The following is a 72,089-nucleotide window of genomic DNA, read 5'->3' as shown; positions in this document are numbered from 1 at the left end:
AGGACAGCGCTGACACTGAGAGCATTGTGAGCAGTAAATGTGAGGAGCATTAGTGAGGTCAGGTGCTGATATGGGATGAACTGGATTATTTGTGGTGTACAGATGAAACTAATAACTTACAAAGAACTCCAAGTGGTATATCACCCACTATCACTGCTGAAATACTCCCATATACACATTTTACCATGAGCATTTTAATGTTATTTTTTCAACCCACACCATCAATGTGTCATTAAACTCTGTTTACTAGAAATTGCTTCATGGTATCGATCATATGCATCAGCGTCCCCATCATTTAACCCACACTGCGTTTACATGCTAGTATTGGTGCTGACACTAATATGACATTTACATTATTATTATACATATTCCTTTTTTAGTGTTTAATTTCATTCATACATTTTGTATTAGTGACAGCATTTGCTTTTGCTTACACCTCTCACTATCCAGCTTTAGCATTTTATTTTAGACCACAAGGATTCAAAAAAAGAAGAATAGAAAACAAAAAATATCAGTTCCTACGATGATAAATGCTGGATGTGTTAAGTTCCACTGCAGTTCTACAAATGACTCAGTACTTAAGTGGCTTGTTGAGCTGCTACTTCTGTACTTTTATTCAAGCTGTTTTTTTGAAAGGTCCTACCTTTTTGAGAAGGCAGTCGTTATTGCACTGCAGAAACAATACTTACACTGGAGAATGAGTTTAGCCGACTCTGTATATACATCTGTGACTACAGGCAGCAAACCATTTCTGGCACAGACTCTATTTGATTTGCCAGAGGAAACGAATGGCTTGTATTTGAAACTCCACATTAGGCTTTTTCAGACAGTGAACAATTTGTTACATCACAGTTAAAGGTGTCAAATTAAACTGCTCTGTCCTTTAGGGCCCATATTATAGAAAACCTCACTTTCCTTGCTTAAAAACAGTTTGATGCAGTATGTAAACATCGTTAAGGTTTCAAAACATATTGTTTACTCCACAGTCCATTTATGGAAACTAAACTGCAGTTTTGCCCCACCTATTCACAGTGAAGTTATAAGGTGTATTTCAGTCCAGACTTCTTTTTGAATGACCCACAACACAGAACAGCCAATCAGAACAGAAGTCATTTACATGGATCGGTATGTACATATAACTAACAAAAATGTGCCTTGGATTTAAAGAGTGTGGAAATTATGAGTGACTAAAATATGAGTAATTAAAATCATAGAAAGCAATGACAGAGATTAAATTTTAAAATTGACACACATTTTCAAATGTTTCTGGAAAGTGTACGCTGAGCTTGACTGTCTAATAAAAGGTGAAATACAGCTCAACAGTTTAGAAGCATAATAACTGAAAGAGCCTCTCCACGTTTTCAATATTTTACAGAAGGTATATGCAGAAGGCCACTATCTGCAGATCTAGGATCACGTGTTGGAACATAAACAGACAGACACTCTGTGATGAAAGTGGGTCATTTAGAGCCTTAAAAACAAGTAACAGAATTTTTAAATCTATTTTGAACGATACAGGCAGCCAGTGCAGTTCTTTCAAAACAGGAGTGATGTGATCTCTCTTTTTATGTTTTTGTTAGGATGTGCGCTGCTGCATTTTGTACAAGTTGTTAGGGATATATAGTTTTCTTAGGAAGTGCAGTAAGAAGAGCTTTACAGTGATCAACTCTGCTTCTAACAAATGCATGAACAGGTTTCTCTACATCGCTTTGAGATAGAAAAGGCCGAACTTTAGCGATATTTCTCTAATGATAAAAGCTACTTTAGTGACTGCTTTTACATGTGGGGAAAAAACAGCTCAGAATTTAACATTTCACCCTCCGTTTTGTACTTCAGGTTTGGTATATAAAGCAAAAGAGCCGAGCTTTTCATAAAGCAGCTTTCTCTGAAACTTAGTAACACAAACCAGTATTTCAGTTTTTCATGATTTAGCTGTAGAAACATTTGTTACACCTATGAGAAATTACTGACATACAACTAGTGCGCCTGTCAAAAGAGTCTTAAGTTTGGAATGAAAGGAAGGAAGGAATGGAAACGTATAATTGTGTGTCATCAGCACAGCTATAAAAATTTATATCATGTTTCCTAATGACGTCACTTAGAGGTAACATGTACAAAGAGAAAAGCAAAGGCCCTAAAACGGAACTCCACAAGAAGTATTTATTTATTTAAATTTTTTAATGAATGATCTGCCAGGAATGTATTTTAAAAAATACCAACCACATCTCGGAACTACCATAAAACAGGATCTGCTTCGTCTCACCACTGTTTGTCTGGAACACAATGTTTCACATAAAACCACTCTGATTGACTTTCTTTACATCTTAAAGATTTAATTGCAACATTTTAAATTTAGAAACAAAATTGATGTAATTCTTCTTTAATTGAACTGAAGTATATCAGCACTCAATTCATGTAAATATAGGTCACGGCAGCAGTTTGATAAACATCTGCAATAGTGTCACCTAATGGACATTAGAAGGAATGCAACAAAAAATCTTTATTCTCATTGATTTTCCTAGGTCATCAATTACTTATACCAGATGAGATATACCAGCTAAAGCCTTCATATTTAACAAAGAATGAGATTCTTGCCTTCAGACACACACACCCACACACACACACACACACACACACAACCTGTCTGCACAGCATCAATGCACAAACAGTGCATAAGCAGTGCACGGAAGATACACATACATGTTCTTAGATTCACAACATAATGAGCCTATTCACAGATGTAAATATTTAATTATTTAATGTCTAAACACACTGTAAGCCCTCTCCCAAAAACGCAGTTTTACCATCCTAACCATCAATAATAACACAGATTAAATCAAGCCATCAAAATGAACATGACTGTCTGTAAAAACACAGCAGTCAACATTAAATTATTTAATTCTATATGTATAATATCTGAGATTTAGTAAAGTTTGATGAATTGTTTAATATTATTTATATTTGTTTCACTATTAACATTAAAGTGAAATTGTATAAAAACAGTGAAGACACGCCGTTGCAGCTGAATGCATGTTGGAATGAAAACCTGCAGATGCAGAAGTCCGTTTTTGGAAACCTCCTGAAGCAGCAGACATGTGCCTGTTTCTCTTTATGATGGACGTCCATCGTTTGACTTTTTCGTTTTTTTATTCTTTCGCTCTCCTGCTGACCCCTACCTGACCTCTCCTGTTTATGACCATCAACCCCTTAAGTAGCTTTAGCTGAGAGATCTCTGTGTGATCTCTCGTTTTTCTCTCTTCCTCACTCTCACGCTCCCTCTCTTACTCAGTCTCAGTAATTGACCAGATGGTGGCGCTATAGTTCAGTGCGAGAGCGGGAAATGCGGGGGCCTTTCCGCATCTCTTTCCTCTTCTCTTCTTTCCTCCTTCTCTTCTGCTCTTCACGCAGAAGCTTCTGGAAGGCCTCTGCGGTGTGGAGCACCTGAGAGAGAGAGAGAGAGAGAGAGAGAGAGAGAGAGAGAGAGAGAGAGAGAGAGAGAGAGAGTGTAACCACTATGAATTACTCAGTATCTACTATGAATTATTATCTATTAGTATCTATTATGACTAATTCAGTAACTAATATGAATAATTCAGTATCTACTATAAACTGTTCAGTAACTACTAAAGATTATTCAGTAAATATTATTAATTATTCTGTAAGTACTATTAATTATTAAAGATTTGCTATGAATCTCCAAGACTCACATCATCTCTCTCTGTGCGGTATGGGTTTATAAAGTCAGGAGACTTCTCTGTGATCCCCAACTCCTGAGACATCTGAAACAGAGATAATATGCAATTTAACTTCCGTCATTCAAATTTAACTTATGCACAGAAATTCACAACAGATAGATGAGCTACAGTCAGTTAAGAGAAAATGTAAACTGAAAGTGAAATTTTCAACTTGAATTAACTCTAGTGGAATTGTGAATATATTCAGTTAGGACAATACGAGGCAATATGGCTTTTGTTGTCATTTTAAAAATCCCTCTGTAATGGTTTATAATGTTCATATGATCCACACATTCTAATACATGGTAATAAATGTCTTTGATTGCTCTGCTGCACCATAAACAAAGAAATCGCATGTTGCACGGACAGAACTTTGAATGATGGCAGTGGAAAAATCAGACAAACTAAAAAACACCAGTTCTGGCACAGAATGAAGCTTTTTTTAAACTCTAGCATGTAAACATTAGTTTGCTCCACTGTTTCTCCATATGTGGGAATTTAGCTGAGTTGTGATGGTTCCTATAAGCTATAGCGTAAGCTTCCAACCTCACTGGTTAATGCCAGTGTTTTTAAAAGAAAACACAATGAGAAAATGTCAGAAAGACATCTACGCCTAGCACTGTAAAAGGCAGGACTGTAGTTAATTAGGCAATGCTCCAGTATGCTGTCAGTTGCTGTATTTACAGTTAAATGCTATAGCTAAGCAGCTGATTTATCATGTTGGTGGTGGTTATCTTCACTACAATGATCATTTTCTAATGACTAGTTGGTGCTTGATGTCAACATGTCTCATCATGTCTTACTGCTAGCTGGCTGGCCAGGCTGTAAACCCCCTATAACATGAAATTCTTCTCACCAGTGTGAGGACGTGTTGGTGAGGTCCCTCTGTAAACACTCCGGTTAGGTTACAGAACCTCAGCCCCCAGCGCAGCAGCCCACTCCACTCTGCATTACGGTCATAATAATGATGGACGATCCGCGGGAACCGCAATGCAACGTCACCAAAAAACGCTGTGTTCTCCACCACATGGGAGTATGCTGGAGAGAGGAGAGAAAGGGAGTGGGGGGGGGAGGGGGGGGGGAGTAAGAGTCACAAAGAACATTAAATGATTTTTAATAATGTTTTTGTAATCCATCACAAAGATAACTGTGTATATAATATATAATATTGAAACTAATATGCTAAAAATAAAGAAGTGCGCTAACATCTACTTCTCAAAGAGAACAAAAAAACAAGCTTCTACATGAAGATTATGGAGCCTGTACACAGATCTCAGCCTTTACCAAGAAGTCTTAACTTTTCTTAGCAAACAGATGATTGTTTAATGGTAGATTGAGTATTACACTAAACCCTCTCTCTACCAGTTAAGATGATCTTAACTTAAGATTCGTTTGGGTAACTGGTTCCTGATTAGCTGAAATAGTGAAACACCTAAACATGCAGGGCAGGAATACTCCAGGGGCAGTTCTGGCAACAACTGAACTATCTGACAGTATACTGTCTCTATCAAGTGTTTCAGTTGTTATCTTAATATTTAAACCATTACTAAATGTTAATGTGAGGTTTTGGTTAATTGCTATGTGATGGTTTAATTCTTAGGTCTGTCCTAACAGATTGTTTATGAATGATTTAGTTATTAGGTATTAATTAAGACTTTTTGACATTATCAAAGACTTCAATAAATTGCTCATTAGTGCTTAGTTCTTACTGTCCCAATTGTTGAGTCACATTATACAACAGTTAGTTCTGGTCACGCAAGCTGATTGGTTGAGAAGCGTTCTAACTGTGCTGTTATTTCGCCATAACATCAGATGCCGTTGCTAAGCAACGACTTTGATAGGAGACACTCAAGCCATTTGAATGTTTTTACTTCTTACTTTGTGCACAAACAGAAAATGGATACTTTTAAGATCACATTTGACCGACAGCCGATTTAGTCAGACTCTGAAGATGAGACTACTCTAAATTCCCAAACTGTCATTACCACTGAGCAGCTTTTCAGTCGACAGCTGTGACAGAAAAACAACCTGGAATTAGCCAGAAATGAACCGAATACCATTCGCCAAACGTGTAGTCTCATCTTCAGAGTCTGACCAAATTGGACTGAGCCATAAAACAAAAAAGCTTGCTCAGTGGTGATGACAGTTTCGGAATTTAGTGTAAGGAGCTGGGGAATGAACTACCGGCTGTGCAATGAGTGAGTGGAGCTTGTTACTGTGACGTAGCAACAAGCTGCTTGTTAAGGAACTATAATTTGGCGGAAGGAATTGCTGACATTAAAACATATTAAATGACACGTTCTCAGCCCAGTTTATTAATTTCTTACTTTATTTATTTAACTGTTGTATAAAAGCAATAGAACACTCCAGGTCATGTGTCATTGCGATATAACATCATGGCTGTGATGTTATTTTGCAATAACACACTCCCTCTCGTGTTCTATTCCTTAATTAATTAACACATTAATAAAACACTTAATGAAATCTAAATATGTTAGTTATTATTACTATCATTAGTAAATGATTGAGATTTTACTGAACCATTTAGCATGTTTCCATTTGCATCATTAGTTAATGATTACTTGCGACATTACTTAACCATTTAGCAATGCACTTTGCTCTCTTTCATACCATTAATAGATGTACTCTAACTGTAAATTGTTCCCAAATCTGACTGATTAACTGACACCTATTGAAACATCATAGGTCTGACAAAAACTCACCCTCTTTAATTTTGTCATCTAGTGGGAAAGGATCATCCGGCTGCATGTTAGCAGCTACCAGAACAGCTCTAGAATCCTCCAATACCTGCACACACACAGTTTCATGCTGATGATGCACATTGTTATTGTCCTTAAGAGGACTAAGACAGCGAGTGTTTCTAAAACCAGTCCTCAGAGAGCCCCGGTGAGCCTGTGATTCTCCTGTAATTCAGCTCCTGACACACCTAAACAAGCCATTAAGAAGACTGAACACCTGGTTCAGGTGCACTGGGAGCTGGATTACAGCAAAAACACAGACTGTCTGGGGAACCAGGTTGAGATCCACTGATCTAAGTCATGACACTACACTTAGAAGAGAGAAGGTAAGTAGAAAGGAGAGAAAAAAAAAAAGAAAGAAAATGATTTTTTTACTTTGAAAAGTCCCTTCAGCATGATGTCAATGATCTTGTACTGCTGGTTGACGTCATTAAGCTCCACCAGGTTCTTCAGAGCGTTTAGCTGATCCTTCCTCTTCGTCTCAAACAGACGCTTATCTGATAGACACTCAGGAAGAAGTCAGTGTTACTGAAAATGTTGAGAATGATCCACCACTCACTTAATACCTGCTCAGTGGTGGTCCTGTGATGGTCCCTTTCTACTGATGAACAGGCTGAAATTGGGCAAATTATACAGGGAAACAGAAGGGCTACAATTTGAAATTGTGGGTTATAAAGTGCAGCTTAATACTAAGCGAAACAATTATATGTGCATTTTGTGCATCTAATAATGCATCAATGTGATTTTATAGTGTCGGTGCTACCTGTAAGTAGCCAACTAGACAGATTAACAGTATAGGACAATCATTGCAAACTACACATTTGAAACACAAGTACATGTGAGGATACAGATTTCCAGGTTGGAGTCGTGTCGGTGCCGGTGTGTGTGAGGGTCCGAGTCTGTGGAACACACAGCAGTGATTGCTGCCAGCAGCAGCGCGGTGCACACACTCAGCATGGCCAACAGGGGGAGACACACATACACTCCAACTGCCTGTAACAAACAATCAGAGAGAAAAAGACACTCAGTAATTTATCTAAAGCAGCAAATTTCTAGTGAGGAGAACTACCACTCAGTAATGTATTCCGGGTTTGGTCCTGAGTGAGTCCAAAATTAATGGGTTCCTGTGGAGCTTTTGTGCAAAATCATAAATGCTTTTATATGGAAAATGCAGCAATTTTCTGAACACAGAACATCCTAAAACATTTCAACGCTGCTGTTTTGGGCACTTTTGAACTACAGTTTTAGCACAGTGCCTTGTGTTTGTTCATGACATCAATAAGCACTAACCCCTTCACGCAGCCAATGAGCTGATCAGCTCACCAACCAATCAGCACTCAGTAGCAGTACTGCTGTGTCCTAATGTCCAAAACCTGTTTACTGTAGAAAAAAATGGAAAAATATTGGTAAGCTTTCTTTCATTTTTTTCATAGAATACATAAATGTAAATTCCAAAATTAAAGGAAGTTCTCACAATAATGTGTAGAAAGAGGTTTCATTTCTTGCTTTTAACTTTTTAGCTCCCTTTGCTCCCATTTCCTGAGGACATGCTGGTGGATGTTTTGCAGTCATGTTTTTAGTATAAAGGGTAAAAAAGAAGTGACCAGACAGCCTTTAATCTGGCTCTGGCTAAAACACTAAAAACTCACTTTGTGAACTCACTAAAAACATTCACATTGTCTTATTACACATACTGACTTATTACACACAAACATTTACTAATCATCTGTAATTTTTCTGATCTTTTTGCCTTGATTCAAATTCATGTGTGCGATTGACCCATATCTGTCTAGTGTGCCCTGGAAACACATGTATGAGCATACACAGAGAACCGTGTATGATCATTCTCATTTTGGTTGCCATGGTCACGTACCATATGTATATTATCTAGGGGCACAAGGATCAAATCAAAAAAAAAAAATCATTCATACAGCTAGAAAATAATCACGTCTGTGTCACATTTAATCTGAAAACTGAATTTGAGTTGTAAGCCTTAAGTCTGACCCTCACTATAGAATAATCAGGCAGATTCTGAAGCCAATTTACACGCTCTCATCATGAAAGGTGTCCTGATTTCAAGCAGGTTATAATCAATTATTATCCCAGACTATCCTGTAGTTTAAGTGTGTGTTTAATCTTTACCCCTCGGCTCAACTCACAGTCCAATCAGAGCTGCCCCGATTTACACTTGCAAACTCAGCATCTCATATGAAACACAGCATTCACACCATGCATGAAAAATTGTTAAACAATGAGAGCCAATCTGAATGGAGAGCTGAGCTGAATGCAAGAATAAAAGTGTACAAAAAGAATCAAAATATATTTCCTTTCACTTTTATACTGTCAAATGTACAACACTACCACAGTAATCTGTGTCTTGCTGTCGTCTGCCATGCTTGTTCATGAGAAAAGTTTCTGACCACCAGGTCCTGACCAGTGATAGATGGGCTACAGTGTGTAAGTGTACCTGTATATTAGACACATAATGAAAAGGAGTTATAAGATGAGATAAACTTGAAGAAAGTGATTTTTTGGCCTCTACTCGGAAAATACTGAGAGTGAGAGAGAGGGAGAGAGGGAGAGACACCCTTGCACACTTGCGCTCTATTAAAAGCTACTCGTGCCTGGCAGTGTTGTGTGTTGGACGATGACACTCAACTACCACGTCCACACACTCTACACACACACAATGGGAGAGAGAAAAAGCGAGAGAGAGAAAAGGGAGGAGGGAGAGAGTCTCCCACGTCCCGCTCTGCTACAGAGCCGACCACAAAGCAGCTCAAAACAGCTCAAAAACCCCTCTATCCTGAACCATCAGCCTGTAAAAAGACTTCAAACATGATGGCTATTCTCACTCTCAGTGTTGTGTGCAAAATGTGTAAGGCTATAATCGCCACTGTCACAACAAACCTGCATCACTATAAAGAGCTTCAAAAGGAATTACTATCATCACTGTCACAACAAAATCTCCACAATGGTAACTTTACAGGAGGAAGAAAAATATTTCTTAACTTGTAATGGAAGTTGTATGGATTGATTTTGCTTCCCCAAGCAATTCTGTAGCATTCTTAATGAAATTGTAACACAATATAAAGAGTAACCAAAGTTTTCCTTTATTAGTATTTTATTATTTTTATCTATTTTGCACTTTGCACAATAGTGAATAGTGCTTTTGTAATTTGAGTCCTACTTATTGCACACCCAGTCAAACACACTATTATGAACATAGTTTATGATGCTTGGATAAACTTTTATTGCTTCCCATATCATAACAACATCCAACAACTTTATCAACCACCACATTTTTTGTTTATATCATGCAGCCCTACTTCAAATAGAGACTGATTTTCCCAATCTGCACTCACAAACAGTTTGACAGTATTGAGGATTTATGCTGTGTGTGCAATAATAAACATACAGGTAAACTATTGCCCTCCTCAAGAAATAAGAAGCAACAATAAAACATGAGCTTTCTTCATACATCTTTTATATTGCTTTATCTGATTGTGTTTGAAGACGGGTATAAATCTCAGACTTCTGAATGTTTCAGTCTGATTATGATTCAGTGCATCATGATTTCACACCTTAATAATTTCACTTGATTATATTTGAAGGATTTAGAATTAGTTGAAAAAATGACTGAATTCACAGATGTAACTGGAAAAATATTAGGACAGTAGTGACATCATTGACAGTGACCTTTTTTCCTTTCTTTTGGGGGATGCATGTGATTTTGTTAGTAAATTTTATTTTGGCCAAAAATAAATTGCATAATTCAGGGAAAATATATTCACAGATGTGAATTGATTATTCTAACACTCCAAAATCAATGCAGTTACCATGCCACCATCAGCTTGATGTGTTTTTACACCCCTACAGGACATTGTGAATAATGTCGTCTTTCTCCAGACTCCACCAACAGAGGAGTTTTGATTTTCCAGCTCACATACGCTGACGCTTTACCAGTTTTACACTCATCTGCCAAACATGGTGGCAGTCTCCATGGAAACAATGAATAAACACAGCAGGAGTAATCCAGTGAATAACCAGTTTGGATATCTGATCATTATCTCTCTCTCTCTCTCTCTATCTTTCTCTGTCACTTGAGTCTCGCGCTGTTTCATTTTTTCTAACCTCTTCATCCCTGAGCAGTTTGTTCTCTCTTCTCTCTCCCTCATACACTCTCTCTGTTCTCTCTCTCTCTCTCTCTCTCTCTCTCTCTCTCTCTCTCTCTGTAGTAATGGCTCTAAAAATAAAAGTGTAAAAGTCAATCTGATTAATATTTGATTAGTGTTGATTTTTACAAATCCCAAACAACAACAAAAATACTGAGAGAGACAGATGGAGAGAGAGTGACAGAAAAAGATAGACAGAGAGAGTGAGAGAGAGAGAGAGAAGTAAAGAAAAAGAAAGGGATGTAGAGAGAGATGTTAAAACAACTGTTTCTAAGATGTAAACAGAGAGACAGACAGAGAGAAAGATGTAAAAACAGACAGAGAGAAAGATGTAAAAACAGACAGAGAGAAAGATGCAAGGAGTAAAATAAGAACAGACAGAGACATAGGAAGGGAGGGGGGGGAGAGAGAGAGAGAGAGAGAGAGAGAGAGAGAGAGAGAGAGAGAGAGAAAACAGATTTCTTCCAGCAGGGCTGTGGAGTGAGGCAGGGATGTAGCCTAACTTCCACTCCATACAACATTTACATAAATGATCTGGCAACAGCACTAGAACAGTCAGACACTGCCAGCCTAACTTTACACCACACTGAGATTGAGTGTTTGCTCTATGCTGATGACTTTGTCCTAATGTTCACCACAGAACAAGGCATACAGCAGGGTCTGCTAGTGCTGGAGCAGTACTGCCAGAACTGGGCTTTAACGGTTTACTTGAGCAAAACAAGAGTCCTGATTTTCCAAAATTTCAGATCTCAAGAAGATACCAGTTTACCTATGAAGAACAAACAACACCAGTTTCACTTACCCGAGTACTGAAATCAGCTCAGCGTGGAGTTTTGGCCTGGCTGTGAAATGCGTGAGTGAAAAGGCCAGAAGAGCCAAAGAACCAAATTTGAAAAAAATAAGCATTCCAACCAAAATCTGGATAAAACTCTTGAAGTCAACAATAAAACCTATTCTGCTGTATGGATGTCAATATGGGGACCAAATTTATGTCTGGACTTAAGAAACTGGAATAAAAAATCAACTGAAAAAAAAAATACAATTGGAATTTGCTAAAAACATTCTAATAGTGCACAGAAATGCCTCCAATAATGTCTGCGAAGCGGAACCAGGCCTTTACCCTCTACACATCAATATCCAAAAAGGATCTGTAAAATACTGGCTATCAATCAGTCAGGCTGATCCTAATTCAATAAAACATGAAGGCCTTTTGGTGAATCACCTGTCCTCAGAACCTCACCCACTCTCTGCCTGCTCAGCCAACAGCTCACCAAGCTTCAGCATCTACACTCGTCCTCCTAAACCCTCCACAAACAGCATTCAACTAATTACAAAACCCTTACTCTAAAATATAATGAAATTTGGACAAATTGGTTAAACCAGTGAGTAAAATCAAAATGGCACTGATCCCTAAATCACACTACCATCCTGGCACATTATCTAAACACAAAACAAGTGCAGGAAAGAAAAATCCTAACAAAATAAATGGTGGAGAAAGGACCACAAAACCTGAAGGAAGCCTCGAGAGGAGAGAACCCACAGATACTGCAGGCTAATGCAAACAGAGGACCAAACACATTTTCTCCTTCACTGCCCAGATCAAAAAGAGAAGTATTCTTTCAACAGTTTGAAAAAAATAATTAATGCATTTCCTTATTTAACACACTCTGATAAACTCTATGTTGCGCTTGGAGAAGAAGTTGAGACGACAACACTAGCAGCCAAACACATCTCAGCTTTACAACACTTCAGGAATGATCTTTAGAAATCTCTTAAGAAGCTACACTGATAACATTATCACTATGTCTTCTTAACTATACTACCTTGTTTCATTTCTAATCCCTTATGCCTCAATTCATATCGCCGCTGTCAGAACAAAACCTCATATCTCCAAACTGATAACTTGACAGGATAAGGAAAAAAAAAACTTTACTTTTAATGTAAGTCAGTGGAACCAGACTTTTTTCCAAGTAATTTTGGGTCATTTCTTTTTATCCATTCATCATGAAATTTCAACACAATATAACGGGCAACAGACATTTTCAAATTACGGAAAAACTGGAAAACGACAAAAATGGAGTTGGAAGGTTTTGTTCCCACAACAGTGATCAGTGATATATATATAAATGTCAACTAATATGTAATTTCTATGTACAATGTATCTGTGTGCCAATAAAGCTACTTAAAATTTCAAAAATAGAGAGAGATAGAGAAAAAGAGAGAGAGAGAGATGTAAACAGATATAAGGAGAGAAAAAAAAAGAAGAGACATACAGTGAGATATAAAGAGCGAAAAAGAGAGAGATAGAGAGATGAATTGAAGAGCTGGAGGGAGACAGACTTTCTGCTTAATATTTCATCCCTCTGCTGGCGCGACAGAGGAAGAGATGAGTGAACAGAGTCGGGGGGAGGAGAGGAAAGAGAAGAAGAGAGCTACACATACTCTTTGATGACCTCCACTAGGATTTGGTCAGCTGCGTTCTGATTGGGTATCTGCACTGCTGTGTGTAGGCTCTCCCACGTACCAGTTACAGTCAGTCAGATGGGAAACACTGTTTATCAAACTAAATGCTGGTTAGACACCAGCACAGTTTCCTGCTCTCATCACTGCAACGAATCGCTTTTCAGAGTGAGACACAATCGCTGGATTGAAAAGTTCTGTGTGTTATATTCGAAAGTTTAGTAGCTTACTATATTAGACATTCTTGTGTGATTACCGACAAGTCTACCACCTGGTTTCTCTCAGGTGCGTGTTGTTTTTTGACAATTGCCTGCCCAGATACCCTTGTAGATCGTTCTCCGCCACACCGAATAACAGATCCCACCAGACTCTCTGATGACTTGCAGAAATCTGGCCTGTGTAACTGTGACATAACTGTTACAATGACAGCACATCATCATATTGTCCACCTGAGTCCATTAGCAGGAATCTTCATCATCAATGCTCTTCTAGATCCAGATTTCTGAAGACTCTAGTTACCAACATCTGTTCCAGTTAATCAAAGCCAGTGTTTTTCTATATCACTCAATACTGATATCCTTAGTTCCATGTACAGTTCAGTATAATTCTGATGGATTTGGACAAACAAGTACTTTCAAATGATAATACTTTTACTTCTACTTAAGTGTAATAGTGAGAAATGCATCTACTCTTTTCTTGAGTTTCATTGTCGACATTAATCTTTGTTCCTAATTCCTTTTTGTTGGTTTAATTCTATTCTGTTATGTTGGTTTAGTTCTTGTTTTGCGTTACTGCAGCTCGCACTTTTCTGTAGAATTTTCTTTTAGATTAAAGAAACCCGTAAGAAAAGAACAGATCCTAACAAACTTTGGTTCCCATGCTGATAAATGCTGGCTTTCCTTTAAAGTTCCATTTCAGTTCTATAAGTCACTCAGAATTTGGCACTTAGCAGGTTTTTGATTTGTTACTTTTGTAATCTACTCAAGTTGTTTTTTTGGAATGGTACTTTTACTGCACTGACTATTTCACAGAGGTAGCAATACTTTTACAGGAGGATGAGTTCAGGCTACTCCACACACCTTTGCTTACTTCTGATCTAAAAAAACACAGCAGAGATTCAGGAATGAAAATCAAGTTGAAGCTAACTGAGTCTGAGGCGTAGGCCAGTGCAAACTAAGACATGCAGGTTTTTCTGGTCTAAAATAAGCTCCTGAGTTGACAGCTTCTCTCGAAAGAAAATGTTCTCCAACCAGCTCTTCAGGAACACCTGAAGATCTTTATAACTGCATAACAGATGTGAGAAATGTAACTGTAGGAAAACCTTGGCTGCTCATCCATTCTCAAAAATGATGTATTAATTAACAACACACTTTTTCATTATTACTATTATTATTATTATTATTATCAGTTTCAGAACATATTTTACTTTTACACCATGCTGTGAGCCCCCCTCATGTGCATGTGCATTTCTTGACGAGTTGAAGGATACAGAATCTGACTCTCATTTGCATGCCATCAAATCATGCAGGCATATGGATGCTACAGATTACACTAGCGATTTCTATCGTGAGTGTTATCTGTATCATCCACATGCCTGCATGACATGGGTGCATGTGAAGGGGAGTAACATTCTGCCAGCGAGACAGAATATGGCACAACACCAGCAAAGTACATCAGAAGAAAAGAACCATGACGACTTACAAGGTTGAGTAATATTACAGGATTTTTGTAAAGGAGGATGCAAACATTCAATGTGGCGTGAGATTGACAAAGACTGACCAAACTTTTTGGCATGAGATGAATTTATTTCTTCGCATGCCAGCCTGAAGCGGCACTGAGGTTAGATGACTTTTGACATCCGGAAAAACTACAAAACTCCATGAGACACTGATGACACAGATAAGGTTACAGCCTACGCTGCAGTCATAAGTAACATTGGCAGGGATGAACACTTTGCTGTTGGATTTTCGTTGTGTTTTTACGTTAGCCATGAGACTCTCTTGCATCCTTTTATTTCTTTTAGCTAATGCCAACAAGTAAAAGCCAGTGTGAGATTTTCTGTCTCTTGCTCGGTCACTCTTTTTCTCTTCCTCACTTCCTCCAACAATATCTTCTTCGGTCTCTTTGCAGACTCTGCCATGATGTCCATGCTCAGAATACTGAGCCATCTGCTTATAGCTAGCTGAAGAGCCATAATCGTTGTGTGTGACGTTGTATTGTGAAGCGTTATGCAGTTCTCGCGAGAGGTTCTGAGCCCGCTCCTCCAAAGTTACATAGCGCTGTAGCAGGTGTTCCAGGCCAGAGCAGTGCTGGAGTGGAGTGATTACAGAAATGCTTTGAGCAAGAAGTGGAAATCTCTGCTTTTCCACTCCACTCATGCTCTGGTTTAGAGGACTCTCAGGTGGATTTGATATACTCAAGATCAGAGGCTTTTGCATGAACTTTGGAGCCCAGCTTGAGGGAATGCTATCATTAAAGCAAAAAAAGGAACATACTGAATTAGATGAGAACATTACAAGATAAAATGTTATTTTAAATTAGAAAATAATGCAAAGTAGTAAGCACTAGCAGTTTCACACATTTGGAGCCCATAACACACGATGAATTGTTTTTAAAGGGAAATTCTGGGGATCCAAAACCACAAGTGATTTTAAATGTCTTCCGTGTTTTATATGTAATACAGATAATCATAATTGGCCTCAGTCTTCAAACAGTTGATCATGTGTGCTCCTGCTTTGTTGATATGAAAGGCTGCAGCCCCACCAGCCCTTTACAGATAAGATTAAACATCTATGCTCTAAAAGCTCCCTCACAGAAAGTTATTAAGACAAAATGGTTATATGCTATCTGATGCCTGGGACCTGCTTTTATAATAGCTTTGAGATAAGATGTTGGACTAAAACATATTTTGTAAGATAAATTAAAGGCTGAAAGATACACAGAAGCAGAGAACTAGCCAAAGACACTTTTTTTTAGATTTACCACTATTTTACCTTTACTAACGTTACATATAAGACATCAGTAAAGAAATCTGAGTTAGCACGTTTCAAACCACTCTGAATGATATTGTTTGCATCTCAACGATTGAACTTTGCAGAAACTGCACAAAATCTGTTGTCTTTTACTTTCACAAAGTGTGTTATTTTTAACACATACAAAGGGGTCCATATGTGCGAGACCACTAGTGAAAATGTTTTATTTTTTAACATTTGTCATTACAAATTATACTATCAGCAAACAATCTGACTAAAAAGTAGAATCTTCAAAACATTTACATTCATTTCAGAATTTTTTAGTATTTGATATACTGCATAATCAGTTGTTGAAGACTGAGACCAATTGATTAACTAAGTGGATGTAACCAAGTGTGCGCCAGCTTGTTTTTAATACCCGCAGCCACACAGTTCGGGAGATCAGAGTAGCAGGAGTGGGGCTGTTCTGATCATGAAATATTAATGTGCTAAATGAAAATGTCTTTCAACGTAAGTCATGCAGAGAGAAAGGTGTGAACTCAGAAGTCTGCAGGTTGCTTCACGTGAAATGAGTCTAAAGGTAGAGCTGAAGGTGCTGTTCTCCTTAAGCACTTTAGGATATGTTTCCACTGCACAATCAAAAACAAGAACTCACCCAGACGAGAGCTAGCAGAACGTAGGGTTCTAGTTATAGGTCATATTCCACTTGTTTGGGACACAGATTGTGTGGTCAAAGTAATGACATTAAAAATTACTGCTTTGTAGGCTGGGGCGATATCTATTTTTTCATACCTTGTATGCAGTAAATAACAGTACTTGTGTGTGTAAATAAATAAATAAATAAATAAATAAAACACAACCTGCTGAGCTGCTGGTGATAGAAGCCACTTTTTGCCATCTTATCCAGTGTTATTTAAAAACTGAAAAAAGTAGTTTGCTTTATTGCTTAAACAGTTACCAAATAAGTGAACTCAGTGCACAATTTTCAAGCCATCATTCAATAAATGTAAAGCCATCTACAGAACAAGTGATAAACGTTAAACAGTGCTGCTAGAGATGAGCTATTTAGTGTTGCCTAGGGTATGATAGTCATAATATTTATGGTAGTCATACGGCCCTTAAAGACCCTCTCCAGGAACAGATGAAACACCTAAAAACTCATCTCTGTTCATCAAAATCACATATTTTGAAGTAGTTTCCAAGAAAATGGAATGCCTTAAAAATTGCTTAGATGTAACTCTACACCTTTGCCTTCATTTAGTATGTGCGGAACTATGAACATGCAAATAGAGGTTTGCCTTCAGGGCTTTCTGCCAGAAAGCATCTTTCTCCACATTCCATATGCACTTGAATTAGCTAACCTTATCTTGCTAACGCTATACTAGCAGCTTACGAGGACAAACTTTATCATGACACAATTTCTTTATGAAGAACTCCAAAGTTGTGATTTTTTAACCAGAATTATCATAATAAATGTAGCCAACATTTAATTCAGCAAGCTTAGCTATCTGACAAACTTTCTGAATATAGTTTGCTCTAACTTTCTTTATCAGTGTCCTGTCAGCATTTGACATAAATCATCATATACCTTGTAAGGCTAACAGTGTCTAACATTATCTAGCACACTGCAGATTTGTTACGAGGCTGAAGTCAGCTTCTTATTCGTCAGCTTCTGGTTCGAATTTCCTGTTCCACCTTAAATGGCACAGCAGTTACATTCTGGTGCCTCAGACCTTCCTGTTTGTACTTTTCCCGTAACTGCTGAAATAGGAATCAGGCGAATAAGAAGCTGACCTAGCTTCGTTGATTTGTTGTACACAGTGAATGGATAAAGAAAAATAAACTTCCCAGTTGGCTCGTACTCACTATGTCCCCAGGATAAATGAATGGAACAGCCTCTACTTTCAGTGTAAGTTTAGTTGCAAACCCCATCTGTTTTTGAGTAAAAATTACAAAACCGTCCTCTGGAAAATGGCTACTGCAAAGCCAAGTTTTGTCTGGAGGTTTGGCTGGGACAGTCTGATTTTTCCAAATAAACTGCACCCATTTTCTCAGACTTTCAGGTCCTTTGGTAACATATGAAGGCTCACGTTTCCCCCTTACCTTTGTATCTGAAAACAGAACACATCTCTGACATTGTTTTGAAAAGAATGCAAAACTTAGCTTAGCTTATAACACGTAGCTAACTACACCCGACTCTGATACACCTTGTTCCACCTCATTGTTATGCTAATGATATAGACAACCTTCACTTGTGATGCGCATTTTAGCCCACACTTTTATTCACAGTGACTTACAAAACATGTTAACAGTGGAAGCCAAAGCAATACAAAGTATGTGGAGATGCTACAAAATTTTTTACCTAATAGAAAAGACCTGTACCATAGCTTGATCTTGTTAGTGCAGATAAGTGTTAACAAGGGTTGGCAATAAGGAAAAAAAAAAATCACATTACTCAGAGGCCTTGTTCAGACAGGAAGCTCAAATCCAATTTTCCAGCATATCTGATTTGCAAAGGACAGATTTCATGCAGTCTTAAAGGCAAAAAGCCATATGAATCTCACTGCTTCCGCTCAGATTTAAGCCACATTTATAGTCGGTTTCGGATTTCTGGATACATGAGAGGTCAGATTGTAGTTTATGAAGTTTTTCCATCATTCAGCGTGCAGCAGGTCATGATGTCAGAATGCATGATAAAGTCTGCAGTGGATGTTCACATATAACAGCTTAAGCATGGAGTGTAGGAATAGATATTTAGGTAAGATTTTTTTTACAATATATGTTGCTGTTTACAGTGACTTCAAGGTCAGTGAAGCAATCACTTTTAATACAGTGACTGCTTTGTTAAAAGATTTGAACCTATCTCTGAATATTATTGCTATTCCTATAGGTTGTCAACAGTCTGACTAGGTCAACCTACACTAATGTCATGTTCTGTTCACGCTGTAGGTGATAAAGAATGAATTGCTGATATGAAATATATCATGATTGTTTTGCCCCTATCTAGTCAGAGTATGCACAGGTGCATCATTACTACGGCAACCAGTGTAGATACACATACAAATGCAACACTCTTTAAGGTCAGCTTAAAATAGCTTAAAGTCGGCTTTTATGCATTAATAACGTGATTTCTCAGTACTCTGGATTTTAATGAGGTGACAAACACAATGAATGGAGCATTGACGAGATGTGTAGCTTCATCAGCTTACATAAAAAATAAAAAAAAGACCAACAAAAACATGGCAAAGCTGCAAAAGACTAAGGCAGCCACACCAAAAACTTCATATTCAAAAAAATGCTCTTGCACACACAAATGTGGTATAGACTAAAAGTTTAATATCTGCAATTTCCACAGAATTTCTCAGCTTTTCAATGAGCTACGACTGAGAAATGGTTTACATAAAATTACAACATTCCTTTGTAACCACAAATGTGTCTTCAAGGCTGGTTTACTTTATCCGTTTTGATAGCATTCCCTCACTTTCATATTTTCCCTGCTCTAACACACATTCTACAGTGAAAGGCTGTTTAATTTGCTGATGAGTTGTGGAATGTATATTGGAGTAGAGAAAACACTGTGAGAGAAGAGTGTGTCTTTGTACTTAAAGGTGCAGAAATGGAACACATACGTTTTAGCATAGTCAGTATATTGACGCTGCCACTATGACAAGATTGTATTGTTAGTGGGCACTGTAACGAGATGTTATTATTACTGTGATAAATTATGTCAAGATTATGTCCTGAATACAACCTGTGTCCAGGAAGTTTAGCCCAGTTCAGCTTGATGTAGTAAACATTACTGAAATAATTGCATTTTTCATGCTATAAGAAATATTAAGACTTTAAGGAATTACTTTTAATGCATTCTAATATTTCTTAAAGAAGCTTGAAACTGAATCCAGTCGCCGTTTGGTGTATTAAATTGTTATTCATTTACAAAAATAGCTTTTGAATCAAAATAAAAAACAAAGAACAAATCATGAACTTAATTGATTGGTTATCAGCCAAAAGATTCACAGTCCTTGTATCACTTATCACTATACATTACATTTTGCCTTATCAAATCATCCCATCCCTGTGAACACAGTACTGTAATTAGACTAGAGCATATTTTAGCTATGTAATAGTGGCTAGTTCATTTTGGATAGTATGTTTTAACTAGTGCATTTTGGCTAACTGAATTTGGCTAGATCATTTTGTATATTTCATTTTGGCTAGTTTGTTTTAGCTAGTGTGTGTTCTGAATAGTTCATTTTGACTTGTGGATTTTGGCTAGTACATATGGGCTTGTTCATTTTGGATAGTTTAGTCTAGTACATTTTAGCTAGCTCCTTTTGACTAGTTAATTTTGATAGTTAATTTCGGCTAGTTTACTTTGCCTATTACAATTCAGCTAACTCCTTTTGGTTAGTGCATTTTGGCTAGTTTATTTAGGGTTGTACATTTTGGCTAGTACACCGTGGTCATTTTGGCAGCTGCATTTTGAATAGTTCTTTTTGGCTAGTACATTTGGGCTCCTTCATTTCGGCTTGTATATTATGGCTAGTTAATTGTGGGTTGGTTCCTGTTCCCCACTCTTGAATCTGGAGGTTTTAGCACCAGATAAAGTGCTGCGTTTATGGATGAGCTGAACCCACAGAAGACTGGGGTTAAATTCAGTTTGTTTTTACTGCTACCTATTCATAATAAACCTACCCTCCCCACGGGGCTCTGTTATTTGCAGCTTTATGCTGTGTAAGGCTTTAGCCTAATAAAGTTCCTGTATTAGAGGCTCCAGGGGCAGCAGAATGTGGCTTGAGTTTCTTCCAACGCACAAAACAAACCCATCACTAATACAGCACAATGACAACTACACCGCACTAATGAGTATTAATGCAGCTCTCAGGACAGTTTCTGACACTGCAACATTTGCTTTCAAACACCAATGCTGCAGATGTACATTATGTTCCTTAGCCAAGTCTCTTGGTAAATTTGTAATTTCTATGTTAAGAAAATACAGGTTACCTCAGTAAATATTGTCAATCCTTCTTATAAACCTTTGGTCAAAGTTTGATTACAGTACAGAAATACAGCATACAGTGCAAAACCCATTCGTTAACAGGAGTTCACCTCCAGAAATTGCTTGCTAACACCTTTGTTTTACAAACCTGTAAACATAACCAAAATTTAAGCTGAGTTTTCCATTATATTACATCTTCTAGCATCTTTGAACTCAGGCCACAAAACTTTGGATGCACTGAAATTCTGGCTACCAAAAATTCTCTGCCAAAAATGTTCAAAAATAGTACTGGAAATAGAAATAGAAAGACAAAACAGCTCAAAGTGTTCACTAAAAGCAACAAATATTTAATAGGCTTACAACCAAGTGTCAAAATGTAAGACTAATAATTTTAATGGTAATAAAAATGAGAAATAGCAATTACACACTCTGCTCGTTTCTTTCACTCTCCTGCACCGTTAAACGCAGACATGTTCAAACAGTTGGAGCAGGAGCAGAGTAAAAATGTTGGACACGTGGATCTTGGCTAAAGTATGAGGGACTTTAGACAAGCGTTTTATAATTATTTATAACCACTGAACACTCAAGAACTTCTCCATTAAAGGTTTGAGACCACTTGAAAACACAATCCACTCGATATGCAAAAGACAGCAACGCTACAGAAGCAGAAAGGAAAGTCCCCACCAGCACACTGACAGAATCTGTAGTCAAGTTTCTGAAATGATAAAAAATATACAAACTACAGTGCCAAAGTGCAACTTGTAAGTAATAAATAATGGGATTCATTGCTTCTCTGTTCTCGACACTGGGTTTCATGACACTGTAGCTTACATACTGTAATTTTAGTACATTTATTTTATGTATGTTGTTTCAGTTATGCTATAATTTATTGATCCTACAAGGAACATTCGTCATTTTACTTTGCCTAATTTGAGAGCAGCATCATCTGGGGCAGTGGAGGCACTTGGAGCAACCAGGTATACCCAGTCTGGCCTTTGATTTGAACCCGTGACCTTCTGGTTGCTAACGTTTTCCTGGCTAACGTCCCCCGGCTGACGTCCCCTACCACTAGGCTACCAGCCATTCATTTATTGTCAGCTTTTTTTAGTTTAGATTTTCAGTTGATTGTGTCCTGAATTTCGGTATCAGCCATGAATTGCAGTGCAACGCCACACAAAACTTTCAGAAATGAAATCTCTGGGCAAGAGAGCACATCATTGTCAAAATATGTCAACTCATGATTTCATAAGCTAGCATTTTTTTTCTTTTCTTTTTTTTGTACACCATTTCACACCAGCTGCACTTTACACTGAGAGAAAAATTCATAATGAAAGGACCCATAAATATGGTCCAAAGTTACTTGGAATGATACATTTTCATATTAAAATACACTAAAAGTTAAAAATGTTTTTCCTTCTCTTTCTAAGTTACCAGTTTAGAGATATAAGGTTTAGTTATGAGTGTGATGAGATATGAAAATGCTGAGAAACTGCTAGGCTAAAACTTCTCTAACAGCACCTTCCCCATGATCTATGAAAGAGCTTTATCAGTCTTTGTTCTCCATCTTTCCCAAAGCAATCAGCTTCCAGCACATACTGCCTTACTGAGAAAGCTTAGCAGATCCCTGAGGTCCAATCAGTGGACAATAGTGGTGATCGATGGTCTCTAAGCATGCAGGTCCAATCAAACCTCTCAGCATGGGATGGCAGGAGATGAACTAAAGCTACTGTCAGCAACTGCTCACTTATGGGGAGTCTATTAGAGACGAGATGGGAGACAGCTGCAGCAAACACACACATACACACACACACACACACACACACACACACACACACACACACAAGTTCTAAGTCCCAGCACTGGAGGAACGCACCTTCTGCTTACTTGAGTATTTTCCCTGCTCTAATACACCCACTGCAACTTTTGAAGGGTTTGGATGGTTCAGCGAAAAATCATATGTACCCAATTTCCCCAAACCCCAAATATAGTTTGATCAGCCAAGACATGTTCAGAGTCTTAAGTTTGCTTCTGTATGACAGGGGTCTTCAACTGAAATTGCCTGGGGGCCATTAACCAGGTCTTCTCCAAAAGGGGTCAAGTTGAAAAACATTGAGTTTTTCATCTACTGTTTACCTAAATTATTATTATTATTATTATTATTATTATTATTATTATTATTATTTGCTGTGGCTGTTTTAGTGGTAGCCATAGTGGTTGCAGTAACAGTAGTTGTAAATACATGGAATGTTTAATAAATATTTTAATGTCAGTTAAATCAAGTAAGTTTACACGTAACAGCAGAATTATTGTGACAGCACTGGTGTTCCTGCTGACCATGAGTGAAGTTATCGCGAGTAAAGTGTTGTCAAAAGTAGAGCAGTAAAATCTGTGTTCTCAGTGGATTCATTTGATAAATCCTTTTAGGGCTGTCAAAATTGTTACATAATCACCTAATCACAATTATTTGAAATGACCCGCAAACATTCAAGGTGACTGCCATCATTTTTCACAGTCATATTATGTAGCAACAAACAAAATGCGAATTAGTTGTGCTGGGTTAAAATAAAAGAATGCTGAATGAATATGTAAATAAAAGAAAGCAGTAAATGCATTCACAGACATCATGGGGCTTATGAAAACAGAAAATGGTCAAACTTCTAACGTTGCTTTAACATGTTTTGAGGGCAGTGCTGATGAATGTTTATTTATTTGTTTATTTGTATTTCATTTATCTGCAGCTAATTCTAATTTTTTTAGCATTTATCTTATATTTTCACTCTTGTAAAGTACATGCAGCTTTGCTAAACTCTACACACAATTCTGTGTAACTGAGACATTTCTGTGAGTGTGATTTGACAGTACAGTAGTAGTGTTAGCTACTAAGTAAACATAGCTAGCAAGTCCGTGGCTAATCAGTCAATTTGGCCAATTTAGGCTTGTATTTTAATAGCAGCAAACAATGAACAAAGAAAGACAATTAACTTGATAATCGCAACATGACAGCCTAATTCCATTTATTTTTCTTCAGTAAAGTTACATTAATAACTAAATTACAACCTTGTCCACTCAGATTTTGGCTAGAACGACTCCTCTTGCATGCAGTGCTCTATTTTTACTTCTGTGCCAGCTTACACAGATTTAAAAAGCTTACATTAGGTAACCAGCAATGGTGTCTAGTGGGAAAAGCAAATCTACTGGTCAGAAATGGGAAAAAAAAATAAAAATAAAAATAAAGATTTGCATGGATTTAAGGACAAATTATAACTATGTGATGGGTCATATGAAGCTGTCAGTAGTTTGCTACATGAAATACTGTATTTCAGTATTTCGGGCTTTAAGATAACTGTTCTCTTTTTGGAACAAAAAAAAAAATAGTCTAATCTGACGTTCATATCTTTACCTATACCTGTGTGTTACAGTAAGGAAAAGAGCATCCAAGCACAGAGAAGCAGGCAGTTTGCTCTTCAGTTAAAGTGACTGCGGTTGAATTTGAAATAGCCTCCCATTCAGTATACTTCACTATATAGAGTGGCAAAGCTATTAACTCATATACTGGATGCAGTGCACTACAGAGGGAGTAGAGAAGCATTTGAGATTCAAAAGCTACTAGAGTACACTGGAAAACTGCAATTAGAGGGACTGAAAAGCCACATTAGCCTAATTTGGACTAATTTGGACCCAAAACTACTCCACTTTGCTTTAACAGTAATCTAACATCCCTGGCTCTGGGCAGGATTGATGAAGACAATATTACAGTATCACAGTATTAGATGATTGAATTTGCATGTACTCCATGCTAAAGAAAAAAAAATATTCTGAACATAATACAAAACTGTCAAATTTAACATTAACACTTTATTTCTATTTCAAAGAACCATCTTGGTAGTTAATTAAGGTACAGTTTTTGATCAGTGGTCAAATTACATCCATCTAAACGCTCTACTAACTACGCTTTAAGTTTTATTCATTATTACCTGTATTAGAACATAACTGAAGGTCTGTTACATGAAAATTACTAATTCAATAATTAGTCATAATAACTCACAATAGACACGTTGTTGAGGCCTTGTTAGGAGTATATATAATCATCTAAATTCACATATAAGTGTATAATTAACAGCATTTGATTCCTATCATCTCTAGGTAGTGCCATGTTTATTGCTTCTTGAGTTTTATCAACAGAGCTAATAAAAGTTTAATAATTCATGTTACCTCAAGATGTGTTTCACACTGAAGTGCAGTTTACATCATTGCTAATTATATGTTACAAAGCACAAAATACATTCTCAGTGCAATTTCAGTATCAATTTGGATCCAATATCCTAAAAAGACTGTTACAGCTTTGCTACCCGAAAAAAGGGAAAAGGGTGAATAACTTATATATATATATTTTATACAGAATTTATATGCCTTTTATACATGCACCATTTGTCAAAAAATTGATTGTCAAAAAACATTGTAATTTCATAATGACATAAATGCAGGACTATATAGAAATATTTATACCTATCATTCAATTCTAAAACATAAAACATTCATTTTCCACACATTGGGCTAACCTATCAAATTTATGAACTGTAATCATGAGTTTTTATTAATATAGGCCTATATTCATCATAAAATGACCGATTAGCTTTGATTAGCATGAATAAGTACTGAACTTGTGATTCAAACTGATCTACTGAAAATGTGCTTAGCACATTTTTGCTTATTATCAGTTATGACTAAAACTGCACTTAATAATATGGAACACATACATATACACACACACACACACATACATATATATATATATATATACATATATATATATATATATACACATATATATATATACACATATATAAATATATATATATACACATATATAAATATATATATATATATATATATATATATATATATATATAGATCCTTTGCTGTTAATAATTGATCAAAAAAATATATATATAGTTTGGCACTTGGCAGAACAAGGATGAGGGAGCTTGAAAAGACCTTAAAATGTACAAACAAAGATCAGAACTGTCCAAGCTATGGTCTTCTCTGGTTCTTTGTGGGTGTGAAAGCTGGACAATTAAAAAGCAGGAAAGGAAAAACACTGATGTCTTTGATCTTTGGGGGAAAGAAAAACAAACAGATTCTTAACCAAATCAAGCCTCACCTTACATTCGAAAGCCAGATAATCAAACTGAAGCTCTCTTATTTTGAACACATTATGAGAAGAACTAATTCTTTGGAAAAGACAGTTATGCTTAGAACAGTTAAAGGAAAAGGAGAAAGAGCACGACCAGCTACCAGATGGATAGTCAAAGCCTTAAGATCCAAACAGAATACAGGATACTGTGGAGAATCCATATGGTTGCAAGGAGTCGGTACTGACTAGACAGCACTTACGAGTATTAATAACCTGGGAAGACCTGGCTCACAAGTGCACTCCATTGCTGTGCAAGCAGAGGCACCCTTTTAACTGACACGACTCAAGAAGGCTTAACAATACATGATCAGTTGAATCAGGAGGCCTCGTCTGTTGCTGTTACATGTTAAATGGAGAAATATATTTTATTCCAAAACTCTTGGCTGTGATTAGAGGAACAACTATAGAGCTTGACTCGACCTGACATGATATTGGGTGGATATCGAGATCCACAGTGCTTGCATGTTTATTCATCAAACCACTGCTACATGAATCAGACAGCTGTCTATCAAATCCCTCATGAGTAAAACCTGACATGTTATGGCTAAAGCCCCGGAAACACTGAACAGTTTTGAAAAAGTACAAAGGCCAGTGGCCTCAACAGAGAAAACTGAACAGTCAAAAAGCAACCGAGAGTTCAGTTACTGCAACAGGCTTCTTCAGCCAACATGTTTAAACTAAAGCTAAACACTTAAGGACACTGTGATGTGGAAGAGATGTCTATGCAAATAAACACTGAATAAAAATAACTTTTCATAGTGTCTAAATTCGTGGCACTATTTGCGTATTGGGCCTGTTCCAATTTGTAAAACCTCACAAAACTGAACATTGTGATGTCATGTGCAATAAAAATTGTCTTCAAGTATCGTGATTTATGCCATATTCACAACCACTAACACCAACCACTATAGGTGACAGAACAAGGAATACATACACATCACCAGGAACCTCCGACCATCTCTTCAGTCATTAATGTGTCTATCATTGCTCTGACATTCTAAAATGTATGTAGTGATAGCAGTCCAACCATCTCTCCAAACAAAATGATCAAAGCTGGTACGGTACATGTTTAAGCATCAGAAAAACTCAAATTGTGTAGCCCTACTTTGATCTTCTTATTTGGTTTGAGAGCTAAAAACTTCAACCGTCTAACCAACCACTGAAGATGATGCAACATGCGGAAACAGAAACCTCCAACCATCTGTGTGGATACGTGTGTGCATCATTATGTTGATCTAGGGATGCATCGATATTGGAATAATGGGCTGATGCTGAAATCCAATTTTTTTTTAGGTACATTTCTGTCAATGATGATATATTATTATATTAAATTGGATCTACATCTACCTGCATTATCATTATAGAGAAATGCTACATTCTTCTTCTTTTTCTTCTTCTTCGTATTATTATTAAGCAAACATCTGTCAGCATCCCCTTGACTCAATATTGAGTCCATGACACAACATTATTGTCCATCCCTTCTTTGATCATCATTAATGAGAACCATTAATGAGAACCATTGCTTTGAACATCTCCAATGGTAGGAGTAACATAGTAGAAAGCTCCAACCATCCAAGGTGATCATATCAGGTACAAACATTAAGCGTCAGAAAAACCCATTAAGTAGTGAGTTTTCCTGATTTTATCTGTTTAAACTGTTGGAGAGATGGTCCAGCTTCCTGCTGCCTGTTTCACTGCTTAATTCATTCATCTTCTAAGAGACAGAGAACTCAAGCTGTCTCTCCTACCAATATCTAGATTTCAAAAGCACGTTTCGGTCTCAAAACATCAAAATATGTACACTTGTGTGAAATGGATGGGGGGCAACCACAGAGACCTCCGACTAGCCTCTCCAAAGATTTAAAATATCAGTGATCAAAGCATGCACACACACGTCCAAACATCAGTCCAACCCTTTACACTGCTTTGATCTTGAACGTTGGAGAGACTGTCCTTCCACCACTGAAGACGAAGGAGGGAAGCAGCGATAAATACACGTCATCAGAAATAGAAACCTCCAACCATCATTTCTCCTCCATTAACATGAGCACCACTTGTGTCTTGTATGGTCAGGAGAGACAGAGACCTCCGCCTGCTTCTTCAACCACCGGAGAAAGAAGCACGTTTAGACATAATAATCTATAAACTCCCTCCAAGATCCGAGAGGACTGGACTGGACACGTTAACGTTACTGGAGCTCACTCCTGTTGCGCGCCGTGTAGTGGACACAGTCACACCACAGTCCTTTTTAGAGAAGACCGCCGAGGACACTCCGGTTAAACCGGGCCGGTTCTGACACCCCGCGGCCCGGCCATGTGGAGGAGGAGACGAAGCTGCAGGAACGAACCGGAGGAACTGGAGCCGGTAACGGCTTGACACACCGCGGTGCTTAAGTCACAACCGAACACAGACACACGCACACCACAGCTCAGCCTCCACTTACCGAACACACACGCGCAGCAGCAGCGAGTCCTTCAAAAGATAAAAATCCCGAAATCAATCCCGAATCCTCCGGTTCCTCCGGTTCCCCCGCGCCGTGTCCGTCTCCCTCTCCGGTAATTCTGACACACCGCCTGTGCTTCCGCACGGACCGATTAGAGCGGCGCACCGCAGCTCCGCCCCCAATGAGTTAAAACCGAGAGGATTTAAATGAAGCACCGCTCTTTAAAAAGCATTATAATACAGGATTATGAAGGATTATAGTGTTTATTAGCTTTATACATAATAAAGGATTATAAAGCATTTAATACAGGATTTAAATAAAGCCTTTCAAACAATTACAGCTTTCATGAGCTCTCACTGAAATACCTTAAAATCCTCAAACCTCATTAATCCACACTCAAGGTCACAAATGAGCAGATAAAGATCTGTAGTTTGGTGTAAAATGCTCCGTTCTAGAGAAACTTGACGAGTCAGAATCGTTCACAGACATCTGAAGAGTTTAATGCCTCTAACAGCTCCCTCACACAAAGGTATCACATGAAATGATAAACATGTTGCCTGAAACTACTGTAAAGAAAACTGATTCTGAGTGCTAAAAATCAGTCTGTATGACTTTGGTGACGGAATTATGCAGAAATGTCAAGATAATGATAGAATTAACCTTTAATAACAACAATAACATTCATAACATTAATATCGAAACACATAACATGCACTCAAGATTACAACAAATAACAAGAACAATTACTCCATGTCAGTGGTCCTCAAACAAAAGGTATAAATACATTAATAATTCTTGTGGCAGCAATAAGTATACTAAGCCTAAGTATGGCATCAAAAAAACGAGCTAAATTATGCTGAATTCTTTTAACACTCAATGTTTCCACATGCTAAGATTGAGTTCAGGATTAATGTTTTGAATTTAGCAGCAGAATGAACTGCTTTAATCCCGATAAAGAGTTCCATGTGCTCCTGCAAGAGCATTTCTGCTGGACGGATGGTGCAGTTTTACTGAGTGAAGGGGTGTGTGTTCACTGCAAAATCTGCAGGGCAGATGGAAAGAGATCCGATATGCCTGAGAATGCATTAAGGATAGATGTATTCATTCTCTCTCTCTCTCTCACACACACACACACACACTCTGAAGCATGTTTGAAGGATACACTAAAGCTCTGGTGTTGGTCTCTGTGGGAGGCAGCTGGTCGAGAGACTCCAACAAACTGTGTACTCTCATGTTCAACTGCTCAGACAGAGAGAACGCACTACACTGAGAGAGAAACAAAGAGAGAGAGAGAGAGAGAGAGAGAGAGAGAGAGAGAGAGAGAGAGGGGATTATTAATCATCTCACTATTAGTATTGAGCATTTTTGGCATTAATTTGTCAATAGCTGTTAATCACAATTCGTGCCAATAAAGCCACTTGAATCATCAGAGAGAGAGAGAGAGAGAGAAAGAGAGAGAGAGAGGGGGGGAGAGAAAAACGAGAGAGAAAAAATGGGGGGGGGGCAGACTTTGTTTTATTGACGTTTTCGTTTCTGTCACTGCTGAAACTAAATGGGGCCACAAAAGGACAGCGAGAGAGAGAGAGAGAGAGAGAGAGTGAGAGGGAGGAAGAGAGAGAGAGAGAGAGAGGGAGGAAGAGAGAGAGAGAGAGAGAGCGAGAGGGAGGAAGAGAGAGAGAGCGAGAGAGAGGGAGGAAGAGAGAGAGCGAGAGAGAGATGCTTTATTGTTTTTAATGCGGTTGGAAGCGATTTACTTTGAAGTCTGAATTAGGAGCTGTTGCCTTTGTGCCTGTGTATGAATAGTAAATTAAACAGAGACAGAATGGGGAGAGAGAGATGGAAGGAGGGCAAAAAGAAATCAGTGTGAAACAACAAGAGAAAAATGAGCAAAGTATTCTTCTCAGTTTATTAAATTCATACATTTTTATTATTAATGCTTTTTTGTATGTTTTATTGTAATGTCAACATATATACTAATATGATATGTTACAGTGTTTTTCAATCACACATGGGCTGTTTACACCTTGCACTAACATGTTTCATGTCTGGATTGTATCTGGATATACAATATGGATATATACTGAATATGCCACCATTTTCTTTTCACTTTTGTTTACCAACCTTCTTGTTCTAGTACAGTACTTTGGAAGGCGATGCATAGGTTATTGTTTAGTTAAGTCTCTTTTTTAATGTTTGTCTGTTATTTTAAAACACTGACTAGTGGATTATCATCAAAATAAGATTACTGCATCACTGTTTGTTTAAGCAAGTTCTTTCCTGTTTTTTCTTTCTAACTGGAAGCTCACATTCTTTAGATTAATCTTGTTCAGGGTCACTCGCTGCTAAGCTAACAATAAACAGTGCTAACAAACATGTCCTGCCTTCACACCTGCTCCACTGTTACAGTGTATTAACGTGTGTGTTACCTCAGTAAGCAGTAGTTTCAGAGTGTGTACTGTGTTCTCTCTCAGCTCCTTCACTCCTCTCTTCTCTGCAGCCACACACACACAAGCAACATCAGAGTCCCACTGTGTTACCCCTCCAGACCAGTGGACCAGCTACAGCCAAACACACACACACACACAACATATTACTTTACTTGTAAGCCCTTGAACAAAGTACAAAATTCTGGATTCAAGATGCTGGTACTGTTTTTATTAAAGTAAAATGCAGACACCACATAAGCAAGCCTATTAAAAGATTTAGACGTTTTAGACTGACACAAAAAATGGCTAATCCTGCTATTTTACCTGCTGTTTTCCTTTAATAACAGGATTTATGAACGCTGTTGTGTTTATTTGAAAAATGTGATCTAACAAAAAAACTACTGAAAGTAGCTGAAAATTCTAAGATTTAATTAGTTTGTGTCAGAAAACACCATTTTGACCAGGAAAATAGGAATAGGAATTGTGCTTTATCATTACTCTGATTAAACAAATCAATGTTAAAGGTTTACCAATCTGAACTTTGCACTAAACGAGCTCACACGCTCACCCCAAAAAATGGAAGCACCGTACATATTTGATCTACTGAACACTGCACTAAGAAAGCTTCAGCTCTACACACTGAAACTGATAAAATAATGTTACTGTTGCCAACAGGAATGTACATGTGGTGTAACTTCTCTGGCTAATGATTTAAACGAGCAGCTTTCCCTTGTTTTTGCCCTGTACAGAGTTCATTGTGTTTGTGTGGTAAGCAATAGTATGGAACCAATTTTCATAATCAATTTTAATATTAGAAAACCAATTTGGTTGCAGCCAAGTGTATAAAATGACCCTACAATGTTAGTCCTATACAATGTCATAGGTTTAAAAATAATTAGTATAAAGCTGTAAATAAAAATGATGTGAACAGAGCTGTAGATGATTCTAAAATGACTGAAAAAGCTTAGAGAGTTAAATTATAATAAATATAAAATCCAGATTTCTGGATATTTAGGAAAAAAAATCAGAAATCAGAAATACAGCAAACACAAAACATAACGCGGCCGTCGTTCTGTCTTATTTAACCCTATTAAATCGAGTGTCTCACTGTCCATCCATTCTAAAAATCTGGCAATGGCTCTTTAAACTTGTTTAAATATCCCGAAAACTCTTTTCAGAGTTACAGTAAATCCATGATGCACATGATAAAATTGATCAGCAGGTAGAATCTGAGCCTTCTGTGTGCAGCTGTGTTTCTATCACTGTATAAAAGATACACAAAGCTGCGTTTATTGTTGGACGTAATGTGATTTTTTTCCTGTGCAAATGTGAGCTCAATCAGAATGCAATTCAAATCAGGGCTGGTTTTCCCAAAAGCATCTTAACACAAGGATGATTCTTCAATGTTGCAGCAGGCATCACACTGAACACTATCAATTAAGATGGTCTCAATACCAAGATGCTTTTGGGAAACTGGGCCCAGATCGAAAAAGTTAGGTTGTGAATCAAACAAAACAAAAATCTAAGAATTTCTGACTTTGTTAGAGCATGCTTTTTAAATATCAAACAAATCTAACAACCTCGTTGAGAAATCGCATGATTTATGGACAAGACCAGATTAAACAGCAGAAGTAGCCACGTTTTTGCATTGGCCTTCAAAGGTTAAATCAACCTCAGTACAATTTCCAATGTTATTGAATAAATGTTCATTTATTCACGTTGTCTTCAGGTCTCTGCCTCTTTCTGATTTGCTGCATTAACCTAATGCTGACCTCACAGGCAGCCTGAGAAAAGGAATGAGTGATGGTAAACTACTGTGTGTGTGTGTGTGTGTGTGCATGCGATGCTGTGAATGAATGAGGGATGAATCTTCTCCTCCTCCTGTCACACTGCAGAGTCTCTCTGTCCTGACAGCACTGTGAATTAATCATCAGCCTGCTGCAGGGAACACACACACACACACCACAGTCTGAAGTGTGAGTAAGTGAGAGTAACAGAAGAAAGACAGAGAGACAAGTAGATAGTGTGCATGTTAAAGAGAGAAGGGTAGGAGACTATGGGCCTGATGTACTGATGTACACAGTTTATGGGCCATGTGCACTGAAACATGCAAAATATGTTTCTTCCCCTCATACATATCGATTTGAGCGAGGACTGCACAGACAATGTGTGGAGATATTACATAGTGGACATATTCCAATCCACACGTATAAGTAACTGGTTTTGCCTGAAATTTTCTGCACCACTTAAAAGCCAGGTGTGTATAAGCAGTACAGTCTGTTAGTAGACTTCCATTTACAATGGCAGAGGACACTGAAGCTACAAAAGTTGTCCTCACTGTATTTTCTAAAGAAGCCACACATTGATGAGAGAATCAACAGCCACAGCACATTTACATGAGAACTAAGGCATTAAAAGACACACACACGTAACTAATAAATATATCAATTTAAAAAATATATAAATTTTCTTGTGCTCAAATACTCTAGCAAGTGTTAGTATGGAACTTATAATGCAACACACAAAGCAGTTTTATAGACATATGGGTTCCTCTCATTATCCAGAAGGGCTAATAGCTTTTTAAGCCTAAGGCCCATAAATGTATAATGTATAGAAGAAAATGGTTCTGAAGACTGTCAGTCATCACCAAAACTAGGGGTAAAATATACGGCTGAAATGAACAAGGCCAGATAGGAATGTGCTCAACATCAAAGACAGCAGGAATGAACACTAACTACATTATGTTACTACATTAATGTTAATGCTGATGTTCACAACCAGTAAATCACTTAAACGATTAAGATTTTCTGTCCAGACTTTTGTGGACTCTAATCCAGGATTCTGATATTGAAAAAAATCAATCCAATCTGTGTTTTTCAGGGTAGGAATTAGTCTTTTGTATTTCTGTGGCACTATCCCTGAAGGAAGTTCAACAGTGCAACTGACTTAACTTTCTCACACACAGGCACACAGAGTATTGTGACTGAAAACATGTCACAGATATTTTATAAAGCTCATTTCATTTCACACTGTACTTCAAAAAAGCAAAGATCTTGCATGGCCTTTTGGAAGGAGAATAAATGCACATTACGAATAACAATGAAATTTCACTATACTTAGCGCAAACCCACTGTTCATATCAGTTTTGGAGATAAAAAAATGTGGTTAGCCCACTTTTTCATTTTTAATCCTTGGTTGTATTGTGTGCTCTTTTGGCATCCACAGCAAACTGTCTGTGCCATTTTTTTTTTATACAAACGGTGGACACAAAACCTGAGTGAAGCTTGAATTTGACCAGTGAAGGACATTCAGTAAGGTCAAGTCCATCCCAAAACCAGGCCGCAGAAAACAGGTATGCAAATTCATGAGGTATGAAAAAATCCTGCCCACCGCCTTGTAAGGGGGTTTGGAGGCTTTGTGCACTCTGACACAAAAACACAAAAAACAAAATTCACATGAAAAATTGTTCTGCTTTCCATTTTGACTAATTTGTTAAGCATCTATTGCTTACCACACTAATGTAGGTAGGTCATTCTGTACAAGAGATCTTCTTTTAAGACTCTTATAATCATTATAAATGGTCATTCTAAAAACTCTGCCTATCATTTGTATTTTATCAGTTCAAAGGCTGATAAAATACATAAAAAGTTTTTTTTTTTTATGAAAACTGGTTCGTAAGTCCCCATATTGGCACACTGTACAGACCTCTCTAACTGCTGCTTGCAGCTATATTTTTCGACTGTAGCTCATAGTGATTACAAGAGACCATGGAAATTAAAATGTTATATGAAAAATGGTATCTATTTCAGATGAAAACTAAGCTGTGGCTGTTTTAGTTGCAAACGTCGAAAATTCACACACATTAACCTTTTTGCACAGACTGTTCGAAAGCTACTAAAGAAAATAATCTGGGTATGCATCAACACATCCTTACCACAGTCTTACAAGTGCATGAACAATAGTAAAAGTTTGTTAAATTCTTAAACTGTGGAATTTTATATGGTAACATATGACATAAGGCAGTGTTTCACACTTGGCAGTTGGTTTGGTCTGATTAAAACAAACCCTGGTGGCATTCAGGGCTGTGTCTTAGTGATTTTACTCTGCTTTCTGTTGTGGGAAAACCACTGTAACACACAGGCTCTCACAGCTTATTGTTTTAGAATATCCCAAGACAAAGATAAAATAAGACATACATAAAACCCACAAGCTCAGTCATCTAAGAGAACAGCATGACTCAGAAAGTTATGAAATCTGTCCAATCAGTTGTGACTTTTTACTTGCACCTCTGTTTACATCTTTTGCTTAGATGTTAAATATGTCATCATAAACACTAACAGAAACAGAACTAAAATGTAACAGCATATCATCTCCTGCTTTGGTCAAGACCAAGAGAACACAACTAGAAAATACAAATTAACTCTAAAAGGACTAACAACCAAATCAGATGCTGTTACATTTGGTGAAAATCAGCGTAATCTTAGTTCTGACTGGCTCACAGAAATACCTGGCTCACAATCTACATGATTGATATGTATGAAGTGCATGTCATTCAATATGGTTAATTTCAACAAAAAGTAAGTTTATAAAAGGTATGTATAAGAAAGGTACACATGCACAAGCTAAAAAGGATCCTGGAACCGCAGCACAGGAACAAACATTGGCATTGATTCCTCCACTTTCTGGTTGCTAAAAAGGTGAAAATAATGCAACAAAAACTGTGCCTGAACTCTGTGTGTGTGTTTGTGTATTTGTGTGTAAAAGAGAGATAGAGAGAGTGTGTGTTTCTCACCAGAGTGAGTAGGCTGAGTGTAGCTGGATGTAGTGCCAGGTTTTCTCCTGAGTTTAGCAGCGAGTACAGCAGGAAACGATTCCACGGCTGGCACACCACATGCTGGGCTACACACACACGGTAGAAGACATGAAGCAGTAGTAACACACTCATACACAGTACTGTGCAAATGTCAGAGCCATTAACAGTCATTAAGCTGTTCATTTTTCAGCATCAGAAAAAAAATATATAGAAAACATATTTAACAGAAAACTACACTGAAGCCTCCACTCTCTGCCTTTACTAAAATGTCCATTGCTTTAAGGAGACTTATTTTCATTTTTTAACTTTGCAGGGATTACACACTTTTTTCCACACTTCCAAAATTCTGTCTTATAAGTGGGGTTGCATTTTATGCTATGATGTTGGGGTCAGTCTTGGGTTGCCAATCCACTACTTTAAGAACACCATCAGTTAGCTGATGTAGCTTTGACATACCCATTTTCCTTTTCTGTCTAATTGCTTTTCTCAGTAAAGGCTTCTTGACAGCTACACTTCCACAGCGTTGTGATGGACAGAAACAGTTCTGAATCAAGAGTAGAGCTTGATTTGATCAAATATGAAAGTACTAAAGTACTAAAGCACTAGTAAGTGTTAAGTACTGTTTTCTGATAGTAACAGTTTTGGTGGTCTATCAGGTGAATGGTTGCTAAGAATCCTATTTTCTCTTTATCATTTCTTCGTTAGTTTTTTTTTACTTATTTTCATTAATTTAACTTTCTCCTTCATTATGCAAGTGGATAATCTTATATCTGATTTCTTCAGAAAGTTAGTTGCTGTTAGTGTGACACACACACACACACACACACATATATATATATATATATATATATATATATATATATATATATATATACCTATAGTAGGCTTTCTTCTGTGTAAAAAGCCTATCAGCGACCTCAGACAGTTCACAGACGCATTGAGCAGCATCTCTTGCTTCTGCAACACAGGCGCGCACACACACACACACACACATACACATACACGCACACACACAGTGAGATATGAATAATGAATAATTCATTACTCTTCAGCAGCAGTCCCAGTGAGCAGAACCCAAAAACTATCAAAGTAGCACAGACGGTGATGCAGACACACTGATTTAGTGCATATTTGAGTGTGTGTACCTGCAGCAGTAGACTCTGTAATGCTGTCACTAAGCTTGTAGCTCCTGTATAGCCCAGTGGATGTAGTGCTCCATCTACAGGCTGCAGGGGGCGGTGCAGCCTTAAACACTCCGATACACGCACTACAGGAGAAGACAGATCCACATCCAGCACGGCCTGCACCAACCGCACAACACATACTACAGAGGTAGGGAGGGAGAGAGAGAGAGATAACGAAATCAAACCCTATTACTATTATATATACAACAGTCAGTGCCTCCCACAGATATTCTGTCTCATTTTAACAATTTAAAAAATATTGTTGTTATGCTTAAACAAGATTACTCTTATGACACCCACGTGTTTTAAGCTTTTCTGGTTCTACGCTGCAGGCCAAGTAAAAAAAAAATGCATTACAAAATCCCAAGATAATACACAGCATTTCTTTTTCTAATTCCAAACTATACATGCCTTATTTGTATTTGTATACCCAAAAATTACTAAAATAATTTTTCATATATATATATATATATATATATATATATATATATATATATATATATATATATATATATATATATATACACATACACACACACACACACACACACACTCACTCACACAACACCCCCAAGCCTTGCCCTCGGATGTTCCCACACAACCACATTTCAGACCTGTGGGAGACGCTCCCACACTACATGGCCAAAGTATGTGCTCTGTTAAAAAATCCTTTTAAAAGGGTGGTTGAGTTGCCAGTAGAAAACTGTTAAATAACAGCTCACTTCTGTAAATGTAATGACATGGAAAAACTATAATATTCTTTATTTTTAATTAATTATTCTCCCAATTTATTGATCAGAAAATTTTATTTATAGGACACCCTCGATCACACACTGCTACTCACTTGTGCAATTTTACATCTAGAATTTGAATTCTCTTCATAAGAGTGAACCAGATGCAGTTACACTAGTGATTTATCTAATATATACTTAACAGATGAGCGATCATGTACTCAGATCATGTATTCTGATGTGTGCAAATTCACAGAGAAAGGCTTTGTGGTCATTAGGCTAGCTTAAACCTTACTGAAATACAGACAGAGGAAATGGCTAAATCTTAGAGAAGTGCATTTTGGTTGCTTCAGCAGTCGATATGTGAATTAAAGACGTTATTTGAGTCTAGCTTGCGTTTGTTCAGTTCAGTGTTATTCTCTGTAGTGCGACCTACCGGAACAAAAAGGCCCAAATACTTATCTAAATAGTCATGTTTTACAGTAAGAACAAAGATGCCAGATAAGAACTGAGCAGGGCAGCAGTATACAGATAAAAACAAAAATATCCAGTAAATGGTAAATGGAAGAGTGACTGTGGAGAGGGGGGCGTGGCCGAGCGTCGAATGCGGGACGGAGAAGCTGGTCGGGCTGAACCAGCAGGCCTAAGTAGCTGATGTTGTTCACCTGTGCCTTGTTTCTGCCAGCCTACTTATTGTCATCTCTTCCCTCAGTAGCTGGCAGAGCCCGGAGAGAGAAGGAGACCAGCAAAGGCGTGAGAACTGAGCTGAGCTGAGCCTGAGGACTGAAGTCACAGAAAAGTGGCCAGCGAGCGTGTTGTAATACTTTTGTGGGCTATTTGCCGCGTGTTTTGCGTTGTGTCTATAATTAATAAAAAGGAAGCTCTCCGCCTTCACCCCTGCCCCCGGCGTCTTTCCTCCCATCACGGTTAAAGTTGCTACAGTGGTGCCGAAACCCGGGAGGATTGGACGAACGTCGCCATGGAGTCCTCACCGCTTGAAGAGATAGTTAAAGCACTCTCCCTCCTGCAGCAGACACAACACCAAGCTCTCCTGGACGTCCAGCGGGAAAACCAGGCCCGCTTCGAGGCCCTGGCTCAGGGCCAAGAGGCGGACAGGAAGCTTTTCCGGAGTTTGTTGTCAGCCAGCAGTACTCCAGCTCCGGCTACCATCACCATCTCCAAGATGACTCCGCAGGACGACCCGGAAGCATTCGTGGAGCTCTTCGTGCGAGCGGCGGTAGACTGGGGGTGGCCGAAGAAGGACTGGGCCGTCCGACTGCTCCCCCTGCTTACGGGGGAAGCCCAGCTTGCCGCCCAACAGCTCCCCGCTCAGTCGCAGCTGGAGTACGACGAGCTGAAAAAGGCCGTCCTCCAGAGGGTGGGTCGGACTCCGGAGCAACACCGTCAGCGGTTCCGCTCGCTGACCCTCTGGGAGTTTGACCGGCCCTTTGTGCTGGCACAACAGCTCCGTGATTCCTGCAGGAGGTGGCTCTTGTCCGCAGATCGGGATTCCGAGGAGGTCCTCGACCTGGTGGTGCTGGAGCAGTTCATCACCCGCTTACCCGAGGAAACAGCAGCTTTGGTCCAGTGCCACCAACCGGAATCGCTGGACGAGGCCACAAAGCTGGCAGAGGCCACAAAGCTGGCAGAGGCGCACATGGCAGCGTATTCGGGGGCAGGAACCCCCACCCAGCCAATATCTCTCTCTCCTTCTCTCTCTCTCCCTATTCCCGCTCCCAGAAAGAAGGGGGCTCTCGCCCCCAAACCCTTTCCCCGCTCTCGCCCTCCCCGCAACTTTCTACCTACCACGCCCCCCCTGCAGCTACTCACGGTCTACCTTCTCTCTCCGCACAGGGGGCAACAGCTGAGCCCACAAGAGCTGGGGTGAAGCCTGGGCCGGTGTGTTGGCGGTGTGGGGAGCCTGGACATTTCCAGGACAAGTGCCACCACATGGAGGTCGGAACATTGGTCCGGGTTCCCACATTGCCACCCACCTCCCCTGATCGAGCTGGAGTGTACCGCATACCAGTGAGTATTCAAGGGGGTACATATCAAGCCTTGGTGGATTCTGGTTGTAATCAAACCACGATTCACCAATGCTTGATTCAAGATGCGCCATTGGAGAGGGTATACCAGGTGAAGGTACAGTGTGTCCATGGGGATGTACACAATTATCCTGTCCTGCCCATTACAATCGAGTTTCGGGGCAAAAAGCATAGCGTGAAGGCGGCGGTTAGTCCTCGCCTTACCCATCCTCTGATTTTGGGGACAAATTGGCCGCAGTTTGGGGTGTTAGTAAAGGCTTTAGTAGAGGATGGGTCCCGCAGCAGTATAAGGAAGGGGGCCTGTGCCGCACTCGAGGCAGGCGGGCTTCTCCGTCCGTCTGTGACGGCTCCTGAGCGAGGGGGGGCGGGAGATAGTTCCTCCGGAAGTGGGGCCGAACCTGACGGCGTGGCCGCGCCTCCGGGGATCACCCTCCTGGCTCCCCTCGGGGATTTCCCTCTGGAGAAGTCACGTGACGGTTCGCTGAAGCACGCCTTTGACCAAGTGAAAGTTATTGATGGTCAGTCGCTTGAGCCGGGATGGCCCCAGTCATACCCGCATTTTTCACTTATTAAAGATAGACTGTACAGAGTGACGCGGGACACTCAAACGTCGGAGGTTTCAACCCAGCTTTTAGTGCCAAAAAGCCGTAGGGAAATGTTATTCCATGCGGCTCATAATAATCCCATGGCAGGGCATCTGGGACATGAGAAGACAGTCAATCGTCTAATGGTCCGTTTCTATTGGCCGGGCATTTACGCGGATGTACGCAGGTGGTGTGCGTCATGCCGCGAATGCCAGCTCGTAAACCCTCCGGCGATTCCAAAAGCGCCTTTGCGCCCCCTTCCATTAATCAAGGCCCCCTTCGAAAGAATTGGCATGGACCTCGTCGGACCATTAGATCGAAGCTCACGTGGGTATCGCTTTGTATTGGTCTTAGTAGATTATGCAATGCGATATCCAGAGGCAGTGCCTCTTCGCAACATTTCAGCACGTACCGTTGCAGAGGCACTGTTCAAAGTAATCTCCCGAGTCGGGATCCCGAAAGAGATCCTGACTGATCAGGGCACAACGTTCATGTCACGCACATTACGCGAACTATACGAATTGTTGGGCATTAAATCGATTCGTACCAGTGTTTACCACCCCCAAACGGATGGACTGGTCGAATGCTTTAACCAGACCCTTAAAAATATGATTCGGAAGTTCGTTCACGAGGACGCTAAAAATTGGGATAAGTGGCTAGAACCTCTGTTGTTTGCGGTGCGAGAGGTCCCGCAAGCCTCCTCGGGGTTTTCTCCCTTTGAACTCTTGTATGGGAGGAGACCTAGGGGCGTCCTAGACGTTATTAAAGAGTGTTGGGAGGAGGGACCTTCAACCAGCAAAAATGAAATTCAGTACGTTCTTGACCTGAGAGCAAAACTCCAAGCACTGGGGCACTTAACTCAGGAGAATTTGCTCCACGCTCAAGAACGTCAGAGCCGCACCTACAACAGGGGCACTCGGCTGCGCAGGTTTTCACCGGGAGACAAAGTACTCGTTTTACTCCCCACCTCGAGCTCCAAATTACTCGCCAAGTGGCAAGGACCCTTTGAGGTCACACAGCGAGTGGGAGAAGTTGACTATGAGGTCAGACGGACAGACAGAGGCGGGGCACTTAAGGTATACCACCTCAATCTCCTTAAACACTGGAGGGAGGCGGTCCCTGTTTCTCTGGCGACGGTGGTTCCCGAGAGAGCTGAGTTGGGGCCGGAGGTTCCAACCAAGCTTGATCGCCCTCCGGTCCCCTGTGGGGACCAGCTCTCCCCGTCCCAGAAAGCAGAGGTGGCAAAGTTACAAATGGAGTTTTCCGACGTGTTTTCGCCTCTGCCCGGCCGTACTGACCTCATAGAGCACCACATTGAAACTCCTCCTGGCGTGGTTGTGCGTAGCCGGCCTTATCGCTTGCCTGAGCACAAAAAAAAGGTGGTTCAGGATGAAATTAAGGCTATGCTCGATATGGGGGTAATCGAAGAGTCCCACAGTGATTGGAGTAGCCCCGTGGTGCTTGTCCCCAAGCCCGACGGGACTGTTCGCTTCTGTGTGGACTACAGAAAAGTCAATGCGGTGTCTAAATTCGACGCCTATCCAATGCCGCGTATTGATGAACTGCTCGATCGGTTAGGTGCTGCTCGTTTTTACTCGACACTGGATTTAACCAAGGGATACTGGCACATCCCCTTGACTCCAGTATCCCGAGAAAAGACGGCTTTCTCTACTCCGTTTGGGTTATACCAATTCGTCACCCTCCCGTTCGGGTTATTCGGAGCACCGGCCACGTTTCAGCGACTCATGGATAGAATTCTCCGCCCCCACTGTGCTTATGCCGCTGCCTATCTAGATGACATTATCATCTACAGCAATGACTGGCAGCCGCACGTGCAACATTTGAGGGCGGTTCTGAGATCGCTGAGACGGGCGGGGCTTACGGCTAACCCGAAGAAGTGTGCGATTGGACGGGTGGAGGTACGGTATCTGGGCTTCCACTTGGGTCACGGACAGGTGCGTCCCCAAATTGATAAGACGGAGGCAATTGCGACCTGTCCGAGACCCAAGACCAAAAAGGAGGTGAGACGGTTCCTGGGGCTGGCTGGCTATTATCGTAGGTTCATACCTAATTATTCGGATGTCACCAGCCCGCTGACCGATCTCACTAAAAAGGGAGCACCAGATCCGGTCCAGTGGACGGAGCAGTGCCAACAGGCGGTAACCCGGGTTAAGGCAGCCCTCTGTGGGGGCCCGCTGCTGCATTCGCCTGACTTTGCTCTCCCTTTTGTTCTGCAGACAGACGCGTCGGGCAGAGGGCTGGGGGCTGTTTTGTCCCAGGAGGTAGAGGGGGAGGATCGCCCTGTGCTGTACATTAGTCGAAAATTATCGCTAGGTACAGCACGATTGAGAAAGAATGTTTGGCCATCAAGTGGGCGGTCCTCACCCTCCGCTATTACCTATTGGGCCGCTCTTTCACCCTCTGTTCCGATCACGCCCCTCTCCAGTGGCTCCACCACATGAAGGACTCCAACTCCCGAATTACTCGCTGGTACCTAGCTCTGCAACCCTTCAGGTTTCAAGTGGTTCACAGGCCGGGGGCTCAGATGGTGGTGGCCGACTTCCTCTCCCGCTCGGGCGGGGGGGGGAGTGGGATGTCGGCGGGACGGCTGCCCGGCCTGCGTCGGGCGGTGGGGGTATGTGGAGAGGGGGGGCGTGGCCGAGCGTCGAATGCGGGACGGAGAAGCTGGTCGGGCTGAACCAGCGGGCCTAAGTAGCTGATGTTGTTCACCTGTGCCTTGTTTCTGCCAGCCTACTTATTGTCATCTCTTCCCTCAGTAGCTGGCAGAGCCCGGAGAGAGAAGGAGACCAGCGAAGGCGTGAGAACTGAACAAAACCTTGTATCTCCAAAAAGAACAACTTTACAGAAGAAGGAAAAAAACATACTTTACCTTTAATGTAAGTCAATGGAACCAGACTTTTTTCCAAGTGACTCTGGGCCGTTTTTTTTGGTTCATTCATCATCAAATTTACACGCAACGTAAAGGGTGACAGGCATTTTCAAATTATGCGAAAAACAAAAACGACAAACATGGAAATACGAAGTTTTGATCCGACAGCAGTGATATGCAATATTTATATGCAAGTGTGCGTCTGTTGGTCTTACCCAGTACCAAGTTGTCAGTGTGTCTCTTGTGGAATGTGAGTGCTTTCACAACGATTTCTAGCTCTAAACACACACTTTTATGCACCTGAAACAAACATACAAAGTGTATTCTTACATACAAATATCACAAAACACTTGCACACATGCTATCGCTTTTCTTACATACACTATCATACGCATACAATAGTCTTATGCATATACAGATGAACATTAACCAGTATATGTGTGTAAGTGTTTGACAGCGTGTTTAAGAGTTTGATAACCAGCCGCTTCTGACTGGCTTACGAGCTTTCTGTTTAAATTTTTAGCTCCTGATCAGACAATTAATATTCTTACCGTAAAGGATCATTCTCATTCTCTCCATGCTGGAAATTGTATCAGCCTTGCTTTTTAACCTCTGCTACTCTCAGACTCTGATTCTCAAAATTCTTCTTATTATTATTATCTTTATTCCTCTTTATTATCATATACAAAATGTGAACTTGGAAAAGAAAAACACTGGAAAACATAACAGCACTTGTCAATTTAAGTTAAAAATGACACAGACAATACTGAGTATGGTCTGAGAAAAGCAGAAATTAAAAAGCTATGCTAAATGGTTACTTACATTAAGAATGTTCACTGGTCAATCTAAAAGACACTGTTAAATTGTCAGATGTGTATGCATACGACATAAGATTGTGTGCATGAGAGTTTGACACTGTATGCATGAGAGTCAAATTTAAATACTGAAAACTCTCATAGTTATTCTCACCTGTGCAGAGAATGTATGCTGTAGAGTGATAAGTGAGCTCAATAGAAGGAGACAGCAGCAAATGAGTGAGGAAGAAGAAATAACAGAAGAGGGGGAGGACAAGAGATTCAGCACCACCTGCAGCAACTCCATCACACCTGTGTTGGACAACAACATGGACACCACTGTGCGCGCACACACACGCACACGCACACACACACACACACACACACACACACACACAGAGCGATGAAAGCATCAAGTCAGAGTGAGACAACCAGATTACTGTTTTTAAATTTGAATGTTATTGAGTGTCTGTGTTTAAATATTGAACATCAAACCTGCTTTAAGCTTTGAATGAGTGCATGCTTGTGCATGTTTGCGTGTTCTCATTCAGTACCACATGTATAAACAAGTACAGTGAAAAAAGTTTCCCTGATTTTGATGCAATATGTACTCAGAATGCAACTGAAATTAACATTAAACTTAGTAAGGCTGTGGAGTAAGTCTTCCCACATTTTGTGTGATCCACTCTCAAATTCTCATGCATATGCATGAGAGACAAAAGTGCATTTTGTGTTTTTCCATGCACATGGTCAATAAACTGCACGCTTAGGTCTCATATGCCAAATTTGTTCATAACATGCAAGCAGAAATTCCGATTTGCACCTGAAACTGGTGCAAAATACTCAGTACCCCAGACCCCTCAGGTGTTTTGTGTATACAGATACATGTGTGTGTGCATTACCTCTGTCAGCAGTGTGTGGTGGACACAGGGTCAGACAACAGTAGAGGTAGTTCAAGGCTGGCAGCAGAAATTCTGAGTTATTGCACTTTACCTTTCCAACAAGATTACTCACTACGAACAAACAAACACACACAAACACCCACACACACACACACATATATATATATATAAGTTTCCACTCATGTCCTCAGCCTCAGCTGTCCCTAATAAATCATTATAGGCTTGGAATCAGGCTTTGAACCTGCAGATGTGATGATAAAGTCACTTGATATCACATGTGATGGAGACAGACATGATAAAGACATGTAATGATGATGTGAAGAGACACCACATTCAGCAGGAGCATTTTTGACTGTTTTTTTACTTTTGAAGTCTATATATACTAAGCGATAGTTTACTATCAGCACCTTTTGTAGCACTGAATAATGAGACATTCAGTAAATAAGCATTAGTCATGGCTTGAATCAATCAAATACTTAAGTACTTCTTGGTTACGTTGGTATTTGTTTTGTCAATTTAGAATTTGTACAATTTAACCTGCTATACCACAGAAATTGCAGCCTACAATAAACTGGTCTTTTAGTGATAATTTCCAGGGATATTCTGATACCATTTTTTACAAACTGACTATGAATACATATTTTTTTTGTACTGCTGATACCAATGCATTCTGAGTAAGCTACTTAGAATTAAATAGATGTTAGTGTAAATGAGTGCAATGTACCTTACATGTTAAATCTGTCTGATTTTTAAATGAAGTGCATTAGCTACCTATGTTACCTTAATTACCATTGATCAAGTAGCCTTTTAGTGGAGAAGAACAGGTTAAGTTCCATGTCAGAAAAGCACTTCAGTCTCTTTCAACAACAGTGTCTGTAGCACAGTGACAGCAGGAAATCACATCCAAGGCTAATCTGAGGAGCTTACGTTTTGAGATTTACTTCTTGTTGGAGTCTTTTTGGCTGGTTGGCTGGGTAAACAGTAGTTGAATGTCCTCTAAAGCCAGGCATACAATGTATTTTAGAAATCTTGTTCTTTGGTGACAATTCACACTGTATGTTTGAACAGACCACCGTGTACAATTTATGTGCTTACGTTGTACGAAAAGGCTCGGTTCGACTGACATGCTATGTGAAATGCAGCCCAAAAGACAGCGCTGTCTATGAACAACTATTAATAAATCAAATTCATTCAAAACAACAAACTGCACAAACTGAGCAAACATGCTGAGAAACTGTGCTACAGCAGCTTTGCTAACTTGTGCCACACTGCACACTGAAGCTAAAACCAGGCAGCGATGTACACAGGCAGGATGATGCTGTCTATCTACAGCCTAAGACTTTAATTAAAAAAAAATCAATGCAATAAACTTTATACCTCTCAACTCTACAGAGTAAAGACAGCATATACAGACTTTGGTACTGCAGACATTGACTTTTTCACCACTGTTTAGCTAGACTACGTTGTCTCCATCCATACTGGTGATGGGGTTGTGATTGTGTTTGTGTGTTGTGGGCTAAAACTGCACAATTAATTCCTGGAGGGAATGTTTAAAATGACCAACGACTTGAGTGTCCGGTTGCCACAGTGTCAGCAACACTTCTCTGTGTAAGCAGACTCTCGTTCACTGCAATCTTGACTTGTTTGTTCATTAGCATAGCAGTATGCAATAGGCTTACATCACATGGTATCAGGTGGTATCGGATGATGGGCATTTCTATGAGTGCAAGCATGAGTAAAGTATGAGTAAATGAGCGCAGTATTGGTAAAAAATTAATAAATTATAGCTGATTTCATTCAGGATGCATGTGCAAGTGGCACATGGCAGACACATAAGGGAAGACAAACAAGAAGGGCAAAACAGACAAAGAAAAAAGCAAGGAAAGACAGGATGTTACATTTTTGAATACCTCATAAATTCATGCCTTGTATCACCTCAATTCAGAGTGCAGCAAACTGCATCTTTTTTTCCAATGACCACTGAGGCTAAAAGAGCAAAAATATCCAATAACTAAAGCATGTGTGGGAGCACTTTAAATTTTGTGACTATAAGAAAATGCCCACAAAAAATTTGCAATAAGAGGTTGGAATACCATGGAGGCCCAACAGTAACAAACAACAGATCTGAAATAGATCTGTTGTTTGTGCTCTTAAGTTTTAAGGCCACCAAGATCACATTTTAATGAAGTATTTTGATATAGTTTAGTATGCTAAAGAGTGCAAGTGTGTGATTAGACTGGATCTCTATGGAGTTTACACCTCACTCGTGTGTGAGTGGACAAAAAATTGACACAGGTTTTGATGGATGTGTGGTCTAAAACATTATCAATATAAGAAGCGTGTGTTTTGTCAGATGAATGAAATCCCTATAAATATTATTCTGAAGGGTGATTTCGAGTACTCGTTCTCGAAAGAAATATCAACAAGTAGTCTAAGCCTGTAAAATTCAGGGCAGCCCCATTAATAATCCATACTTTCTGATCAGCTTTCATTCGTACAGTGACGTATCTGCAACTAAAAGTTGGTGCCTCAAAATGCATGTTCTCACCGTGATACAGCAGTTTAAAGTCTGTGTTGTCCATATTGCTTTGAGCTGGCAAGTTATTCTGCACTGAACACAACACCTCCAGTATCAAAGAGCCTAGAACTGCAGAGACAAAGAGGGAGAACGTGGCTAATTAAACATATAGGCAGTATAATGAGATCAGATCATTCCATCACAACACTATCCAAATCTCGCCATGACTCATCAGACTGCAGTCTCGTCCTCATCTACAAAGCCTTATTCACACACTGATACTAACATTTAACTTTCATCTGTGCAGACATGAGTTGCAAATAATGTCCATAGCATCGTCCCCAACTAACAATTAATGCTATCCAACTTATGTGCTAAAATTAACCCAGCAGTCTTCAAGGACCCTGAGGCAGTGTATATTTTTCTTCTATCCCTATTCTTTATTAGCTAGGTTTGAGCAAAAATGTGGACTGCCTGGGGGTCCCTGAGGGGTGTTTGAGAACCTCTGTTCTAGTAAACATGAACCAAAATTTGGGCTGACTGGTTAACAGAGCTTGCCAGGTTAAATTACCAATTTAAACAACCAGATCCACCCACCATGTGTTCGAATTGCATATAAGCATAAGCCATAAGATCAAAATACCTGTAAGATTGTGAAACACATATATTCAGTCAGGTGTGTGAAACTGTTGGAGGAGACATACACTACCCTGGGGAAACTGACTTCATTTGAATAATATGTAAATGAGCACAATTATGCATGCAGCTCATATTATGAAACAGCTTTAATCACTGTCTACTTAACACTCTAGAGAAGAAAATATGAGTTTAAAATACATTCTATAAGTAATTCAGGTGTAATATGCCTTATTCAACACAACACATTTTAAATGGCCAGAGACTAGTGACCTTTAGCAGGTCAAACACTGGATGGTATGTCAGTGACCTGAATTTGAAGATGCATAGTTAACATTCAACTCAAGATACAACTGAACATTACTGCTTATTAAAAAGTGTAAAACTGCACTGCCTATGTGAATCAATTCATAAAAACATTAATATTCACTTGGAAAAATAGTTTTCCTTTCCATGCCTGCATACATAAAGCCTATGGGATTATTTCACCTTTTTAAATTAGTTTGAAGGCAGAATGATTAGAAAAGTAATATAACTTTTCTTATTGGAGAAGATAAAAAGACGGAGAATATTAACATTAACTGTGTGAAAGGTCACACTGTTTGGATAGTTAAAAAGTGTGGCCTGCGGGCCTGCGGGCCGCTCCTGTGAGCATACATAATTTGGCCTGCCGGAAAGTTACCCTATCCCCATCCCCTCATCCTATTATAGAAGATAAATATTTTTATACTATATGTAACTTTAACTTTCATTTCCATTTTAAAATTCTACTTTAAAGTATTTTAGTAATAAAAAAAATAGCATAGTAAAATACATTTAAAAAAAATCACTCTGAAATTTTCCTACATTCTTTACTAATACATTTTCTTTTAGGCACTTGGTCCACCACAAACAGTGCACTTTGCTTCCCTAGACAAAAAGTTGGGGCATCCCTGTCTTAGAGTAAAATGAGCCATGAAACAGAAGCTAATACCATAAGCTACATCATTAACTTAGCCAGTTAACAGTGCTAAAACAGCAGAAGCTGAACTAAGATGAAGATGAACTAAGCCCATCAATCATACGTTTGTGCCTAAAAATTTGACATCACAAAAAAAAATGTATCCAAATGGATGGAACACGCATGAATGGAAACCCAGCTACTGTGACTCCCTTCCACATACACTGGAAATTGTTCTAACAAAAACTACAGTCTGTGTGCTACAAATTCTCATCATATTGAAATGAGGTTTTACCAGCATTCTGTAAAGCTTGTCCAAACTCACAGCAGTATCTACGAAAGAACACATTTGTGGGCAGAGCAAGGATAGGGCAATTGAGTTTAAAGATAAACAGAGAGAAAGATCTTTTCCTCCACCTGTGTTGTCTTCACTGTCACAGGTGAGTCTCTGCAAGAGCTTCAGCAGAGCAGGCTTGAGCAGGTGAGCCTGGGCAGAGCTACAGGAGCGTCCAGCCTGCAGGTAACACCGCAACACCTGAACCGCTTGACGAGCAACTGACCCATCATCGTCACACAGTACACCCTACAGAGAGAGAGAGAGCAAGAGAGAGAAAGAGAGAGATTTATAGAGACAGAGGGAGAAAAAGTGAGAGAGAGTCTTGTCAAGTCTTCATCTTGATAATCATTAAGACAAAATGTAAAAAGCTTGATTTTTAAAAAGTCTTTTCCAACCAGCTTCTAGCTAGAGAACAGCAAACTGCGATTCCAAACAGCCAAATTCAGCCAGAAATTTTAAATAGAAATACAAGAAAAATATGCAGAATGTTTTTATTTGTGAGTAAAATTTGCTAAAGCAGGTTTATCCCAGAGGACAATGAGTGACTGCAGAAGTGTTAGGTCCTGTCTTTATGCATTAGGATGTTTTTGCAAATCTGTTTTTTACACTGGATTTTGGCCTCAAATCCAAATGAAAACTGACCTTTTGGAAAAAGCTCTCCAGAGTGAAGATTTTTTTGTGTGGATGGGTAATGGATGGGTAGCACAATCGAACCTAATGTTTCATCAGTGATCCATTTAGAGCATTTGTTTTTATAAACAACTGTACAATTTAATGTATAGCAAAATTACATAATAATATTGGACTTAAAAAAGGGTTAATAAAAAGAGTTTAGAATGTGTGTTAGGGCAGTGAAAACCGAAAATGTAGAGCTACCAAAACCAAGACAGGGAAACCATAAACCAAGCTGAATATCTCGTCAGTGATCTATTCAAAGTTTGTGTCCTTCAAGCCATTAAAATCTGCTTCCAGAATTGTGTATGTGCATGCATGCCCATGTTGGTCATAGTAAAATGGATCCACATGTAGAAATGGAGCTCGGTGTGTTAGTTTTCTATTGCTGTATAAAAGAAGTTTTATGCTGCCTTTATTGTTGGATGCACTGTGATGGTTTTTAAGCAAGCATTCAATCACAATCAGAGCACAATTTACTAAACACTTACTACTGATTTGTTTCATCAGGGTTTATGTGTTACTTAATCAAATCTTTTTGTTGATCCTGTTCTTTAAATATCAAAATAAATGCAGCAGCAGCACAAAGACATTTTGCTACAAAAGGAGAAAAGTAGATTTAATGGCAGAAATACTGTTTTTTTTTTCATGTTTTAATTTTAATGTTCATCTCACCAGCAGGGATAGTATAGTAGAGGGTTTTTTCTCAAGCAGCTCCAGAAGCACTGATGACTCTACGTTCTTCTCTAGATCTGGGCCGCTCTGTTTATTCTCTCCACACACAGCTGGTTCTAATCCACCTGCCAGCCAGCTGGACAAAATCTTCATCCCAAATCTCTCGGCCAGGGCAGAGTAACGGAAGATGAAGTGCAAGAGAGCAGGATGAGGGGAGGACAGAGGAGAGAAAGCGAGAGGAGTGGAGGAAAGGGCGTTACTGATGCTGTTCAAAGCAGCCTGTGAGAGAGGAGAAATGTTGCACTTTTATAGCATTCCTTAATTCATTAAAAAATAAGAATAACATGCCCAATAATTAAGAGTGTAAAGGGTGCACAACAATTGTATTTAATTTCGACTCTAATAATTCAACGCATTAAGAAATTCTACAACAGTTCAACTCAACTTGATAGTTTTAGCACAATTCAAAATAATTTTTATAAAAACACTGAATTACCCAGTCTAGATCAGGGTTGCTTTCCTGGGTTGCTCCCAACAGATAAAGTGCAGGCTTTAAGACAGATGGAGGAAGAGAATCATGCTGTTCCTGCATCACACACAGAAAATTTACTACACTGGAGAACACTGTGGCATCAGGCAGCAACCTGCAACACACAAACACACATACATTTGCACATCTCTCTCCTCAAATGTATATGCATAATGAAGAGAAATGCATTTTAAATTCTACGATGCACACGGATGACAGACTCTGCTAGTCTATTAAATCGAGCGGAATATGTAATCAGTTGCATAGCTTTTCACCCTTTTCTTCCATCCATCCTCAAACCGACCTGTCACCGTGCAGCAGTGAGAGATACAGCAGGTGGAGTAAACAAAACTGTGTGTTTTGATTTTCTTCTGGAACCTCAAGTAACACAGAGGGCCAATCACATACACGACACCAGAGAGATGGCAAACACTCCCGTAGAACATATTCCACTTCTTCTACATCTGAGAGAGAGAGAGAGAAAGAGAGAGAGAGAGAGAGAGAGAGAGAGAGAGAGAGAGAGAGAGAGAGAGAGAGAGAGAGACAGACAGAGAAAACAGACTAAGTTCACACTGTCACTGGTGATAACAAAAACATGTTCTAATTTTATATTAATAGTTTCTGCTTCTTACCTCACTCACTGCAACAAGCAGAATTATTTGGAAATGCAGATTCTAAACGTGAGTCAGTGAACTATGGACCAGCCACAGCATTATGTGTGACGATTGTGTGGATCAACATGATTTGTTTTTACGTTAACGTTACGTTAAAGTTAGTGATATTACTGCTTGAACACTGAAGTAATTAAGCACTTTTAATTATGTTTTTGATGGCTATGCTCAAGTCAAACTGTACAGCACATAGATTACATTTTGATTCTCCTGATTGACAAAAGACAGTCAGATGCATTGACAACCTTTGGTAACACAACCATTAGGGGGTTTTGTAACAAGGCCAGGAGTAAAAGCACACACACACAACCTTGCTGGTGGTTGCCAGTTACAGGGCGTGGCTGGGAGAGCAGACACACACACAGTTTCAGAAGAAAACCACAGCATGCTGCATTTAAAGATGAGTGTCTGAAAGACAGAGAGACAGAATCATTCAACCGAGAAAAGCAACACCCAACACTTTCCTTCAAGCCCCCAGCCCACTCGTTACCTATTGTACAGACTTTCTAGATATTTATATATAATTAATGTGCTATGTTCGCTTTGAAATATCAGTGTGGACCCAACCGCTCAAGTTGGGTTTGGTCAGGTTGACTGTCATTTCCCAAACTGGGCACTCTGAGTGATGTGGGCCCATTTCAAATCAGTTACAAGCAGATTTTTGCATTTCAGGACTCAAAACTTGGTGCTGTGGGTCGGGCTTAAACAGAAATTTCTTGGGTTGCATCCAGGTTTTTTAGGCCTGATTCAAGCTCTAATGTATGTGTGTGTGTGTGTGCGCACACAAGTGTGGGTGAGATCTGTACCTGTTTCCTGAACACAGAAGAGCCTTGTGTTCTACAGCCAGTCTAATGAAACCAGAGGAGGCTGACAGACAGAGAGAGAGAGAGCGAGAGAGAAGATGACAGAATATTCCTTAATAAGTTCCTAGAACTACGGACTGAACTTTTTAGATGTGGAAAAATAACTCAGATTTTTGCAGAAAACTGTCTCAGATATGAACAGAAACTGTGCTAAGGGTAGGCACACTAAATACTGAAACATTTGACATTTGTCATTTTCTGTTGTTTTCTTTCTTATTTTTCCCGATGGGTGTATTTAAAGGGGATGTTCCATACTACTAATGATGATGAGGGTAAAAGCATATTACACTATATGGACAAAAGTATTGGGACACTTACACATTACACCTACAGGAGCTTTTATGACATCCCATTCTAAATCCATAGGCATTAATATAGAGTTGGTCCCCCCCTTTGCAGCTATAACAGTTTCCACTCTTCTGTGAAGGCTTTCTAAAAGATTTTGGAGTGTATGTGTGGAAATCTTTGGCCATTCATCCAGAAGAGCATTTGTGAGGTCAGACACTTATGTTCGATGAGAGGACCTGGATCGCAATCTCCGTTCTAGTTTATCCCAAAGCTGTTCGATGGGGCTGAGGTCAGGGCTCTGTGCAGGCCGGTCAAGTTCACACCAACTCATCCAACGATGCCTTCATGGAGCTTGCTTTGTGCACTGCAACAGAAAAGGGCCTTCCCCAAACTGTTCCCCAAACAACCCCCCCTCTGTGAGTTTGCATGGTCTATCGCTTCATGGCTAAGCTGTTTTTGCTCCTTGGTGCTTCCATTTCACAATAATAGCACTTACAGTTGACAGGGGCAGATCTAGCAAGACAGAAATTTCACACACTCACTTGTGGCAGACGTGGCATCCTATGACAGTGCCATGTTTAAAGTCACTGAGCTCATCAGTACGACCCATTCTACTGCCAGTGTTTGTCTATCAAGACTGCAAGGCTTTGTACTTAATTTTATCCACCTGTTAGCAATGAGTGTGGTTGCAACACCTGAACTCAATAATTAGGAGGTTTTTCCCAACACTTTTGTCTACATAGTATGTGTTTGCTATATATTAGTATTGGACATCCCCTTTACTGCTTCAGCAACAGTTAGCCCCTGAAAGAGACTTTTTCTTTTTTTAATCTGCTCTTCTCCTTTAACAACATGACTGCTCTGTGCTGTCATTACATGTCTGAATATACAGAACATAATCTTTTCTAGCTGAAAATCTGCATATTTTTATTTGTGTTACAAACGACAATTTCAAGCAAGCAAACACATGAGGAGGAATATACTCTATACCTCAGTGGCCTTTTACTGTTACTCAAATGAAACAGATCAATAAAAAGTGTTTCCATAGCAATGTGAATTGTCCTCTGAATGTGCATGACCACTCACTCAGAAACTACTGCAGTGCATCTTTTGACCTTTTTCCCCTGTCTATGTTTATTCTCACCTAGCTTAGTGGCGAAGGTGGGCGTAAGTGACGGAGAAAGTGAAAATTGCATAGAGAGAACAGAGAAAAACAGCTGCAGCACCTGCGGACTCGGGACACGCTCACACAGCCTCTACACACACAAACACACACACATGTATATAAAAAAAGAGTAAGTCTATATATCTATGTACAGATATATAGCACTGGCAGGATGCAATGCAGAGTGGGCTTGTCTTTACTGACAAAAACTGTGGTTATTACACTGTAAGGTTACGTAAAAGGTTTGCAGACTGAACGATTCATGATTACAGGGACACTGTGGCCAAGCCACAGTTTTGATGATACCCCTTTTGATGATATATCTTAAAGAGGGAAGAACTTGTGCAAACAATATAACTGCTTTGGTTCGCATTTTAAGGGTGGGCTGTTGTAGCAGTAACGTTAGCTATCTGGTTTTCATCTGCAAAGAAAAAAGTAAAAAACACAAAAGTAGGCACATGCACAGATGGGCCACTTGGGGAGCCTGAGTCTCTGCCCTACTGCCCTCAGACTGTACAAGTGCTCTCTTGGTCACTGTCTATAATAACTGTATTTTATATTTCCTGGACCATTGTTCAAGGTGTGTTTCAGTTAAACTTAGTTCAGCCTGAGAACAAATCAGTTTGAGTACAACAGCTTCAATTTCTTGAGCCTCTACTCTGGTGTAGTACCAACTGCTGGTGGAGATCTGATGTTAGTAACACACCAACCTGCATAATCACAATCATGCATAATCACACTTCTAGAAATCCCAAAAATCAAGCAGTGATAATATGTTGATAATTTGAACAACAACCAAACAAAGTTGGCAGTAAGGGATAACACCATTTTTTGTTATTGGAAAAATAAATCGTTATTTATTTTGCTGGTAGCAATTAAATTAAATCAGTTGTAGTTTGTCAAAGTTCCTCCCACCCTTGATATGTTTTTACAAGGGGATTTTCATAGTCTGGCCATAGCTACCCTTTAAGAAAGAAGAAACACAGAAGCAAGAAAGAACAAACCTAAAGCACAGCAACTAGTACAAAACACAGATTTGCATTAGAAAAAAAATCTTGCTCTTTAAAAACTTTATATATACACAATCAAACAACAATTAATTACCAGTAGGCACATTAGGAGGGGGGCCAGTTTCATTAACACTTTTCAAATTTAAGGCTTCCTGAATATTAATTTTATTCTAGTTGCAGAATGCCTGCATTATATTAGAATCACTTCAAACACTTACCTTTACAAAATTAGCTTTATATTTATATTTATCTAATATAAACATTGAGTCTAAACTTTTGAACAGTAGTGTGCATGTATTTAGGGTGTGTTTGTCTGTAACTCACGGTGACTACAGGGATGTAGGCTGTGTCACAGCAGTGCAGCAGACACACACACAGAGACTCAAGTGTGTCCTCACTCTGTTTATCTGGAGCTATGAGTGTGTTCTCCTTCACACTGGCCTCAGTAACACACTCCTCTGCCAACCTGGACACACACACACACACACACACATATGTTCGGATTATTTCAACCCTGTGCTACAAAACAAATCAGGAAAATAAACACATCTTGTTTTACAAAACAGAATTAAAGCCACATAATATTAATCCTGTGCTATAAATGGAATCTTGTATTAGTCCTGTGCAACAAAATGAAACAATAAATAAATAATCCCACCTCCCCATGTAAAACTAATCTTGCCCCAAAGGTACTTTACACCATGCCATTTAAGCCTTGTTAATGAACTATAAGCAAGTACATCATGCTGGTTCCCCTTCTATTCTGTTTCATTCCTACCTGTCTGCATTATGGACTCCTTTACTACCATAATTTTACACACTTTCGATCTGTTTGTTATCTGTGAAGCTTTGCCGGTCCATTTAATGTTTACAGGTAAGCCTGCCATACAAGAGCTTGCCTATCTTTTATCTGAACTGTCTGGAATGTTTGATCTTTTTTCTTTTTTCATTAAGTCCTAAGACTCAGCAGATTAAGTACCGAAATTCATAACCATTATAAACTAACATGACTTATTCATGATCTACTATATATTATTCAGTACCCGCTATGAATTATTCAGTAAATGACAAGAATTATGCATTATCTACTGCCAATAGTATAATATGTATGCGAACTACAAGCATTCAGTGTTCATGTTTCCAAAAACATCAAATGTATTCCAGTGCTGGAGCATGACAGCAAAATGCAAGTTCTTGACAGAACATTCCTCATGTGCTTTACAGTACACTAACATTGTTGTTGCCAGTTGCCAGGTTTTCTGTGTATGTGTGTGTGTGTGTGTGTGTGTGTGTTTGTGTATTTCTCTACTGACCTACAAGCCTCTTGAAAGCAGGTCAAAGCCTGGATTAAAAACACTCCTGCTCTGAAAGACTGACCTGACTCAGAATCTGGAAAACACCTCTAACAGATGCACACATACAGAAAAAACACAGGTTATACAGGTATCTTTTTAACGTAACATTTCTTACAGTACAACCCCAATGTTTGTCTGTTGCCTTCTACCTGTTATAGTCTCTATTATTTAAAGTAACCCCTTAAAATCCTAGGCTTATTATATACTAAGGCTGATCATTTAGTAACTAAAGGTACCCCAATTCATACTGGTTAAAATATTCTTAGGTTACAAAAGTGTGTAATAAAACCCTGGCCTATTAACACTGTTCATTTTATTTTATTTTATTTGCGTAACTATTACTGAATTTTATAACTTATTTGAAGTGCACTTTGAGCTGCTACCTGTATGAAAGGTACACTATGAATAAATTTGCTATTGTTATCATTATTTTAATTAATAATAGTTGTACTAGCTGTTACATCTTATCCTTTCAAGGCAAACATATAAATGTGGCTATATCTGCTGTTTAATTTGCTCTTCTTCTTTATGTAATTTCTCAGTGCTGTTCATTTGAAATGTAAAGAACATGATGTAACAAGGCAGCAAATTCCTAGATTTTTATTTACCGCACAAAAACACATTTACAGGAACATTAACTGATTAATTACTCTTATTAAACAAATAAAAATACATGCTTACTGATCCAAACTGCAACCTGAATGTGTCTGCACTCTCATTCAGAAAAAAAGGAAAAATGTACATATAAAAAAAGGCCTTTGCATAAAGTGATAGAACACTTCAGCACACAGAAAATGCAGAAGGCATAAAGGTCTGTAACAACAGGGACTTAAATGCAAACTGGTTGAGCTATTCTTAGGTTACAGAAGTGTGTAATAAGACTTTGGGCCCTTTCCTAACAATGCAGCAACTATAAACCACATACACACAAACACACACATACTCTGCGCTGTGAAGTGATGTGTAAGGGTAGCTCAGCACATCTTGAGGTTAAAGCCTCAACAATCCTCTTTAACTCTCCAAAATGAACTGGACTGGACTGATGATGGAGCCTACACACACACACACACGCACACACACACAAAATAAATACAGTATACTGTGCCACAGTTTATGCTGCAAAAGAAATCCTGAGAGATCATCAGTTCGCCAGCTAACTGGCTAACAGGTTCCAGGCACCAACAATATTCAGATAAAAGCCCTAGATTCAAGTGTTACAGAAGGAGTGTCATTAAACTACACAAATACACACACACACACACACATAAAAAAATAAGAATATGATAATTATAAAATCACACCCTGCACCACACTAAATTCAATCACTAGTTATTCCCTCTTTTAATAACACATGCAGCTGGTCAGTGGCCTTTATGTTCTTACGATACACACAATATGCTCAGAAATGCATGCTGTAACATCATTTATCATGATAAAGACAAAATATTGTGATATTGCTCACTTCTCAATTGAACGTTACATGGAAATGTCTGTGTTTAAGTTTTTATAATAAATGTGAATATATACGACCGTTATCTAAGTAATAACGTTGCAATGCTTACACTATGGGGTAAATCAGCATTATGCAAACAGAGGTAATCTGATTAAAAAAAATCCTATCTATAAAATGAATTGAAATGTTCTGCATTAAACCCTGCAATGTAACATACACTACTAGCAAATCTCCTTGATTGTATCACGTGTTGTATTAATGTAGTGTCATAAAGGACAGTTATTTTTAATTAGTTACATGTCTCCATGTGTCTATACTTATGACCCTGACATTGTGTATGTGTGTGCGTATACCTGAACAGTGCAGTAGCTGCTTGTGCTGCCTGTGTAGCCACCCTGAAGCAAGATGACGTCACAGCCCCCTGCACTACTTCAGCTACGCCCACAAACCCAGGAACAGTGGGGAATAGACGCAGACTCGTGGGCTGCCTGACACACACACACACATATTTACACAACATGAACATAGGAAACAAACACAGAATCAATCCAGTAATGTAACACAATTCCTACTACATTCATGTGTGTAGGAGGATCATCAGCAGCCCTGTGATCAGTGAAGGTACTGCTTAAGGAGCTACTACCCAGTTTACACCATAAAAAGGACAATTTTGGAGAAATACATCAGCCATTTATTGAGCATTGCAAAGTTATTGACAGTACATACTTACATGTGTATACTGAACCCACAAGAGCAACATTAACTTATTTCCCTACAGCTTTAAAGAGTAACTACACCCTAAGACCTTTTTTTCATTAACAGCCAAAATGCACTGCTCTGAAATAATAAAATATACCATCCTTGCTTAAGATGTGAACACATCTTTCCAAATTGTAAAAATATCATTTTCATCGTGGTCAGTTCTGCCTCTGCAGCGTCCTCTGCTACAGGCGTGGATGACGTGCCTACTCATGCCGCACTCATAAATATGAAAGCATAGGACACTGGAGCAAGAAGATAACCACACTCACGTGCTGTGCTAAATACCCCCAGCACCCATTGATGCCAGCTGTCCGTAACAACTGTAAATAACCCAATTAATCTAAGCTTAGTTCGTAATAAAGATGTTGGACCGTTTAAGTGACGATTCTCGCAAGCGCGAACTCACTGAAAAACTTTTCTCAAACTTTTTTCCTGCTTTCCGTAGTTTCAGTGTTGCTTGCCGTTGATTTCTGTTTAGTGAGAGAGTTCGATTTACGAAAAGGAGCATGAATTTTAGTAGGAACTGAATTGGATGTAACACGGATAAGTCCCATGAACAGCTAGCAGAACGCAAGGATTTAGGGCCACTGCAGCAAACCCTGGATGACCGATGATGCAGTCTGTGACCTTGACGTCAAACTGAATGAAACTTAGACAATGTTCAAAGAAATCCACTTTATTCATTCAGAATTCAGTGCATCTACGAAATCAGGACTCTGGTTATATCGAATATGGACCTGCTGAACAGATAATTAGAAGTTAGCTGTCACTGTTTTAGGGAATGTTCTACCGTTCGGACGCCTCTGCCGCTCGCTGCTAATCATTTTCTGGCACTACGTTAACTCTTCGGTAGCTTGAGTCAGTGGCTCAAGATGCACTGCCTGATCAGAAACATGTTCCTCCGTCGAAGATGGGGATAAAATAGTGGGGTGTAGTTACTCTTTAAGCGTACAAATTTGTGTGTGTGTGATGGTGATCTTTACCTCTCCAGTATAGCGGTCAGCAGCTGTAAGCCTTTTTTTTGAACCTCCAGATTAGACAACTTGAATACTGCCTTCAGACTGCGAACCAGAGACTCAATACCTAATGCGCACACGCACACACACACACACACACACCGTTATTGAGCACAAGCTGAAAATGTGTTCAGAGGTCTTTCTCATTCCTCTAAATGTCCAGCAGGTGGCAGTATCATCACAAATAAGCAACAGCCTGTCGATGATTATTTTGTGACCACTCAAGCTGCAGGGTTGACAGATGCTTCTTTACACAGAAGTACAGTGGGAGAAGTAAGTTTTTATTTTTTTAATTAAACATGTAGCTATTCACATATAATTTAGACCAGACACTGATATTAACTCAATAAAACTACATAGTAACATTCCAATCCATTAAATAAAAACATCAAGTGCAATTAAGAATAACACAGAAAAGAAGTATTGAAAACAGTCAGAAAATGCATTAAATCAGCACAGTGAGAGATCAGATCCTCTGCACAGGAAACATCCTGAAGCAATCACTTGAAGGAATTACTGCAGACAAAGACTTCTCCACTAAGCATTTAAAAAAAATCAGTTAGCATGTTTAATACTTTTTTCCTGTCATTCAACTTTACTGCACATTTTTATAGCTTGGAATGTTAAAAAATTCTTTAGATTTGTCGTTTTATTGAGATACCAATGTCTGGTCTAAAGGTCATGTGAATAGCCGCACTGGAAATATGTTTAATTAGAAAATTGTTGATGTGTTGTTGATACTTATTAGATACTTAATGCCCCCACACCAATCACTTCATTAAGTTCACTCTTTGTCCATTTTATTAGGTCCACTTACCATATAGATGTACTTCGTAGTTCTACAATTACAGACTGTAGTCCATCTATGTCTCTGCTTAATTTGTTAGCCCCTTTTACCCTTTTCTTTAATGGTCACAACCTCCAAGGGACCACCACAAAGAAGGTATTATTTGGGATGTGGATCATTCTCAGCACTGCAGTGACACTGGTATGGTAGTAGTATGTCAGTGTGTCTTGTGTTAGTACCAGCTGATCAGACACACCATTCCTGCTGGAGTTTTGAAACACTGTGTCCACTTACAGATAATGTTTGTTATATTACAATACTTAGCATATCACAAGTGTTTTTCACAAAAGTACTGTAGCACAGCTCAAGGATCACTATAAAATATTATATCTCCGAACCTCCGAATTCTTGTTTGTAAGAAGTAATATGGTGAGACAGACGCACACTCACTCACGCAGCCTCACCATAGATAGAGTGACATTGTGAGAAAAATGCAGCATCCTCGCACAGCAGCAGTAGGCAGCCATACACTGACCACAGCAGAACTTCATTATTACTGCTCAACCTCTCAAACAGAAATTCTAGAAGGCAGAGAGAGAGAGAGAGAGAGAGAAAGAAAGAGGACATTCTTTTTGGCATTTGTTAAATCATTAGCAAATTACATATTTCATTTCCATACGTTTAGACCACATTTACAACAGAACATACAATACAATGCAACTAAAACCCCTCCCAGTAAAAACAAAACTAGTTATGCACGATATCAGAATCATAACTGTATGATCGGATAATTGCCTAAAAAAATTATCACCATCAGACCAGTGTTTAGATTTGACCAATATTTCAGCTTGATATGTGATGATGTACTCTGATATATCAGAGCGTTTGAAATGCTGGTGTACTACAGTAAAATGCGTAATGTTACTGCATTCATAACTATAAAAATAAATGTTAGATGCAAGCTCATTAGTGGCAAGTGAAAATGTCCTTCAGACTGAGAAGCTTCTCTCAGGTGGCAATAAGCAAACCTTTGCAGAAGAGAGTGAAAATCTTCTTTGAGCAACCTTTTCTGGCAAAGAGCTAACCTTTGTAGAAGAGAATAAAAATCTCCTTTGAGGAACTTCCTCTTAGCTTCCAATGAGCTAACCTCTATAGAAGCATGTGAAAATCTACTCTGAGCAACTTTCTCTTAGCTGGCAGAGAGCTAAACTCTGTAGAAGCATGTGACAATCTTCTCTGAGGAACTTTTTCTTAGCTGGCAAAGAGCTAACCTAATGTAGAAGCAAGTGAAAATCTCCTTTAAGGAACTTTCTCTCAGCAAGTGCTCTAATAATTTGTCCTGAAGTATCTACTAATCGTGAAGTTCTACTGCATATGTGGATCTAATTAGGACAGCATAGTAACTTTGTGTTTTGAACATTTTATTGTATTTTTAATGTTACTTCGACCCTACTTTAAGTCTATTGTAGAGACTCAGCTTGATATCACTACTAATCAAGGTATCCTACTCATACTTTTAATGCTGGTAGCATTTTCTGATAGGGTGATTTAGTCTATTCAAATGTCCTACCTGTAGTTTTAATACAGGTAGCACTGTCTTATAAGGTGATTTAGGCTTTTAAAATGTCCTTCCTAGTTTTATTGCTGGTAGCCTTTTCTTCTACAGTGATTTAGGCTATCAAAATGTCCTACCTACGTAGTGAGCTGCCTATAAATATGCACTATGTTTGGGCAATTTTTCAGAACACAGACAATGAACCTCTGTAGAGACAGAAAATTTTCTTTGAGGATTTTTTTCTCACCACCAGTGCAACTGTGTGTGAGTGTTCAGTGCCACCCTTGCCACCGTCTGCGTAACCAGCTGAGAAAAGGACTGAGAGAAGAACGTACAGTATAGTATGTATTGGTACTAACCTGGTAAATCTGCCTGTATAAATGAAGCACAGTACTGGCTAGGAAAGTGTGTCAGTACAGCAGAAACACACCGAACACTCACCACCTGCACACACTCATCACCGCCTAGCAACATCTACAGTGTGAGAGAGGACAACAGAAAAAGCGAGAGAGAGAGAGAAATCAGCATCATGTCAGTCATTATTTTGCAAAGGGTCAAATACTCTCCACAAGATGGTTTTAGTATAGAACATGGATTCTAAATTCATCTGGCGGGCTGGATGAGAACAATCAATGGGCCGGTTCTGGCCCTCTGGCTGTATGTTTAACAGCCTTGTCCTATAGAATTCTTCAAGCCCTAATAATCAAGAGCAGATCTATGTGGGCCTTCTTAGAGACCTCAGAGTCTAAACAGTATTTTAGTATTATTTTAAACAACTATTAACATTTTTCTTATACATTCCTAAAGAAACCTATGCAAATTATTCTTTGGCTTAGTATGAAATGTAAAGCATTCAGTCACAAATGAATTCTTCTGATACAAATGAACTGACTATAAATGACTTTAAATATCCTGATCACACTTCTTAAAAATTAAAATGTGCAGAGAATGTGAAACGTGCATACAAATGCACATTGTATTCACTGTATTTTTAAAAATATTTCTGTGCAATGACGCTACTCCAGCCCCCACATGAGTTTGAGGCCACAACACTGATGCAGGATAGAAAATTTTTATGAGTAGCAAAAATGTCTGGTGAAACAACACTGAGCTATAAAGTTTTTTGTTTTAGTTTTAGTTTAGGCCACATTCAAATTAAACTAAGCTAAAACTATCTGCCAATCAAAATTACATAACAAAACAATACTGTAGGCCATGGCTGAGCATTTACCGTTATCATGATATATTACATGATATCATGGGCTACTCTGAAATGCCCTTGTGTGCATATCAAGGATATCGTTGATACTCATAAAACACTTCCCAACTGCTTGTTTGATTACAAAGAAAGCATAATTAGTTTAATTGGATATAGTACAGCGCAGGATGTGAAATGTTGACCACAAGTCATTTGTTTCATAGTTTTTGATAGCATTTTTAAAGAAGCACTACTTTCAGTTAATCAGATATTAGAAAAAATAAGTACTGTGACATATCATGTATCATGGAAATGTCTTTAAATATTGTGACATTACATTTTTGCCATAGTGTTTCATGACACATTTGTAATCACTTAGCACCCTAAAATCTAATTGAATCGTGAGATATATAAGAGATTTCCACCCCTAACCAGACTGGTGCAAATCTTACTTCAAAAATCCTACAGGGAGGCTACCAAAAATTAGCAAACCTGAAAAACCTGAAACTGTCTTTAAAACCTCTTCGAAAAAAAATAATCAGCTTCTTCTGGCTATTGCACACTTGCATATGTTCACAACAGGGGAGGGCTCTTCCTGTTTGCAGCTTTACCAGCAAGCCAATTCGCTCTTTTTATTGAAGAGTGTAATTTTCCACGTAAACAGACACCATGTTGAGCATTTTGAGCTTTTATATTTATTTAATATATTGTTACATACATTTTTTCTTCTGTTTTTAGATACACACCCGTTTCAAGATGAGTGGTAAGGAACAGTGTTGGTTAGACAGTTCAGTACACTGAGACTCCTCTTCTTCCTCAATGGGTGGATTCTTTTTCTGATTCATCAGCAAACACACTGTCTCTCCTCCACGCAGCATCAGCAACAACAGACCTACACAAATACATACACACACACGCACACACACACACACACACACACACACACACACACACTAATTAATGCACTCTCCCCTCCACACAAAAAGCAGTTAAGAGATAACAGTTAAACTTATCTGTGTTCATATATTTAGCCTCACTGACAATAACCCACTCAACGGCAGGTGTTACCACAGTTAAAGTTTGTTGTAAGACTCACTGTAGCACACAGCGTACGTCCTTGGTGCTCTGCCTCCCCTGAGTACTAACCTGCAGTTGCTCCCCTGCTCATTTCTGAGAGTATATAAACCTCCCTATCAGTGTCACAAGCCTTGCATCTTCCCATGTGCTTGTCCCATTGTCCTTCTGTTTTCTTGTTATGACAAAACCCCCAGGCATCCTGAATTCATGTTTTCTTCTTGGATAAAAGTTCATCCTCCTCTTGTGGCCACACAATCTGCACAAACTAATTACGTGAAGAGCTTTCCAATGTAAACTAAATGGCTGATGTGTTTTGCCAACATTCTCCTCTCTCAGTGTAAACTGAACAGTCCTAATCTTGTGTATTGCACACATGAGAAGTCTCCTCATCAATCACAAGGCTAATGTGGGTTTTCCTGAATCCACAGCTTTAATAAAAGTGCAGACCCCAACGGTCTCCCTTTCACTGTTCAAGTCTATATCAAGAGAAAGCTAACAAACAAAAGCTAACCTAGCAAGCACAAATGAGCTAGCAAGAACATACAGTCTTTCAGTCAGTCAGCGAGCCAAGTATTCCCTGGATGCACAGGAATAGAGTGAAAAGGAACCTTACCTTCTTTAAGTGCAATAGGGAGTGACGATAACTTGATACATTAACCCCTTAAATGGCCAGGGCCCAGCAGTAGGCCCAAAGTTTTATTACATGCTTCCACAACTTAAGAATAGCTCTAACAGTTTGCACTGAAGTCCCTGTAGGTACTGAATAATCAGCCTTAGTATGTAATAAACAAGGGATTTTAAGGAGTTAATACAGAATTCAGGTGTGGGGTGTCATATGAGTGTATACAAATATTTTACAACCACCTGAGTAAAGAGGGTGGGGAAGGTGTAGGGTTTATGCTATGGACATACCCAGCTTTAATGACTAGGCTTGTTCCTGAGGAGCTTGTAAATTCTAGGGTGGCACAACAAATGGTTCTGTTGGAGAACATTTATTTATTTGAGCCAAACAAATCTGTGTAGAACATCTCTGCAGATTCAGGAACCTCCGAACATGTATCAAAAACAGAATACTTACTTCAGAATGAAAAATTGTATCTATCCTGAAAATGCATTCATTATTATACCTCTAAAGACTCATATACAGGTGTATATTAGTGGAATGAGATTAAATCTTACCGAGACAGTTGATAGTGAGCTGTAATGAACAGGTGTGAGTGAGTGTGTGTAACAGTAACACACACACTCTCTCCCTCAGTGTGTGTGGTAGAGACTGAAGTGCTGCCTCAGACGCCCAAACACCACGGAACACGTAACACACTGCAGACTTCAGTGCTTCATCAGGATTGAGCATGCACGCACACATACACTCCAACACACACACTGAAAGAGAGAAAAAGAGAGGGAGAAAAAGAGAGAGAAAGACAGAGGAAAGTCAAATCAACACATGGCAAAAATGCAATGAAAAAAATACATATAGAATGTGTGTAATACACGCACACTGGACACTCCAAGCAATTCATTTCACATTCAAAAATATATTCTATGAATGGTAACTGCAGTAAAATCAATGAGGTAAAGCCAGATACCTGTTTTTAAACAGCTTTTACATACAATCTTAATTATAATTATGTTGCACAATTTGCCCTTCTGGGCATATAAAGGATACTGTCATTACTTAAAGAGACCTAACCATCTCTAAATATAATTAAAAAAAAAAAAGAACACAATTAGTTCTGTTGGATTTAGTGAAGCACTACACGTAAAATCCTAAAAATCATTGTGACAGTTTTTGATAGCTGTCTTTGAATGTGGCACTACTAGTGAACTGTGTTTGTGTGTCAAAATATCATGATACATATTGAGTATCATGAAAATGCACAGTTTGGTGAATTTCCTGGCAACTAACTGCTGAGTAAAAGTGCATCTGAGTAAGAAAATCAACAAACTTTTCTGGACTGGAGTTTGACACTCCTCCTTTGATTGAAAATACTAGGGATGTGCACGCTAACATTTGAGAATCTTTAACTCAGTTACTCAATTAATTCAGTTAATTCATATATCAAACTACCAAAATGTGTAATATAAAACATACACTCAAAAACAGAGGCAAAACTTTCACAGTTTGTTACACATTGTTCACACATTGTTAGCCAGTATATTTTCACCTGTTATGAAGCACAACGAATACTGGACTAACGATTTCAGCAAGAATTGAATGCTTATTCATAGCCTAATGCGAGTGATCCTCTCTCTCTGCCCAATCATCTACAAAATGACAACAAAATAATTAGCAATTATGTAAAAGACTGATATTAAGTGTGAGATGCTACCTGCTTCTGAGATCTGACTTTATAAGTAATGTAGTCTATACCTGGCTTTAGATAATGGTTTGCTGACAAATCAAGTTTGCCCAGTTCCCCACTTGCTGTCAATCAGCACTGCAGCTATGAGGCTAATATAACGGCTGCCACTGAAAAAGATTTTGCAAGACATAGACTTCCAGTACTTAATAGCTGCATTAACCTCAGAGATCCAGCATAAACCTAAACACCTAACATGTCTTGGCTGACTGACTACATTTGGGGTAAAATGGGAACTGGGTAAACAGGATTTTTTGCTGAACCATTCCTTTAAGCATGTACTAAAAACAGCTGTCCTGGAGAACAGATTACAAAATATTTTGACCAAAAAAACTATTGTAGGCACTATGGACTATGAACACTGTGAATACAGTCACCTGGGGAATATTTTACTCTTACTTTCCAGTGCAGACCTGTGTGTGTGTGTGTGTGTGTGTGTGTGTGTGTGTGTCTTACAGTGGGTCGTGGTCAGCATTTGGGCCAGAAAAGACACAGCGTCCACCAGCTTCCCCAGAAATGTGAGGTGTGGGAAAAACTTTCCACCAGCTCCCTTACACAGCTGAGAGAGAAAAAAAATTACATTAATATGAGATAAAATAAGGTAAGATTGCTCTTTATTGGTCCTTGGTTGAAAACAAATGTTACAACAGTAAAAATATATTATACACGCTACGTAAGTAAGAAACCACTAAAACAAATATTATTCTTCCTATAGTTCTTACTGTGTTGAAGTGAACAACTGAAAAAAAGAAAGACAAAGAAAAAACCAAGTGTTGGGAGAAAATGTAACTTTTAAGGTGAGTCTTAAAGTGAGAGAGGGTGAACAGTCATGGGGGCCCATGGGGGATGGCATTCCAAAGTCTGGGAGTCAAGCATTAAAATAACACCTTTCTATGCCCTATTAGTCTTAGGATCCACCAGTCCCGTCTTATTTCACTGACAGTGTGTGTGTATCTTACCTGTGTTTGGAGCTCATCCAGAACATACTGCACAAAATGTTCCTCCTTCAGATCCAGCAACAACTGAACCAGCACTGAAACACACACACACAATCCCCTTCGCATATGTTTCATTTACACTACTTTGAAATGACTAGTGAGGCATGGCATATATCAAATTACACTTTCTAGAGAGAAAGAGAGGGAAGAACAGAAAAAGAGAAATAGAGTGAAACAGATAGCAGAGCAGGACATTAAGGGGACATGTTAGTGTTATCATGATAAATCAATTCACAGTATAGTTTTCTCAGCATATTGTGGATATCATAAGTGTATGAGCACTGACCAGAACACTGAATCAAAAACATTGATCAACTGCATTTTTCCTCACAAAGAATGAATAATCAGTCCTGTTTAACCAGATTTAGTGCAGTGGAGTTCATAATTCGATTACTGATACTTTTCTGCCTACTTCAGCTGGTCAAATCTCAGAAAAAAAAAACAAACTAAAATGTGATAAGAGACAATAAAAGAAATAATAAAACAAAAAAAGAGAGAGAGAGAGAGAGAGCAAGAGAGAGACAGAGAGAGAAAAAATAGAAAGATGGGAACAGATAGAGATTTGCCCTATGACCTTGAATGATCTGCTCAAGCACAGCTAGATCTTCAACAGATTTCAGCATCTCTACAGCGGAGGGAAAGTGGCAGATATTAGGGCAACAAATAGTCTGTAACATGCATCACATGTTGATTGACTCAGCCCTACATTAAGACCTCTCTTCCGTTCTATTGTGTTTGTCATGAAATATTTACTGTAACATATATTACAGAAGACATGAATCCATAAACCACCCCAATAGACAGTCCAATACACTACTACAGTAAATATTAATCCATAGACCACCTCAGTAAACAGTGCTTTGTGTGTGTGTCTTACTCATTAGAGAGCAGATGAAATGCAGACACACTCTCTCGTCCTGTTGGAAGACGTCCCTCACCAGACCTGCAATCTTCAGCAACTCTAAAACATCAGCTAGTGCAGCAGACTTACGCACAATCTACAGGGACATAAGGGCAACTAATAATAAACACAGGATCCACTAAACACATAGCCTAAAACTGTGCTCCCCAAACAATGCAGCAATAACAGCAACAAACAGACAAATGATGAATGGGGTAGAGGGGGCTGATAAACTTCGCCAGGTATAGTTTGTCATTGCACACCTACAAAATGGATATAGACGGTAGGTGGAGCTCATTAAGTAGTCAGTGAGTAGATGTACATAAGTTTATAATAAAGTGGTCAGAGACATTAAGTTCGACGTCAGAGTTTCTAATAAAGTGACCAGTAAGTGGAAGTAACTTCTATTAAGTACTAATTCCACTAATCCTATAAATAATTACACTAGCTAGCTAGTTAACCTAACCTAGCTAAGCTAGGTTAGCTAGGTTAAGTAGTTCAGTTCACCCGCGTTGATTGTTTATTGCTCTATTAAAGCGGATGGTGAGTGTTTGTAAGCGTTATTATCACTCATACTAATAATTCTAAGAGCTCCACTCATGATTCTTCACACACTCTCCGCCTATAAGCCTTTTAAAAATAATAAACTGTTCAGTTTTTGAATATTTTACCGACACGTCCTCTCTGTCCATCAGCTCCAGCACACAGGCCACACACACTCCCCGCGCGCTCCAGCGGGGGTCGTGCCGCAGGTGAATCTTCTCCAGAATAACGTCCAAATTCGACATATTTGTACTGTATTACAGTAATTTTTATGCGTGTTTCCTGAGAATTTACCTCAGGGTGTCAAAGCCCTGCAGACAAAGCAGAGTTTTTAGAGTAAATAAGAATTTTTTGGACGGCTAACTGGCTAACAGGCTAACGGGGCTCAGAAGGAAACGTTAACGTTAGCTGAGCGTTAGCGCCACGGTAGCAGGTGGAAACGATTAAAACGCTTAAAAAAAACGCAGTAATATCAAACAGAAGTAAATTTTGTTTAGCAGTCTGTATATTAGATGACAGCCCGGTCAAAATCTGCTGTTTGTGGTAAATATTTAATAGAACCACGAATTTCTCCTCACAACTGTTGCTGTGGAAGCTTAAGGGGAAAGTGACAGTTAGTGTGAGACCCCAGCCAATCAGAGCAAGCTACGAAAAATACATAAAATAATACAAAACGACATACAACAGCAAAATTAAAAAAAATTAAAGTTTAAATAGATTGTTGGGAAAGAGCGTAATATACACAATGTTCTCAAAACTGTAAACACCACTGTTTAAAAAAGAAAAAATAATGCAACAAATGTCTCTGTTTTCATTCCCGTTTCTTTTCTAGCTTTGAGTCTGTATGTGACTAACATTAGATCCACCAGCAAAATCTGGATCAGACCATCTGGTAAGTAAATAAATGTAAATTTGTGCACACCTTATTTCACACACACCAAATCAACAACATTTATTAACCATGGACCTCTATACACATAACAACGTTTGTGCAGGTTTAATTCCAAAACTTTATTTGTTATATCCCAACTCCTTAAGCTGAAACCTCAAATGAAAATCATTGTTTTAAGCACATTATGTGAAGTACTTCCCATCCATAGTTCTCTCGCTCACGTGTCTAGATACATGTCTCATTGCTTTCTTACAAAATGCTAATGATATTTTAGATACCCCATTATAACGAAAGCTGTCCTCAGTTGGCTTAGAAATGTATTGAATAATCCTTGGAGAATGGATGATGTTGCTATTCTGTTGAAATGCATTTCTCTTACATGCATTTATCAAATATGCACATTGTGTCAGTCCTTACATGCAAAATAGACCAACAGTCATAAACTGTCAGAAGTATATATTACATAAACTGCAGTGATCTGGTAATGCAGTAATGTCTGCACCACACTCTGAAAAAATGCTGGGTTATTTTTTCTGCCCAAGTGCTGGGTTCAGGCAGTTGAGTAGTTTTGCTGGGCCATTTCAACTCTCCGGTTAATGGTGTGAGTTATTTTTTTTTTACCCTACTGTTGGGTTACCGCTCCCGTCGCCAGTAGACTGGTTTCCAAATGGACAGAAGTTTGATATTCTAACGACAGAGGGCAACAGACAAACGAGAGCAAGCGGTAAGTTAGTTACCCAGCTAACAAAGATACAGAAGTTAAATATCATGGAAAGCATATATGGAAACTTAGGCTTATGTCCTCATTTCCAACTGCTTAGCTAACTTTGAAGGATAGGACCGTCCTCTTTGGAACTTGACACTAGGAATTGTATATTATTATTGCAGTTCAAGGCTGTTGATGTCTGTTTCAAATGTTTTATTGTTTTGATGTGCTGATTCATTCAATTCAAGTAATTGTTAAATTATAAATAATACAATCGTATGTCTGAAAGAATCATGGATTAAATTACTTAAACCAACCAGTTGGGTGAAAGTGACCCAGCATGTGTTCTGTCCAATATTTTACCCAGCACTGGGATGCCAAATAACCCAGGCTGGGTTGTTTTCAGCCCTGCATATTTTAGAGAGTAGTCATAAACAGGGCACTGGTAGAAATTCTGACCTGCTGAAATATAATTCATGGACCCCTTAACTCACCTCATTTACCTTAGCAGAATCTGTCATAACATTAAAGCGTGTCAAATATAGTTCATAATAATCCTGTTTTATTATCTCCATAATTCTAACTCTTACTTTCTCCATGCTGTCGTTCTGTTGCTGTTAATATGAATATATATGACTGCGTTTCAATAAACTGTAGCTGTCTGAAAGTGTTACTGCTTCTCAAAAGTGTTGCATCCTGACAGTTGAAGCTGTTTTTCACTAGTATAGGACATAAACATTATTCACAGTCACTAAAATCTCCTTAAACTTGTTTTTCCAGCTGTGGATCATGAAATTCAACTATTGAGATATTCTGGTTTTAATCCTTTATCCAGGCTGAAAGATAGAAGAAGAGGATACATAGAGACCACCAGACCACGTTCTACTTCACCCACACTTACAGCTTACACTTGAACATGACAACACAGAAAATAGAGAAATGAATAAATGAATGAATGAATGAATGGATAGATGGATGGATGGATGGATGGATGATAAACATACGGTAGGCCTATATCTGTCCAGGGACACGGGAAGGTGTTTTAACTTGATATTTTAAGCAGCATGTATGTGA

General features: G+C 39.0%; 2 protein-coding genes across 2 annotated transcripts; both read right to left on the bottom strand.

Annotated features, from left to right (window-relative positions):
- Window positions 1-2,146: 2,146 nt before the first annotated feature.
- On the bottom strand, window positions 2,147-28,844 carry si:dkey-167k11.5 (coiled-coil domain-containing protein 134). Its single transcript, XM_036565050.1, has 7 exons — window positions 28,737-28,844; window positions 7,342-7,486; window positions 6,869-6,990; window positions 6,458-6,542; window positions 4,591-4,772; window positions 3,708-3,779; window positions 2,147-3,441 (listed from the first exon to the last, which is right to left on the bottom strand). The coding sequence occupies exons 2-7, from the start codon at window positions 7,448-7,450 to the stop codon at window positions 3,316-3,318; spliced, it is 696 nt and encodes a 231-aa protein (XP_036420943.1). The 5' UTR covers window positions 7,451-7,486; window positions 28,737-28,844; the 3' UTR covers window positions 2,147-3,315.
- An 874-nt stretch (window positions 28,845-29,718) lies between these two features.
- On the bottom strand, window positions 29,719-69,662 carry LOC118804546 (meiosis inhibitor protein 1). Its single transcript, XM_036565041.1, has 33 exons — window positions 69,546-69,662; window positions 68,851-68,971; window positions 68,548-68,598; window positions 67,935-68,008; window positions 67,432-67,534; window positions 65,792-65,986; window positions 64,282-64,427; window positions 62,697-62,811; window positions 61,247-61,363; window positions 59,963-60,062; window positions 58,571-58,705; window positions 57,708-57,816; window positions 56,723-56,811; window positions 55,734-55,875; window positions 54,379-54,490; window positions 52,890-52,950; window positions 52,394-52,491; window positions 51,717-51,876; window positions 51,380-51,527; window positions 50,884-51,162; window positions 49,617-49,782; window positions 47,654-47,752; window positions 45,106-45,216; window positions 44,379-44,587; window positions 43,625-43,709; window positions 37,121-37,299; window positions 36,851-36,932; window positions 35,955-36,061; window positions 34,553-34,586; window positions 31,693-31,772; window positions 31,163-31,294; window positions 29,899-30,002; window positions 29,719-29,810 (listed from the first exon to the last, which is right to left on the bottom strand). Exons 1-33 carry the CDS (start codon window positions 69,660-69,662, stop codon window positions 29,744-29,746), a joined length of 3,927 nt encoding a protein of 1,308 aa, XP_036420934.1. The 3' UTR covers window positions 29,719-29,743.
- Between the last annotated feature and the right edge of the window lie 2,427 nt (window positions 69,663-72,089).

Source organism: Colossoma macropomum, unplaced genomic scaffold (genome assembly GCF_904425465.1).
Source record: "Colossoma macropomum unplaced genomic scaffold, Colossoma_macropomum, whole genome shotgun sequence".
Lineage (NCBI taxonomy): Eukaryota > Metazoa > Chordata > Actinopteri > Characiformes > Serrasalmidae > Colossoma > Colossoma macropomum.
This window is presented reverse-complemented; position numbering and strand designations above follow the sequence as displayed.

Bases quoted from the DNA above. Each gene is read 5' to 3' on its own strand.
- LOC118804546 (XM_036565041.1), bottom strand. From the start codon at position 69,662: ATGTCGAATTTGGACGTTATTCTGGAGAAGATTCACCTGCGGCACGAC. The intron at 60,063-61,246 runs GTGAGGCTGCGT...TGTGCGCATTAG, and splicing joins ACAATGTCACTCTATCTATG to GTATTGAGTCTCTGGTTCGC. The intron at 55,876-56,722 runs GTCAGTAGAGAA...GTGTGTGTCCAG, and splicing joins TGCTTTCAAGAGGCTTGTAG to GTTGGCAGAGGAGTGTGTTA.
- si:dkey-167k11.5 (XM_036565050.1), bottom strand. From the start codon at position 7,450: ATGCTGAGTGTGTGCACCGCGCTGCTGCTGGCAGCAATCACTGCTGTG. The intron at 4,773-6,457 runs GTGAGTTTTTGT...TCCTCTCTCCAG, and splicing joins AGATGACAAAATTAAAGAGG to CATACTCCCATGTGGTGGAG. The intron at 3,780-4,590 runs GTGAGAAGAATT...TCTCTGTTTCAG, and splicing joins ACCAACACGTCCTCACACTG to ATGTCTCAGGAGTTGGGGAT.